Below are 64432 nucleotides of genomic sequence, written 5' to 3'. Positions count from 1 at the left end.
TTTAATTCTGCTTTAGTGAAACTGTTTCCCTAGAATGAGGGCTATCTATGGAATATCACCAAATATCTGTCTGTCATCACCATCAGTTTTCAATATCTATCTATGTCTGCAGTGCACAATCACTGTAATAATTGAGCCAATTTGACAGGTTGCTAAAGAGTTGAGCACAAACGAAAATGGAAATGAATGCATTTTGCTGCTAAAGTTTATTAACAGGAACACACACTCGTATCTACCCCAACCAGAACGAACACCCCCCCCCCGCCCCACTAACCCTTACTCACCTGAGTAATCGTCCCTCTCATCTGCTCTCAGAGCTAAGGACTGGGCAAGCAAAGATTTGCAGACTCAGGCCCTCAGAGCATAAGCTTGCTGGGGCAGTTACTTTGTCGCATTGTCAGTGTTCAGCGGCTAATAAATGAAAAACTGTCAGGCTAGTTTCATCTTAGCTGTAGGGCAATGAAACATGAAAACCCAGTTCACAGTATGCAGTGGCAGGGAAAATTATGCTGCTTGCAATGGTGAAGTAGGGGACACTCTTCGAAAAAATATATAATTGACTGGAGTGAGTTACTATGACAATGTCAAAGCACTTTCCCAAGAGCTAGACGTTATGAAGTCTATTGACCAGCAGAAATACTTTAAGGTCTTTCATCCCCATAGCACTTTGTGCACTGTAGACAGGGATCACATCCCCCACTCCTGAAAAGCAGCGACCTCTGGGGCAGAACGTGGAAGCTGTGTAACTGCTTCCAGCAATGTTACACAATTGTTTAGAGCAGGAAATGAAGAGGAGCATAACCAAGTGAAACTGCAGAAGGGGTGGATGGGAATGGAATTACCCAAGGAGGGGTTTGGCCCAAACACCAGGGGATGGCAGTGTTGCCTAGTGGATAAGGCATTAGATTGGGACTCAGGAGACCTGGATTCCTTTCCCAGCTCTGTCAGTGGCTTGCTGCGTGACCATGGGTAAGTCATGTCTCCCCTTGTGCCTCAGTTTCCCCATCTGTAAAATGGGGTAGTAATACTGACCTGCTTTGGAAAGGGTTTGAGATCTAAGGATAAAAATAAGAGCTTGGTATACTACTATTAGTGAAAAGTGCTATAGTAGGATTTCTTTTATTGCACCACACAAGACCCACCATCCCTCTTAACACTGTGCTGGGACATTGGTTAAACTCTGACCTAGAGCGAAGACTGTCACCTATTGAATGACCAGCACTGCTTCTTAGGGGCCCACCCAAGTAATGACGTAGCACACCCTGTGGGAGCTGGAAGGGTCAGAGCACACAGTGATCTGCCACTGAGACAAGATCTCTTTCAGATATCAATGAATTTCCCCTTTGTGGGTGTTCAGAGACAACTCATTCAACAAGTGAAAAATATGACTGAGAGAAAAGTCACTGAGTAGCTGACTTTAATATCCATATTCCTGTTGGCTACACTAGCACAAAATCAGACACTAAAGGACTACCCAGGATCTCCTGAGTACCTGGCCCAGCTGTGCCACTGACTGGTCAAGTCACGTCACTCTGACTCAATTTCCCTATCTGTAAAAGGGAGATAAGAGCCCATAGAGATGAAATATGGTGAAGATTCATGTGTTATATTCAGCATTCATATTGGGTATTTACATAGAAACACAATTTGGTTTTCAAATCAATCACACATTTTTACTTCTTTTTCCATTCTCCCTACTCCAGGAAGAAAGGCTTTCCAGTGAAGGCAGTGACCTCTGAGATGTAGGTTCAGTTCCTGCCTCGGTCACAAACATCCTGTGTGATTGTGGTCAAGATTTCGAAAAGTCTTTTGATTTTGGAAGGGCAACTGAAGCCTCCTTAAAGCAGCCTGGTTTTCAAAGTACTGAGTATCTGCTCTCTGGACACCTGGGTTTGGGGCACCCCAAATCCCCAGGTCAGTTTCGAAACTCTTGACTAAATCTCTCTGGGTTTCAGCGCCCCATCTGTGAAATGGGGTTCATGAGGCTTCCCTTCTCCCACACTTTGGTCTGTTTTGTCCATTTTAGACTGTAAGGCCCAGATCTTGAAAGGTACTTAGGCTCCGACTTTCCATTGAAGGACAAAACCAATGAGGAGTCTGGTGCCAGCTTAAAGACTAACAGATTTATTTGCCACCGGACTCCTTTTTGTTTTTGTGGATACAGACTAACACAGCTACCCCTCTGATCATTGAAGGATAATGTCTCTTACTGGCTGTGTGTGTGTCCCCACAACTGGACACCTCAACTGAGGCCTCTGGGTGTGACCTCATAAAACCAACAAACATCAACTCTACAGCCCTCTTGACACCGACAACGACAACGATGCATTTGTTAAAAGGATACATTCAGTCCCTGCATCAACCCCTATTAACGTACACTGCTATATGGCAACCTGCAGTGACAGCTTTACCAGAGAAAGGCTAACAGTTATTAATAAAGCCCCTGGGCAGCTAACTGAAAAAAGAATGTAATTACATAATGGAAGCCTCAAAAGAGAGAGATATTTAAAGAATAATATGTTCTCACTGGGGGAAAAAATATCCCACGCCCGATTGCATGTATTCAATGGGGTTTGGTTTTTTTGTTTTTGTTTTTATTTCTCCGACTATTATTCTATTTAAAATGTCTCAATTTTATTTTGAACTTTCATACATAATATGGAAGTAATCTACTCCTACGGCTTTCTTGAGAAGACTTGAGAAGGAATAAATCAGATTGCAGGAGCTCTCCAACAAAACAAAACACTTCCTATCGCGTCAATCAGGGCTGCGTGACTAGTGAACTGGGGAGTGTGCTGGGGGTTGTAGTTGCTAGCAAAGGAGCATGTGGGGGTTGTAGATGCTAGCATGAAATACATCCTTTGGAGGAAGTACCACCCACAGTCCCCCTCATGGAGCCCCCTTGCCTGCGATGGGCACACAGGTAAAGTGATCAGGCCATCCTAACCTCCAGTGAGGTTGGCTGGAGGAAGGTGTTGAGAGTCGGTTGTTGCATCACTGCTTACATAGACTCAGTGGCCATAAACTCTGCACCAGGCATGCCCAGGAGTTGGAAGGCTGGCATAGTAGTTACAGTGTGGCTCTGGGTGTAGGTTGGTGGGCGGGGGATTCAGTTCTCCATCTCTGCTTCGCTCCATGCACAGAGTGTGTGTTTTATACCCGGGGGGAGAGACTGGTATACTCAGTTTTTCCCCTTGGGTATGCAGTATCCCATTTCAAGCAAACACCCCCTAAACCAAAAAAATCTCAGTCAAACCTTAGCCTGGAAATGATCAGTGTGGAAAACATCTCCAGTGGGCGCTTCAAATGCCCCTGACTTAGACACTTTCCACAATCCCACCCCTTACGCATCTGGGACATCAGCACAAACCTAAGGGCAGAGGCCAAGCTCCAAAGGGAATAAGTAAATTTGATTCGTGTGTAAAATTTCACTGGTGGGCGGGGGGGAGGAAACGACAGCAAGGTCTTGAAACTGCAGATCACCTTCTCCAGAAACTAAAGGAATCAATTATAACCACAGGCAGAGGTAGTGTTTATACAGGACTTCCCCTCTCCAAGCGATTTGCAAACATCCCCTCCTGAGGGCTCCCTGCAGCTTTGTGAAGGAGGAGAAATTTCACAGACTGGGAAAGCTCACAGGCCTAAGATTTTCAAAAGTGATTCTCGTCTTGGGGCTAGCCTGAGATTTCTTAAAGAGGCCTGGTTTTCAGCAGGGACAGGCGGGCGCTCCAGGCCTTTGAACATTAGGCGCCGGAAGGGAGGGTCTCAGATCTGGGCCCCCAAAATGAAGCAAAAAGAACAGGAGGACTTGTGGCACCTTAGAGACTAACACATTTATTTGAGCATAAGCTTTGGGAGGAGGGGAGGGAAACTGGCTAACTCAGTGGGCTCTGGCCGGCCGAGGTCAGTCGCCTCTTGACACTCAGACAGGGGGAGGCAGACACCAGACAAATAACTAAGGAGGAGATTGAACCTGACACTCCTCCCTGGGAAGTTGTGGGATCAGCGGCCAGCTGGTTGCGGGGGGAGAGGAGAGGCGGGGGGAGGTTTATTTCCCCAGCTCCTCCTCTTCCCTTCAAAACACATCGCTGCATTTAAAGGGGGGGGGCACAGATGCGGGGGGGATAAGGGGACAGGATCCGATCCTCTTGGAAAGGACCAGGGCGGCTCTGTCCCTCTCGCCCTGGGTCTGGTTTGTTTATTTGCTCGCCGGGCAGGAGCCGGCATGGCCCAGGCGAGCCCCGGCCAGGCGGGGAGCCGGGCGAAGGGGTGAGCCCGCGGCCGAGCGGTGCCGAGCTGGGTGGGGATGCGCCGGGCCGGGATCCAGCCGGCCCGGCCCGGCTCGGCTCGGCCCGGCCCGGCCCGGCGGGGGGCCACGTGGTGCGGCCGGCGGGGGCTAGTGCGAGCGGAAGAAAGGGGCGGCAGGAAAAGGGAAGCGGCGGAGCCATTCCCGGTGGGGGGCGAAGGAGCCGCCCCACACCCCGGCGCTGCTCCGGGGGGATCCGGTCGCGCCGAGCATGGAGCCCGCCTGGCTGCGGTGAGTCGGCTCCGCCGCGCTGGGCGCCTGCGGCCGGGGGTCGGGCCCCCGCCCCCGCGCTGGGGGGCCCCACGGGGAGGGGAGGGGAGGGGCGGGGCTGTCTCCTCCGGGCGGGTAAAGGTCCGAGCAACACGGGCTGTACCGGCACCCCGGCCCCATTGCACCCCGGGTCCCTCCCCTCCCCTCCCCGCCCGGCCCCCCATCCCCATTGCACCCCCGCTACCTCCCCTCTCCGCCCGGCCCCCCATCCCCATTGCACCCCCGCTACCTCCCCGCCCGGACCCCCATCCCCATTGCACCCTGGGTCCCTCCCCGCCCGGACCCCCAGCCCCATCCCCCGCCCCGGCCCCATTGCACCCTGGGTCCCTCCCCTCCCCGCCCGGCCCCCCATCCCCATTGCACCCCCGCTACTTCCCCGCCCGGACCCCCAGCCCCATCCCCCGCCCCGGCCCCATTGCACCCCGGGTCCCTCCCCGCCCGGCCCCCCCATCCCCATTGCACCCCGGGTCCCTCCCTGCCCGGCCCCCCATCCCCATTGCACCCCTGCTACCCCCCCGCCTGGACCCCCCAGCCCATCCCCCCGCCCTGGCCCCATTGCACCCCGGGTCCTTCGCTCGCTGCCTGGACCCCCCCATCCCGACCCCCCCAGTCCCATTGCAACCCCGCTACCTCCCCGCCCAGACCCCCCAGTCCATCCCCTGCCCTGGCCCCATTGCACCCCCGCTACCTCCCTGCCTGGATCCCCCCAGCCCATCCCCCACCCTGGCCCCATTGCACCCTCGCTACCTCCCTGCCCGGACCCCCCAGCCTGACCCTCCCCCAGCCCCATTGCACCCCCACTCCCTCCCTGCCGGACCCTCCCCTGGCCCCATTGCACCCCAGGTCCCTCCCTGCCCAGACCTCCCCCCATCTGACCCTCCCCCGGACCCATTGCCCGCCCGCTCCGTCTTTGCCCGGACCCCCTCAGCCCGACCCTCCCCCGGACCCATTGCCCCCCCCGCTCCCTCCCTGCCTGGACCCCCATCCTGACCCTCCCTCGGCCCCATTGCACCCCTGGTCCCTCCCCTCCCTTGCCCCTGCATCTGGAACCCCCCCATCCCAACCCTCCCTGAGGCCCCACTGCACCCCTAGTTCCTCCCTGCCCAAACCCCACATCCTGACCCTCCCCTGGCCCCATTGCACCCCTGCTCCCTTCCTGCCCTGATCCCCACCCCCAGCCCCCTATATCCGTGAGTCCTCCACACCCCAACCTCCTCGAGTCCCCAGACTCCATTGCGTACCAACTCCCCCCCCACACGCTTCAATGCTTGGTCCCATTGCATCTGTGATGCCCCATTTCATTTGTGACCCCCCACCCCATACTAGCCCCTTGATCCCATTGCATGTCTGATCCCTGCCCTCACCCCCCAGCTTCTGCATCTCTGACCCCCCCCATCTCCCTGGACCCCATTGTATACTAACCCCCCCCAAACCCTGGTCCCCTGTATCTATGACCCCACATGTGCACCCTCATTTCCCCAGACCACATTGTATACCGACCCCCCACCCCCATCCCCGGTCCCAATGTATCTGTGACCTGCCTGGTTCCCTGCATCTGTACCACTTGTGCAATCCTAATCCCCTCGTTCTATTGCATCTCTGGTCCCTGCCCTGACCCCCCAGCTCCATGCATCTGTGACCCCCCCCCCCGCCCACATTCTGATCTCTGGCCAACTGCTTCATAGCATCCTAACACCCTGCATCCATGACACCCCGCTGCAACCAACTGTATCTGTGATCCTCCAACCTCTGTGCTGACCCCTGCCTACATGACCCCCACACCCCTAACTCCCTGATCCCATTGTGTCTGTCCCCCCATGCTTGCTGACACCCTGAATCTGTGACCCCTCTAACTGTGATCTTCCCCCATCCTGATCCCAGGGCACCTCTGGGCCCTCCATATTCTGACCTCCTGCACCCTAAGACCTGTGACTCCATTGCATCTGAGACCCTCGCAGCCTAACTCCCGGGACCCCCCCATTGTGTCTGTGACACTCTCCAACCCTGATTCCCCCCCATCCCCATTGCATCATTGTCCCCCCAGCCCATTGCAATCCCTGCCTCTGTGACTGCCCCCCCCCACATTCTGACCACTCTGCATATGTAACTAGTAAAGCTAATGCCGCTGCATATGCAGGCCCCCCCACACCCTGGCCCATTCACATGACCCCCCCCCCCGTATGGCAAGCATGCCCCTCCCCCATCCTGCTCCCATTGTATGTATTCACCCCACTCTCTACACACTAGTGGGATCAGCTGGACAGACCCTTCCCCTCCCATCAGCTCTACTTTGGGCTCAGGGACCAGACATCTGGAAGCAAATGCAACAGCTGGCTGCTTGGGATGACTCTGTGTGGGGTGAGAGGGAGGGGCAGGGAGTCTGTGCTTGCAGGCTGATCTCTGTGAAGGCTCACAGCAGGGAGCTGGGGCTTTGCCAGCCAGGTAACAGTGGTTTATTATTTGCAAGCATCTTCCTGGCTGGCTGGAGCGGATGCAGGGATGTTTGGCTGGCTCCCAGGCCTGCTCTGGTGCCCTCCATTTGGGAAGTTGAGTGTTTGCATTGTGGTTCGCAGAGCAGAGAGGAAGGGGTTAACGGTTTCTCACGCAGGCTTGTTCTCACAACATCGCTGTTGCCTGCACAGTCAGACTCGCACTTTACACTCGATGTGGGTCACAGGCCCATGTGCATGCTCAGGACCACAGTGTTGCACGTTCACACTCAGTGTTATGCACCCTGATGCACGCTACTCTCACACATGCACACTCACAGCCTTACACACTGGCACGCTCATTGCTACCCTGCTGCATGTGACAGAGCGCACACTCAGGCTCACGCATGCACATTTGTACAGCTAGTCACATACACTGTCGCACTCTTTGCACACAGACACACACGCTCTCTCTCGCTCATCTACACCAGCTGGCAAGCTTCCCTCCCACATCGTGCGCACTGGCAGGATTTCCCTCGCACGCTTGAGGCTCACGGCTGCACAGCCATGCGCAGACGTGCTGGAAGGAGAGGTGCTGCCGCACCCCCGGGCTGGAAGTGGCTCCCATCGGATGCAGGGCTTATTGTTTGGTTCAATGGCTCTCAGCACCCCCACAGTGCAAAGTGTTCCAGCCCCCCCCTTACCCATGTGCGCCATCCGTGCCACCTTCCCTGATACCTGAAGTGATCTCTGTTGGGCGGTGAGTTACTGCTGCTTTGTTCACAAAGTGAAAGAGGAAGCAGGCAAGGGAAATGAAAAGTAATTAAGGGAGGAATCTTTCCCATCACCGCTGAGTAACCAAGAAGCTCAGGGGCAGGAAAGAGATTCAGATTTGCCGGGGGTGGGGAGGACACAGCCACTGCTGCTTTTTTGTAGGGGCTGGGGAAGGTACGCTATTAAAGGGTGTAACTCTCGAATCATCTTCCCCTGGCTTTTAAACTACGGGGTCTGAGAAGCTGTTGTTATCCGGGATGGTCCCATGGCGAAGTGGTGCCTGTCAAGTGTCAGTATCGGTCTGAGTTTCAGTGGATTCTTTTCAGAGCAGCAGCCGGGTTAGTCTGTATCCGCACAAAGAAAAGGAGTACTTGTGGCACCTTAGAGACTCACAAATTTATCTGAGCATAAGCTTTCGTGAGCTACAGCTCACTTCATCGGATGCATGCAGTGAATTCTTTGTTCACATTGCCAGCTCTTAGTGGGGGACAGCTGGGAGTAGGCAGTGAAGTAGGCACTGAGGAGGGTCTTTGTTGTCCCTCTGAGCGATCTGCAAACCAGGGCTGTGTTTGGTGCCCCTTGAAATGCGCCAGCCAGCCGTTATGCTGCACAGCTGGGGCCCAGTGTCTCCCCTTGGGGCAGGAGGAACTCCCACTGGTTCCTGTGGGATTGACTGGCTCCTGTGGGAGAGAACTGAAGACCGTGGGGATGGGCAGGGTCTGATAAACTATTGAGAATCAAGCCGCCCTTGGGGAATTTTGGCCAAGGAGTCTGGCACCTGCCTGGTGTTTGGGATTGTGCATTCGTGCTGGAAATTGATCCTACCGGTTACTTGCCTATCTGCTTTTGAGGCTCAGATGCACCGTGATTCTGCAGCTGGGGAATGTTTGGCTTCTTGTTCGTTCATGTAAATAAAATGTTTCTAGGCCTTATGGTTGCAAAGTTCATCACCCAGATGTAACTGATGCAATCATGCTTGTCAGTGGCACCAGTTCAGGTATTTCTGGGGGTGGGGATTCAGGTTCCTGTCCCTCCCCCCACAGAGCCTGCAGACAGCCTGAAACCAAAACACAGGAGAGGTAAACTGCCTTGTTCGTATCAGGGGGCTGTTAACTCTGAAACCCAATGATGACACAATCAGTGTCAGCTATTAAACTATTGTTAACTAGTTAATTGCCTATTAGTATACTTACTATTATGTTTATTGCAGTTTGTCACCACACCTTCCCAGGTGCCAAACACCTCACCTGTCCTCTCCCCAGCTACTAAAACCCACAGCTTCATCTATGCCAAGAACTCCTGCAAGGCAGTGATGCATTTAACTGCAAAGTTCTGCAGCAGACTGACGATTAAAAATGTAAAGGCCTTGTAAAATAAATGGCATGCAATAACTGGGGAAGCTGTAGCAATTGAATTATTTGCTTTCCTATTGGATTCAGTGAATGTTTCAATGTTTTGATTTGTCCGACACTGCTGCAGACTCTCCGGTCTGTTATACAGGGCTGCTGGAGAAGGCAAGGGTTTGCCGGAGAGTGCACAAGCCCCGAGGACGCTCAGCATACACGCGGTGCATTCTTGAGTATGTTTCATTATCCCACATTGTACGGATGGGGAAACTGAGGCACGGAGAGGCAAAGTGGTCACACAGTGAGTCCCTGGCAGAGTGGGGACTAGGACCCAGCAGTCCTGCTCTAACTACTAAACCCAACTCCCTTTCCAGATCCAGGAATGGAACCCAGGAGTCCTGCTTCCCAGTCCATTTTGTTGGAACCACTCAAACCAACTCCCCACTTAGAAGCAGGAATAGAACCCAGGAGTCCTGTTCACTGGGCGATGCCTTTGCTTGTCTCAATCAAATCTCACATATAAGGGTTTCCTGATTAGCTTGGGTTAGGACAACTGTATTTTCTAATGCCAGCCTCTCCTAAGTCTGTTGTGTCCAGTCCTGTGGGGTAAGCTCAGGCCTCCTAAGGAATAACCTGTGACACGGGAAAGGAAACAAATGCGTCCCTTCAGGGTGGGCACAAACCAGAACAAATAACTGAGAAATGAAGGACTCCAGAATGGTGAGTGAACCATTCCGAAGGGCGCCCGGTGTCTCGGAGCGATTTCTTGCAGATGGTTGATTCATAGCCCACTGCTACCTGTGCCGGCCAAGAGTCAGGCCAGCACGAGGCCCGAGTGGCAAGAGAGGAGATTTAGATCTGGAAATGTGGAAGGAGGGAGAGGGAAGATTTTGATGTTGGAGGAAGTGTGGGATAGTGGTCAGAAGAGGGGAATGGGACTTGGGGCTCCTGGTTTCTCATGCTAGCTCTGGGAGGGAGGGAGGGAGGTCTAATTGAGCAGGAGATTGGGAATCTGGGGTCTATTTCTGGCTTTATGTCCTCTCTGTAAATACAGTATCTGAACAGACAAGTGTTATGGGAGAGCGTAAAGGTCATTTAGTGCCCGAGGTTGCCTTCTCTTTTAGCCTTCCATGTCCCGCTGGATGTACTATAATGGCTTTTTCTGTAATCCCAGCGCCTGCTCTGTGACCGGCTATTCCAACCCGGCTCGGCTTGCACTGTCCTTTCCTGCAATGGCCAGGAGTTCCCAGTGATGCCCTTCGGCCCTCTTATCAGTGCTGGGCCAGTGCCAGCCAGGCATGGGGGGGCTGTGGTGTGGGAGGCGATGGTAAAGCAGTCATAATATTTTAATAGCTGTGCAGCTTGAAATGGAACCCAGGATTATGAAAAGCTCAATTAGCGTCAATTGTGGATGGAGGGATTTTGAGTCAAAAGGGCTTGGAATCAATCTAATGGGCTTGTTTCAAACTCCTTTTGTTTAATGTCATTCGGCCTGTTGCAAGGCGGTTGGCTCTGATTCTATACTGTTCGTACTACAGCAGTGCATAAGGGCCTCGACAGCAAGGGCTATGTCTTACAGAGACGGTGTGGTGCAGTGGTTAGAACACAGAACTGGGACTCGATAGCCCTGCCTCCTGTTCCCACTTCTGCCACTCACCTTGAGCAAACCATTTCCCCTCTCGTGCTGGTGGTGTTAATGCTTTGTGTGACCATATCTCCCACGTGCTCTGTTCAGATTGCTGGCAAGCCCAGTGTTCTCCTCTGGACATGTACAGCTCCTGGCACAATGGGGCTTGCTTGGGACCTCATTAAAAACACGGTGAGAGACAGTCCCTGCCCCAGAGAGCTCGCAATCTAAATAAGCAAAGGGGGAGGGATCAAAGAGATTTAACGAAAAGAACTGAGTGTCTGAATTCACACGGCAGGTCAGCAGAAAAATTGGGATTAGAACCCAGGTCCCCTGACTCTCAAGGTCTGTCTTCACCACGGAGTTAACGCCCCGTGCTTGGGCTGCGCTTGCGAAGGCCATTTCTGCACTCCAGGTAGGGTGACCAGATAGCACGTGTGAAAAATCGGGACTGGGATGGAGGGTAATAGGTGCCTATATAAGAAAAAATATCAGGACTGTCCCTATAAAATCGGGACATCTGGTCACCCTAACTCCAGGCTTTGGTCGACGACAGTTACCTTGGCATCCAGCCGTCGCTGTTAGTACATCGCTGGGGCGCGTGCGTCTGCTCGCCCGGAGTGCTTGCGTCAATGCAGAGCGGCGCACTGCGGGTAGCTATCCTGGTGTGCCACACGCCGCCGTCCCGGGCAGTGCCTTTTGGGCCATTTTCGCAATGCATTGTGGGGTAGAAATGCGTCGTGCAGGGATGACTGGAAGCAAGGAGTCAAGTTCCCATCATGCAATTTTCTCCATCCCATAATGCCATCCGTATCCCATAGACTTCTGGGGCACATCCCACAGCTCTTCACACTGCAGGAGGGACTCTTTCCCAGGAACCTATGGGACAACTTGCCTGTCCTTTCGGGGCACATGGCGGGAAATTGGAGACCAGGCAGTATTCAGATGGTGCTAGCCCAGTGTTTCTCAAATGCGGCCACCGTGGCTGCATGTGGTCACCAGGGGCTTTTCTTGCAGCCACAGCCTCCAGTGGCCCCTCCCCTGCCCCTTCTGGAGCCAAAAACATCAGAGAAGCAGGCAGCCAGTGAGTTCCCCACCTCCCTGGGTGCCGTGAGGCTCTGGCTTCGGGTTTCGGCCCTGGAGTGGCATGCAGCAGGCTCCCATCCTGGACCCCGGCTGTGGATGCTGGTCCTCGGCTCACCCCCCCCCCCCCGCCCCCATATCATCCCTGGCCCCCACTGCCTCCCCGGCACCCCATCCGTCCCCCCTGACCCGCTTTGCCTCCCTACCCGCCTCCCCATCCAGGGCTTAATTCTGGTTTAATGTGAAAAGTGATATTACCAAATACTACTTTTTGCAACAGCAGACTTACTAGCTAGTAAGTATTTATTTATTTATTTTATTTATTTTAAAGCAACCAGAAAGCAAAAGAAACGCGACGACAACAACGAAAGACAAGAACGTGCAAAGCACCTTATTTGTGTTTCTATTCTGTTTAGGTCCAGTAAAGAATAGAAACAACTGTATATTATTTTTATCATTGAGTCTGCAAAAAAACCCAACCTCTGCATAAATAAACTGCATATTTATCTAGTTTTCCTAAAGTTACTTAAGTATTTTAGGAAAAAGTGTCAGAGTGGCCACCAGCAAGAGTTGATGGCTGCACTCTGAGGTCACTGGAAAATGTGTGGAGAGAAGCCCTGCGCTAGCCAGTGTTCACACTGCAGAGAGTCTGGGGCAGCAGCTAAGGGGTCTCTCCCTTTGGGCTGGCCCAACTCCAGTTACAAGCACCATGCATTTGAGTGAAAGGTTTGTGTGTGAGTGGGGCTTGAGTTGTCACTTCTGTGTTAACTTAGCAGTGAAGGCAAGTCCTCTGCCTTTCCTCTGAGTTTTGGGGGATTGCAGGGGTGGCATCTGGGGGTTAGTGTTTTTTTCCTATGTTGGTTCATAGTGTGTTTTTTGTGGTTGGTTGGTTTGTTCGTTTGCCCTCTGGGCTGGGGTTGACGTTGTGATGATGTCATGCTCTTTGTAGGCTTTATTTAATTGAATGCATTTAAATACTAATTCCCTCAGCAAAGAGAGTGGCACTGTAGCTGTCCTCTGGCACAAGCCACAGAAAGATCTTTGGGAAACAACTGTTTGAAGGGTGCCTAAAAGCCCCTCAAGGGCAGGTTGGGCGCTGAACATACGCATAGTACAAAGCCAGGTCTGCTCAGACAAGCTAAGCAGACAAAGAGTGGGAGGGGACGTGTGACTTCCCTGAGGTCACACTGTGGAGCTGGGGCTTTCCTGACTCCTAGCCCACCCTGCTCTAATAACCCTGCCTGTCAGGCTGCAGAGACATCTACTCAGAGTTATTCTCCCACATTTTACAGAGGGGGAAACTGAGGCACGGAGGGGCTAAGTGACTTGCCCAAGGTCATGCAGGGAGTCTGTGGCAGAGCTGGGAATTGATCCCAGGTCTCCTGCATGCTAGATCAGTGCCTTAACCCTTTGTGTCACTGTTAGTTAAGCGTGGAAGAGAGACATTCCCACATGCCCTGGCCCTTTCCCTGGAGGGACCCGCAGGGCAGTGAGAGACAAGTCTTAATGGCCCATTCCTTTCCTGAGGCTGCCAACAAGGGGGTCAGCTGGTGCCAGCTGTGTCGGAGGCACCTGTCCGCTAAAGCTCTGGATGGAAGCCCCCGTCTCATCACCTAGTTCCATAAACAGCTGGGCGGAACGTCAGGCCCTATTGATCCGAGCCAGATTCTAACTGGTGACCTGAAGAGAAGAGGGTTCCCTAGCATCCTCTGTGGGTTTAATGCAGGTCTGTGGCACCAGAGCGGGCAAGCATTGGGGGTGGGGGGTGTTTGTGCCAGGAATCAGGAGGCGCTGGCTGTGCTCTTGGTGATGAGTGTGTCTTTCTATAGGGTGCGCTGTATTCCTGCCTTTTATTTCTAGGGAGGAAGGGGAGCCATGTGGCTAAGGCGCCAGCCCGGGAGACATCGGGACAGGGATCTATTTTGGGTTCAGCCACAGAGTTCCTCTGGGACCTTGAGAAAGTCACTTAACCCCACTCGGCCACAAATCAGAGAGGAGTCTTACACTGCTGTAATGTACACCTTCTTTTGGCCCACTCAGCACGTAAAGAACACCAATGCAGACTTCCTTCAGCTCGCCCCCGCTGGCTGACGCGTCACAGATGCCTCCCCCCCCCCCCCCCGTGCTGTGAGAGCTTCGTGCGACACTGGGCATGGCTTGGTGCCAGCTTCAGTTCACCCAGCTTCCTGTCTGAATCGCTGCTATAGTAGCCCCATCTATCCCACGGGGATGCTGGTGCTCAGATCTTGTCTACCCGCGAGTGGTGTCGCTTTAACTGTACTGATGTAGTTAAAATCCTGCATCCCCCTCCTGGAGTGTTTACTAGTATCAACGTGCTTATATTGGTGTAGCTTAGACCTGTATGAGGAAGGGAATATGCTCCACCAGTATAAGGCATCTTTTTACCAGGATAACTGCATCCATGCTAGAAATTGTACTGGGATAACTGTAGCCATAAAGAAAAACCTCGCCCCTAATTAACATAGTGATACCGGGACAAAATCTCTGTGTAGTGCAGAGGTGTCCAATAGAAATTCGATGCTAGCCACACTTGGTGGTTTTAATTTTTCTTATTAGCCACATTATTAAAAAGCCACATGCATTAGCCACAATTCAATAGCCTATTAGCCACATGTGCTGGGTAGTGCTTTGAGATCTACAGAGGAGAAGGCCTATATATTAATTCTGATCAGATCTTAGCGGTGACTTAAATGGCTTTCATTCTCTCTGCTGGAAGGTGCTAAAGCCAGCGCAAAGTTTTGCTCATCAGGTTCTGTCTTCATCCGCCCCCTTTGCAGTGACTCACTGTGCAGTTGGCATCGCTGTGTCATGTCCCCAACTCCCATCTTTTCGTGTGTTTGGGGCGGGGGAGTAGTTCTGGTCCCTCTTCCAGGCTTGCTCCCCTTTTCAGCTGATCTGCTGGCAGAGGTATCACAGTGCTGAGAGCTTTTCATTCCACCATTACCTGGGTTTGTTATTTATCTACCTCCCGCGCTCAGAAGCATGGAGGCCTAGGTGTCCCAGATTTCTCTTGTGTTGCAGAACAGGGGGCTTTTTTTTTTTTTTAATGGCAGTTCATTAATAAACACAAGCCCTTTTCCCTGCCAGTATGAGATGGGCACCCCTCACTGCCCATTTCCTGGTCTGCTTTAAAAAAAAAAATCTCAGACACCATCCACCAGCAGCCACCGGTGTGTCTCCCCCAGAGCTAATACTGTGGTTAAGTGGCTCGTCCAAGTGCTTTGTTCTTGTGGCTGGGCTGGGACTTGAGAGATTTGGGTTTGATTACTGCCTCTGCTGCAGACTCCCTGGGTGACTTCAGGAAAGTCTCTCTGTGCCTCAGTTCCCCCCTCTCCCCCTCCATAAAATGGGGATAATGCTTCCTTGGTCAGCTTCTGGGGGTTGCAAGCACTCTTGGGCCAGGACCATCTCGCTGTGCATTTGTACGTTGCTCAACTGCTGCCAGGAGACGACAGGGTCCCTAGGTGCTACCGGAGCACCGATGATTAACCACTAGGCCCTGCTTCCTCTCTTCACCCTGGCCCCTGTTGTTCTTTTGCAGTCAGGAGTCACTGTGCCCTGGCGATTCCCGCTGAAGGCCCATCCCGAGCTGTGCGATGGACTCCATGTTCGAGGATGACATCAGCATCCTCACCCAGGAGGCCCTGTGCCAGGATGAGGTGTGGCTGGACAGCCCCAACACGGACCTCTCCAGCGAGATGTGCTCGGCCTCTCACTTTGCCCTCATCACGGCCTACGACGACATCAAAAACCGCCTGACCAGCCTGGAGAGGGAGAACTCCACCCTCAAGAGGAGGCTGAAGATGTATGAGATCAAGGTGAGGCGTGAGAGGGCGAGTGTTCTCCCCCCGCCAGATCCAGGGCAGACCTGACCCCGGCCAGGCGAATGGAATCACTGGGACAGGTGCCAGGAGTCCGGGGATAACTGTAATAGCAGCTGTAACAGCGTGGCGTGGGGTATGCGGCTCTGGGGTCACGCTCATAGTAATACACAGCTGGGCGTGCAGCTCTGGGATTGTACGCCTTTTTACAGCTTCATGGGCAGCACCTCTGGGGTTGTAGATTTGATGGGGGGGGGTGTTTCTGGGCTCACACGTGTTTCTGTGGGTTGTATATGCAGTGTGCAGCTCTGGGCTTGTCCCCGTGATTATACACCGCTGGGCATGCAGTTTCCTGTGTCTCTAGCACAACGATGATTAACCAGAGCACGTCTCTGTTGCACTCAGCGCTGGACTGAGCTCTGGGAGTCCCTCTGAACTGAGCTGAGCGCTGTTCTCTGGGGCCGGCCTGCGACTTGCTCCATTGGATGCCAGACAGGGGCAACCCCCCGGCTCCTGGGGAGTTGCCGGGGCTGCTGAGTTAGGGCGCCCCATGCTACTGTCGGAGGGTTCCTTGATGCCCATGTCTGCTTTTGCCCCGTGGCTGCAGTACCCAGTGATTGGCGAGTTCGGAGAGGAGCGCCTCTTCTCCGTCTACGATACCCAGGAGTGCTCCCTGCTGAAGAGTGAGAAGGCCAGCCTCCAGCAGCAGCTGAACCAGTTCCAGCATGAGGTGGGTGGCTCTGGGGGCTTGGCACCTCGCAGCTGGCTTGCCCGGGCCCATTGGTTCCTAGCTGAAAAGATCAGGGTTGTGGCGAGGTCTGGGAGATAGGGCTAGCCAGGCCCTGTATTGCAGAGGTGTCTGTGTGTCTGGAGGGCCTGATAGAGGGGGATTCTCAGCCCCACTGATTGTGTTTGAGGGGGGGGTTTGCAGAGCCCGATAGAGACAATTTCTTAGCCTTTGGGATAGAAGGATCTGCAGGCCCCTATGGAGGAGAATTCTCAGATGCAAGGGGGTTAAGCCTGGCATCCTGGCCAAATTCCAGCTCCGGTAATTATATTTTGGCAGCCAAAAAGCCCCTTCCCGAGCCATTTAAGCCAGGCATGCTGTTTTTCTTCTCTTCCTGTCTGAAACATTGCTGGGAGCTGTTAATCAGCTGCTGTGTTGCACCCCAGAGGTGGCTGCATTTCAGAGGTGGTCTCTGCCTATATAACACTTATCAAGCACTATGGGTCAAAGGGGCTGGGAAAATGGAAGCTATTTATTATCTGCTATCGTTGTTCCTGTGTCCACTTCTCTCTGGCTGGAGCAGGATCAGCGTCTCCCCGACTGCTAACGTATCAGAGGACCCCACGGCAGAGAGGCTTGGATTTCAGCCTTTAGTACCTTTAGCATGTGTCCATTGTTACAACGCACCCCCCACCCTCCTTTAACAGGCCTGGAGAGGTCCGGCCAATGCTCCGCTCGGTGGCGCGTCTCCCTGCGAACAGCTCCCTTTGTTCTTTCCAGCTCCAGAAGAGCAAAGAGAGGGAGGAGCAGCTGGACGAGATGATCCAGGCGTATGAGAAGCTGTGTGTGGAGAAGGCCGACTTGGAGTCGGAGCTGGGGGAGATGGTAGGTACTAGCGAGTGCCCTGCGTGCGCCGCGACCTCACGGCCTGGGATAGTCTTCAACCACTCAAAAATAGGCCAGAGGAATCCAGATTGAATAATCCTTTGGTGGGAGGCAGGTAGCTAGGAAGAGGGTAGTCAGGGGGCTAAGGAGCTGGCCTGGCCTGGGACTTAGGAGATCCAGGTTTGATTCCCTGCTGTGCCACAGACGTCCTGTGTGCCTTGGGCAAGACCCTTAGTCTCTGTGTCTTCCCCATCTGTGCAGTGGAGTAACAGCGCTGTTGTGAGGACAAATGCATTAAAGTCTGAGGCGCTTAGATGCTGGGTAATAGGAGGCGGCATAAGGTACCAGATAGTCTGTTTTGTTCTGTCCTTTGATCTTGGAGTCTCGTTGGTGGCTAGAACAGGGGACTGGGAGACAGGACTCTTTGGTTTCATTCCTAGCTCTCACAGGGAGTATGGCCCAGATCCCCAAAGGTATTTAGGCTTCTAACTTCCTGGAAGTTTAGGGGCCTAAATATCTTTGCTCCTCTGGGCCTGTTTGCAGGGAACCGGCGTCAGGACTCCGGGATTCTATTCCCAGGACTCCTGGGTTCTATTTCCAGTTCTGTCGCTGACTCACTGTTGCTGGGCAAATCGCTTCACCTCTTTGTGCATCTGTCAAGCGGGGCTGAGGATACTGACCCGCTGTACTCTACCTTGCAGGGCTTCACTCATTTGAGCTCTGTGCTAGGGGAATGCAGAGTGCTCCAAGACACAATTACTGTAATGGCTGAATTCGTGCATCAGGCAGTATAACTCGATTACTTACCTCGGTTAATGCCTGAATCAGAGTCCGCTGCAGTGCGGCTTTGAACGTGACTTTTCCTAATGTGTCTTATCACTTCTCCTTCGCTTTGGCAGTACTCTCGGCTCCCTGGGGCAGCAGCTCCTCTTTGCTTCCAGCTGTACCCTGGCCTTGTGTTGCTTTCAGAGCTGCATGAAGACTGCGAAAATGCTTTGGGCCCAGATCCACAGGGGTATTTAGAATCCAAACCTCCACTGGAAACCCAGAGCTTAACTACCCTGAGAGTTAGAAAGTTTTTCTAATATCTAACCTACATCTCCCTTGCTACAGGTTAAGCCCATTACTGCTTATCCTACCTTCTGTGGATGCACAGAGTAGTCAATTGCAGCCCTCTTTGTAACAGCCTGTAACGTATTGCAGACTGTTCTCAGGTCCTCCCAAGTCTTCTTTTCTCAAGACTAAACATGCTCAGGTATTTTTGTACTTTTTTCCCCCATGGGTCGGGTTTTCTAAACCTTGGATAATTTTTGTGGCTCTCCTCTGGATTCTCTCCAGTTTGTCCACGTCTTTCCTAAAGCGCGGTGCCCAGATCCGGACACCGTACTCCAGCCGAGGCCCCTCCAGTGCCGAGTAGAGTGGGATAAATCCCTCCCGTGTCTTAGGGCTTGTCGTCAAAACTTAAAATGCTGGAGTGGCGCTGTTAGTGCTTTAGCAAAGACGCTGCCCGTGCTGATGGGATTTCTTCTCCCGTTGACCTCCATGAGTGGCAGTAGCCAGAATTCTCCCATCAATCTACCTCTGTCTGCACTAGTGACATAGTTACACCAGCCTAACTTCCAAGTGTAGACATCCGATACCCTTGTTAACACTCCCCAGAATGATATTCGCCCTTTTGACAACTGCATCGCGCTGCTGACTCATACGCCGTTTGTGATTCACCGTAATCCCCAGATCCTTCTCAGCAGTACGAACAACTAGCAGTTATTCGATCAAAAGGGATTTGATTTTTTTCCCCCCCGTCCTACGTATTTTGCACTTGTCTTTATTGGATTTCATCTGGTTCATTTCAGACCAATTCTCCAGCTTGTCAAGGTCTCGTCTCGTCCTGTCCTCCCGAGTGCTTTTAACCTTGTTGTTGTTATGTGGGCTAGGTAAAAACCTCTTGCGTTCATTAGTTTAATAACTGCCCTTCATTTTGGTGGAATGTAAGAAACAAAGGCACACCCAAGACCACCAGAAATTCAAAAGATCAGACAAAGAGGATCCAGCTGAGTGTTGTTTTTGGGGTGCGGATGTGTCTGTGCGGATGGGACAAACAGCAGAAGAGAGAGACACAGGGACTGTGTTTATGCAGCGCTCAGGTGTGACAATTGAGCTGGTGGCTTTTGATGCGGTCGACTGTCTATTGCTCGAAGGTTCCTAAGGTGGGATTTTTCCAAAGTGTCCAAGGGAGTTAGGCACCTGACTCCTATTGTAATTTGAAAATCTGCCCCTACACGCTGGGTGTATTTCAGCTACTGAATCTCGTAGGTGTTTGTGTAACCGCCTGGTGAGTGTGTGTTACAGGTACCGATCTATGGGGGATCAGAGTCTGTTACACAGGCCAGCTGCAGAGCTTTCGCTCAAGCTGTAATGGCTCCTGGTTTTAGTTCAGGAGGTCCTCAGTTCAATCCCTGGTGTGTCAGTCACAGTGGTGGCCATCAGATTTGCTCTCGGGCTCTGGCATGTATATTCAGTTTGTACAACCCCTTGCACCACATGGGGCCAGGCCTCCTGCAGAAAGGGCCCACAAACCACATGGTGTGCAAAGGGTTGTGTGTACAGGGGGGGCTATACATGCAGCACAGATCTCTTACCTTCACCCTCTCTTTCTGTACCCCTTTTTTTCCCTCCTCGCCAGAGAGCTTTGGTGGAGACTCATCTGAATCGGATCCGGAGCCTGGAGCAGCAGCTGAGACAGAGAGATGGCAACTCCTTCCAGAACCTCAACTCCCAGCTGCAGAACCAGGAGGTCCAATACCTGTCTCTCCATGGCAACCCTGGCCTGACACATGGTGAGTCTTTCACTTCTGGCCCGGGAAGATGTTTGGCCTTCCCAGCATGGTCTCTTCATAATGTTGGCCATTGTAGAGGGACTTGTAATACACGGGGGGCTTATACCCTCACTGGCCATGATTCCCAGCTCCTTAAGGCCACTTTTCTGATCACTGCATTCTGGGGCCTGCCCAGTCATTGGTGTTTAGAGCAGCCTCAGGGTTGCTCTAACTTATACTCTGCTTTCCACGGTGCTGTATGGACCCTGGGAAGCACAGAATAGTTGGAGTGTGCTGCCCTCTCCCTCCGCATCCCAGCCCCCAAAATAGAGTCCCTCTATGAGCTCAATGAATATTTTATTGGGTTTCTAGATTTTAGCACCAAAAGCCATCATTATGACTGTCTAATCCAGTGGCTCTCAACCCAAAGCCCACGGGCTGCTTGTGGCCCAATCAGCATACAGCTGCAGCCCATGTGACATCCTCAGGGCCATATTGGTAGTTTATATATTGTGTGGATGCAGCACACCTAACACATCAAGAGCTGCATGTGTGGCCCACAATGGTAAATAGTTTGAGAACCACTGGGCTAATCTAACCTCCCGCACAGCGCAGGCCGTGGAGTTATACCGTACATAAGAACAGTCAGACCATTGTCAGTCAGACCATCTAGCCCAGTGTCTGTCTTCCTACAATGGCCGATGCCAGGTGCCCCAGAGGGAATGAACAGAACAGGGAATCGTCAAGTGATCCATCTCCTGTCGCCCATTCCCAGCTCCTGGCAAACGGAGGCTAGGGACACCATCCCTGCCCATCCTGGCTAATAGCCATTGATGGACTTATCCAGGGGTGGTTCTGAGTCCGGCCTGTTAGCTTACGGAGTACTATGGGCTGTTGATGTTTTTGGTATATTTATGTCCCCCTGCTGAAAAGAACAGCTGTTGGCCACACATCTCTACGGCCCAGCGCCCGTTTGCTGGGCCGCTCGAAGGGCCCGGGGATCAAAATCCGCAGGGTCCTGTGTGGAGGCACGGTGCTTTCCGACCAGCAGAGGGCACTGCCGCCCCTCCGTTTATCGCTTCTGTTTCTAAAGCCTGCCCCAAGCCCGGTTAATGGCCCGTTTCAGACTCCCTGCCACCCGGAAACACGAGTCTGTTTCCACGGCTTTCGGGCTTTCGTGAGGGAGATTGTGCGGGCCAGCTGTTCACAATGGGGTGGCAGCTCCCGATGAAGTGACAGCCATCGGCACTCTGATGGCACCCAGATCTCGGAGTGGGAGGGTGGCTTTGAGGATGCTGGCCAAGTTATGCCACGCTCTGGGAGTGAGGCACCGTTCTCCTCTAGAGTCACGGAGAGGGTGGGGGGGGAAGCAGAGAGGCTCAGAGACCCAGGTGGGGGGGGGAAGCGAGTTCCTGCCTCCCGGTTCCGTGCCTGGACCCCACCCCTCTGTGAGCTGCTGTCAGAGTGGACCACAAAGCAAACCCACCGGCTCTTTGATAACCAGCTGTTTCTCCTAGTGGTGATTTCACTAACCAGTGCCGAGGGGTCTTTGGTGGTGGTGGGAGAATGACTGACTGATTTCCCCAAACCCGGCTGCTTGTGGCTTGACTTGTGTTAAAGGTTCCCAAGACTCGAATGATCCCCCTGCCATAGAAAAGGGAACCCCGGCCACCCACTGTGACTTCTTCACCCCTGAGAGCCACAGCCGCCAGCCTGATCCATCTGGCACAGGCACTTAGCTCAGGGGGGAGGGATAGCTCAGTGGTTTGAGCATTGACCTGCTAAACCCAGGGTTGTGAGCTCAATCCTTGAGGGGGCCATTTAGGGATCCGGGGCAAAAATTGGGGATTGGTCCTGCTTTGAGCAGGAGGTTGGACTAGATGACCTCCTGAGGTCCCTTCCAACTCTGATATTCTATGAGCTGCAGCGGAATAAAGATGCTCTAATCACGGCGGCTAATTATTGAGCAGCACGAGTCACTGGGGAGAGCGTGAAACTTGCTGGTCAATATCATTAGAGGAAGGGGTCGTTGAAAACCCAAGAGGAAGCTGTCACCTTGGGTGTCTGGGCACCAGACGTGGGCTGCTGGCCAGCTCAGCTGGATCGATGGATGCCCGCTGGGGATCTGGCCCCTTGGCACCCCTTGGAGTGATGCTGGTTTGCCCCAGCGAGGGATCAGGCCCTGGGGCTGTTAAGTCAGAGCTCTCAGGCAGGTTCTTGCTGCTCTTACTGGGAGCACGTGTAATACGGACATGGGGCTGCTTAGTGTATCTGGTCACGTCTCCTCCTAGTGACCAGTCCTGGCTAGGAGAGGGGCCTGGCTAATGCCATCACTCTGCCGGGTCTAGGGGCAGCAGGCTGTGCCTCTGAGGTGCAGGACCCTGGTTTGCTCCTAGCTGCAGACTGGGGTACCCGTTTGTCCGTGGCTTCTGTTCCCTGGGCACTTCTTGCTTTGCTCTGTTACACAGACAGGGCTGGTCATTCGCCTCTTTCTGTGGGCAGATCCCAATAGGGCTTTTGTGTTCTGACCTCCCCCCCGGGAGAGGGATGCTGGCGGGAGGGAGCCAGCCTGTGCCAGTTGGGGTGAGTCTGCCTCCCCCCATCACCTCCCTTCACCGGCATTATCCTATCCCCCACTCCAGTGCTGGATCGGTCCATGAGCTGGCAGAGCTCCCGCAGCCTGGAGCAGCCCAGCGAGCTGGAGGTGCACAGGCTGGAGGCCGAGCTGGAGGAGGCCCGGCACGAAGCCCAGAGCTCACAGCGCCGGGAGGAGCAGCTGAAGGCAGAGTGCGAGAGGCTGCAGTCTGAGCTGAAGCAGCTCCAGGAGACCCGGGCGCAGGTGAGGGGCAGTCGGGTCGCTGCGGGCGTTCGTCTGGACTCCTTGCAGGATCAGGCCTTGTGAAAGACCAGAGGCCCAGTTCCTGGACTGGGGCCTTGGCATTTGGAATCAGGACTTCTGTTTGCCGGGAGCTCCCAGGGATGGTTGCAAACCTGTGCCTCCCCCACAAGCTGAGAGCTCAGGCAGGGCCGGGTCCTGCTCTCGGCCCCCCTGCTGTAACTCTGGAGCCCAGGTGGAGTCATGACTGACAGAGACCCGAGCCTGGTCCTGGTATCTTTCCCTGGCAGAGGGGACAGCTGCTTGTTGACCGGAACTGAGATCTCCAAGCGCACAGGGATTATTGGCTCTGCCTGATCCCTCTGGCAGGGAGCTCGCGCTTGGCTGAGGGAGTTTGGAGCTCTCTGCTTCGTGCCCCCCGTGGTCCCGTCTCTGGTGCAGAGACGTGGGGCCGGTAGGACTGGTGCAAGGTTTGCTCTGCTGGCCCTTACTTAGGCTAGAGGCAGCGGGACATTGTGGGAGATGGCTGTGCCCCTTCGGTGACGGATCCACAGATGATAGCCTGCCACCGCTTTCTGCTAGCAGGCCAAATCCTGTAGCTCAAATGCCAGATGCCGGTTCTCTGGGGCTAGAGGCCCTTGGTCCAACCCCTGCAGCTGACTCCAGCTGTGCCTCTCCTGGGGAAGGGATTCCATGTGGTGGCTTGATAGAGGTGTGTGGCTCTCAGTCTATCCTGAGAGAGCAACACCTGGGGAGAGAGGGGATGGTTGGGTTACCAGCTGGGGAGACTGGGAAATCTATTGGGACCAGGATGAGAGCGGCCCTGGAGTGTGTGCATGAAGGGTTAGGGTGCCCTGCTGATGGTAATGGGGTTTTGTCTGATGTTCCCTAGGACCTGGCGACCAGTCAGTCGGAGCGGGACATGGCGTGGGTGAAGAAAGTCGGTGATGACCAGTAAGTGCCCGTCCGTGTGGACGGACGTGCTTCTGCGCAACCCGGGGGAGGGGGAGAATCCTGCCCCGCCCGATGCAGGATGTGGGTGGCCAAATCTGCAGGGCCAATGACTTGGCAGCTGGATGCTTCTCTTGTCCCTGAGACGGCCCAGGGACCTTGGTCTGAAATGGCTCTTGGTGGGAGAGAGACGATGAGTGGCACGGTGAAAGGGCCCCTTCCCCCAGCTGTTTGCCTGCTCTGAGTCTCTGGATCAATAATGCCCGTGGGCCCAAGCCACCAGCCCTCCCTCCCGTTGGTGTCAGTGAGCGGCGGGGGCTGTGGGATTAGGCCCTGTCTGTATTTCCACCGGATCCAGCTCTGAACCATGCCTGGCTTCAGCTCAGCAGGGGGCCCTGACTTTCCAATGTTTCTGTACTGGGACAGGGGAGTCTGATTTTTCCAAAGGGGTGGAGTGCCCGGAGCCGCCGATTGAAGTTGGCAGGAGCGCAGGTTCTTGGCGCAGTGAAAACGGGGTCTCCTTTTAGCGGCCTCAGGTCAGGCTCCCTGGACGATGGCGGTGCTTGAAACCCCTGGCTGAAAACACAGCTGGGTGTGACTTGCCCAGGGAATCAGTGCAGAGCAGGGGAGAGAACCCAGGAGTCCTGGCTCTTCGTTCCCTGCTCTAACTGCTGGCCAGCGCTTCTTCCTGCTAGACCGCTCTCCCTCCTGGGTCTTAATCGGCAAGGAAAATCTACCCTTCCCTCCGCTGCTACCCCGCCAGCATGGGGAAATGCTCAGCCCCTCCTGGGGACTCCAGGGAAAGCCCGGTTGGTAAAGAGAGATTGCGAGGTTCCCCTGCTGCAGAGCAAAGGCTGGAATGTGCCCCTGTAGCTGATACAACCCGATACATCCTCTGCTGCCCAGCTGACTCTCGGAGCCCCTTAGCGCCTGTCTCCTCCCCCCCATGGGCTCCTGCTGGCCCCCCTGGCCTGGCAGTGAGATTCCCGAGGTGAGTGTCACTGCGGGAGCTGTGTGTAGCTGGGCATGGGTTTGGCTGTGGGGGGCTAGGGGGCTGCAGTGTGTGGCAGAGGGATACTTTGTGTGGGGAGGTGAGTACAGCATGTGGATAGGGGTACCTGGGGGAGGGCGGGGGGTGTGTGGTCTGTGGTGCAGGGCTATCAGGGGAAGAGTGTGGTGTGGCGTAGGGATACCGTGGGGAAGGGAGTGGGGGTAACAGCATGTGGCTTATGGATACCGGGGGGAGGCAGGGTTAGTGGCAAGTGGGGTAGGGATACTGTGTGGTGGTGGGGGTGCGTGGCATAGGGATATCTCTTGGGTGAGAGCGTACACGTGTGGCATAGGGATACCGGGGGGGAGGGGGGGCAGCGTGTGGTGTAGGGATATCTGATGGGTGGACTCTGGCATTTGGCGTAGGGATACCAGTCCCTTGCCGAACGGCTGCAGCCCGGCACTGCCTGGCCGGTGTAGGGAGTATGGCCCATTCAGGGATCCGGATCTCCTTGTGCACGGTCTTGTGCACGTGCCCCCAGTGATACGTGCACACGCGCCCGATGGTGTGCGTGCCCCATGGCTGGTGTAGCAAACCCTGTGAGAAAAGCCCGGCGGGTTCTGCTCCTAGAGTCCTTCTCCCGCACCGTTTCTCCCCGAGTGCCCTCGCCCGGCGCCTGGTATCACATAGCAACCAGCTGACGCTTCCTGTCAACCCGTCGGGAAGCGTCTCCCGGGAGATCTGTCGCAGGCTGACAGGCGAGGTGCGTGAGCGGCCCCTGCACGGCGGAGCTGCCTGCACTGAGGGGGGCAGCCGAGGTGAAGCGGCTGGGTGGGTGTGCTCCAGAGGGCAGCAGCGAGCTTGTCCTGGTGCCTGGCATAAGTGTCAGGCGGGCGACGTGTTTGATCCTCCCTTCCCCACCTTGTGCCCCATGTACAGGGGCAGGGCGCAGGAGAGGTGCTCGTCCCCCACAAGGGCACGGCCCGTGTCCCTCTGTGCTCAGAACAGGCTGGCAGTAGGAGTCTGGGGTCCTTGCTGCAGTCTCCAAAGAAGATGGCGAAGTTCTGGGAGGCTTTGGTTGCTCCCTGGGTAGTGTCCCCAAGGGAGATGCAGCCATGTGCGGTCCTCAAACTGGGCCATAATGGCGCAACCTGGCTCTAAAAGGTTAAACCTTGCAATACCCAGTAAGGGCAGTAGCTACGCTTCTATCCAGTGCCCAGAGGGGTAAACTGAGGCACAGAGTGGGAAGGTGACTTGCCAAAGATCCCATTGGCTGCTACAGGAGCTTGGTACTTCATAGAATCATAGAATATCAGGGTTGGATGGGACCTCAGAAGGTCTAGTCCAACCCCCCCAATCCACAATTTTTGCCCCAGATTCCTAAATGGCCCCCTCAAGGATTGAACTCACAACCCTGGGTTTAGCAGGCCAATGCTCAAACCACTGATCTATCCCTCCCCCCGCCCCAGGACACTGGGGCAGGAAAAGAACCCAGCAGGCCTCCGTTCTAACCACTAGTCCACAGTGTGGATCATTGGTCTGGTGGGTTGGGCTCTGGAGGGATATTTGGAGACCCTGGGGGCTGTTTCCGCCTCAGCCACTAACCTAGTGTGCAACCTTAGGTAAGTCCCTTCCCCTGTCTGTGCTTCTCTTTCCCTTCCCCACCCGATCTCGGGGGAGGATTCTAGGTGCTACTGTCGTGTCCTGCCGCTCATAACGCGTGTCCTAGCGAGTTCTAGATGCCCTATCTCTCTTGTTCTCGGGGCACTGGAGGGACTCAAGCCTACCTGGTGGCTTTTCTATTTCTCGCAAAGGATTATTTCCTGTTCAGCGTGACAACAGAAAGGTGGGAATATTACACTGAGCCCTGCTAATGCCCCGGCGTGGTTATTGAACGGGCTGTCCCCAGCTCAGCCACCCCCATCTCGGGAGCGGCTGTGACTCCCGATCGCACATCAGCTGCTGAAGAGTTGAAAATAAACGATGCAAGCTGCTTGGCCTCGCGTCCTTTCCCTGCGGCCCTGGAAGCCAATAGACTGTCTGAACTCTAATGAGCAGGGCGTGGAAAAATACCTGCCGTGGCTGGGAAAATGGAGATCTGCTGCTGACATATTTCTCACCTCCTCCCTGCTGTTGAACTAATGGTGGATTTTGTGACAATCATTGGGAAGTCGAGGGCAGAACGCATGGGGGCTGTGTGCTTACAGGGGCTTTTGGGTGTCTGTCTCCCGGCTGCCCGTTGCCTTGCCCCTTATGGTGGGGTTCATACCGGTGCTGGTGAGCCTCCCACCCTGCCATGCCTGATCTGCAGAGGATATGAGCCAGCTGGGGATGCTTGGCTGTGTCATTCAAGCGATAACAGCTCCTGCTTTTAGCTCTGGAGTTCCCCAGTTCAGTCCCTGATGTGTCTCTCACAAGGGGAAGGCATAGCAGATCAGCCATGTGCGCTGGTGGTGACATAGACTGACAATTTCCTGCAATATCCTGAACGGACTTCATTGAATTAGGTTAATGCCTTTGGGGTCCATTGTTTTAAATATGCCTGTGTGTGTGTCTCCCCAGGAAGGGTGAATAGAACAGCAGGGGGTGACTGACGAAGGGCGAATAGGAGAACAGCAGGGGGTGACTGACGAGGCGGATTCACTCAGGTTGTAACACCGCCGGAGAAACGGCCCCTTGGAAAGGAACATGCACTAGGATTTGGATAAGGAGCCTGGTTTTAAACAGGTTTCAGAGTAGCAGCCGTGTTAGTCTGTATTCGCAAAAAGAAAAGGAGTACTTGTGGCACCTTAGAGACTAACAAATTTATTAGAGCATAAGCTTTCGTGAGCTACAGCTAATGCATCCGATGAAGTGAGCTGTAGCTCACGAAAGCTTATGCTCTAATAAATTTGTTAGTCTCTAAGGTGCCACAAGTACTCCTTTTCTTTTTGGTTTTAAACAGGCCTTCTTCCTGATCCAGCCAACGGACAGGTCCCGGGAGGGCCCCGAACCTTAGGGAGGGTTGGAAGGACTGGGGCTTGTTCAATGCTGAAGCAGTGCTGAACTGCAAAAAGAAAAGGAGGACTTGTGGCACCTTAGAGACTAACAAATTTATTTGCGCATAAGCTTTCGTGAGCTACAGCTCACTTCATTGGATGCTGAACTGGTAACCTCAAGGACTTCCCTGGGGTGGGTGGGGGAGGTTGAAGGACTTACCCCGACCCTAGCAGGGATTCGGGCAGGATGAATTCTGGTGAGCTCATTAGCATGCACGTGGGTTCTTTCGTTATTCTTAATGTTTTCTCTGTAATACTTTTTACCTTCAGAGCAAAGTAGGCTTGCCTGTGAAGTGCTGTGTGGTGACTTCTAACTGTTGACAGTTGCTCTATGGTCAGTCTCGGACAGCCTGTCTGTGCTGGGAAGGACACAGTGAAAGGCAGGGATCTGGGCAGCCTGGAAACACCCTGGCCCAAAGGGAGAGAGATGTGCGGCTCCGTCTAAGAGAGGCAATAGGAGCTGGCAGCCTGGGGAGCTGGCAGCCTGACAGCGGGTGCCCTGGAAGGGCGATACAGGTGCAGCTGTCCTGAAATGTGGCACTGGGGTAACTGATCATACAGAGGCCCTGATTCTGTTCTGTGGAGGCTTGGTCAGGCTGCTCCCTCAGCTTAAAGAGGACTGGAATTGGCTGTAAACAGCCCCTCAAAATCCCCCTTCCTGCTCTGCCCATCCCCATCCCAAGTAGGGACTGGATGGAGGTCAGTTAGAGCAGACCTAAGCCACCTTCACCCTCTCTGTCCCAAGTGAAAGAAAGGAGTCACTGAGAATCAGGCCCCAGAGCGGAGAATCGGGCTCGTGGCTCCTGCTGGAGGCCACAGCGGAGACTGGCCCAGCAGTGAAGGAATCATGTAACGCTGGCCCCATCAGGGCACCATGCAAATCCTTCCATCGAGTCAGTGTTGCCCAGGGACTGGCTGCTCCAGGCTGTAACAGGACCTGGGAAAACAGCTCCTGTGAGGCAACTGGGTGTCTGCCAAACGTGGGGAACAGCTGGGGTGGCTGGGAGCTTTTTGGAAGCCTCCACGAAATGAGTTGCAGGGGTCTCAGTCCAGTCCACAACGCAAAAAAGGGCCATTAGCTGGCATCCTCATTAGCGGTCTCGCCGGAGAGGCTGTGGATCGAAAGGAGGGGCGGTCGAATCTCCATTCTTGCCCTCGGCAGTGGTGTCTCCAGGCTGGGGCCGCGGGCGTGATGCTTGGCCCGGCCCTGAACTGCAGAGCGGGGGACTCCCGATTTCAGCGCTCTCCACCTCGGGCGACCGAGAGAAAGTTCCAGGGCTCCCATCCAATGCTGGTCACACGCTGGCACAGCTCCCTGGGCTTCGATGGAGCGCCTCACAGTTGGCAGCTGGCTGCAAGTCTGGCCGAGACGGGAACTGGCCTCTTTGAACCATGCAAGGCGCAGCTGTCCTCCCTGGGAGGACACCTCCGTAATTAAACTGTCGCAGAGTCAGCCCCCTGGAAACCAGCCCCCGCCTGCCTGCCTGCTCCAGCATCTGGGATTCCGCCGCCCCCTGCGCGTCCCTGAGTATCAGCTGGGTAAACATTTGGTGTGTTTCCAAGTCGGCTCCTCCGCTCAGGAAGCTGATTACTGGGTTCCCTCTTTCATTAGCTCTGCTCTGCTGGGAATCCCTCCCCAGGGGATCCCCTGGCTCATTTCCTACACACAAGGGCCATGCCAGTGCCGCTGTTGCAGCTAATCGAATCCGAGGCAGGTTCTAAAGGGGACGGCGGGGAGGGGGTGGGGGTGGAGAGGCACCTTCCAAACTGTGGGTGGGGGGAGGTCCCTCTTGGAGCATCCCTCCCCTCGACCGTCCTATTAAGGAGCTTCTCCTTTGGGGCTGGTGTAAGTGAGGCCTGATGGGGAGAAGAGAGTGATTGTTCAGCAGCAGGTGGTGGTTCTGGGTCAGTGCCAACTGCTTGGATTCCTTCTCCCTGTCCCCTCCGACCTTCTAGCAAGCCTGGAAGTCAGTAGCTAGTGAGCCCATCCTGTGTTCCCACACGGCAGGTGTGTGAAAGAGACCAGAGGGTACCAGCCCCGACAGGGCATGCACCACCATTATTCCAGCTTCTTCTTGTTCTGGGATGGATTTGTATCTTGTGATGCTTTGCACTTCCGGAGCGCTTTTCACGCCAGGCTCCAAAAGTGCTTTAGCGAGCGCTAATTAATGAAGCCTTTCTGCACCGCTGCGAGTTGGGGGACGGGCCAGGACTAGGAGCTGGGCCATCTGGGTTCTGTTCCTGCCTTCTCTTGTGCAACCCTGGTGCAAGTGGCTTCCCTGCTCTGTGCCTCGGTTTCCCCGTTTGTAAAAGGGGGGGGAAGGGATGGTGGTATAAAGCATCCTGATATTGACTCCATTAACGCTTGCCAGGAGCTTTGTTGTAAGAGTCCCAGTGACTCTTCTTTCCTTAGCTGGTTTTGCTGACAAGGAAACTGACGAGCAGTGAGTTAGTGGTGGAGCACGGACTGTAACTCGGGAGTCCCGGGTCTCAGTCTACATCTGCGTTTGAGCCGGGAGGTGAGGTGCGATTCCCGGCTCATGTCCGTGGACCTGTGTTAGCTCGAACAGAGCTAGCCCGCTGAAAACAGCAGCGTAGCCCAGGCAGCAATTTGGGCTAGCTCCCGGAGTATGTACCCCGGGGGTCTGGGCAGGCCGTACTTGGGTGGCCACAGCACCCCCCGCACCCTTAGTTCCAGCACTGATGAGTGCGGGTACGTGGACGTGAGCTGGGAATCGCGCCTCCTGGCTCAAACTTTAGTCCTGTGGTCTACTAGCCGACGCTTCCCCCACGTGCCTGTGTAACCCTCTCGGGTTTTTCTGGGCCTCGGAGTAGGATCATTAACGCATCATATGCGGCTCGCACAGACGCAGGCCCTCCCTGCCACCCCCCCAGCACTGACGCACAATCTTATTAAATGATTGGTGAAGAATGCATATAATCTAAATCTGTCACATCAAAGTCTATGCTCCTGAGAACGCCAGCGATAACCCCCCGCCCATCGCCTCCAGGAAGGAAGGAAAGATCTTTGCACCTTGAACGTGTCATCCAGCTAATGAAATTCAGCTCTCCTGGGTCCTTAATTTAGAAGACACGGTGGCATGGAAAGTTGCCAGCTGAGAGAACTGTATTTTACACCCTGCTAGACTCGATGTGTTTGGACCATCGAGTCGTGTCTGATTGCTGCAGCTTTACTAGAAGGCAATAACCATTTCTTTATCTCACCCTTGTGCTTAATAACGCCTTCATTAAAGTCTTGTCTGGGCCTTGCTGCCCGTTCATTTAACGCAGGGGTATTTTTTTTTTGTTTGTTCGTTTGTTTCACCGTAAGTGGCATTGGCCGGGCTCTGCTGTGGGGACGTTTGCAGCGGTGGTTTTTTTTTTCTTTCTTTCTTTGCAACACACCCTAGCTCAGAGAGGTGTGATGTGAGCTTTTGATCACCAGGAGGCCAGCTGCATTTGCATGATCTCATTCTAAAAGTGATTGTTTCAGGGTGGGGAGCGCAAATAAAATGTGTGAAAAGCAAAACACCACTGGCATTCTCTAGCTGTTTGTGCTGAGCAATGAAAGCCCTTAGCAGAGAGCCAGGACGCGTCTGCAGCTAGACGCAGGGAGAGGAGAATAAAGATTTTGAATCAACTGTAAGTACATACTCCCATTGATCAACTCCTCTGCAAAAGACAGATGGTGCTTGGTGCTGGAATCTAGCTGTGAGTGCCTCTCGTGGCTAAATGAACTCCCCTCCCCTTTCTCCTAACGTTTTGAAGAGTGAGTTTATGTGGCCCCCCTGCATCCAGCGGGACATATATGGTCTCTCGTTGTTTGCGGAGACCCAACTGCAGTGTCTGCATGGCTCGGCTGTGGGGCACTCTTCAGCTTTGCTGACTGCTCCCCTTGGCCCTAAGCATGGCACGAGTTCACGTCAGAGCTCCGCTCAGCACGAGTCCCTGTGTGTAAGAGGCGCACTGTGAGGCTAGCGGCAAAGCCTGTGGGTTCTGCTCCCAGCTATGCTGCCTGGCCTTTGCGGTAGCACCCAGAGGTTTCAGCCCAGGATGCCTGGCTTCTATTTCTGACTTGTTTGGGGTGAAACTTACCCCTGAGAGCCAGTACCAGGTGTAGTTGCCACCAAAGCCTTGAAAAGTTTAAAATCGGGCAAGCCACTTTATCTTGTCTGGGCTTGATTCTTCCGGGGTGGCAATAGAGTGGATTTCATTGATGTCACTAGAGTTAACTCCAGATTTACATTAGCACAAGCAGATACCAGAGCCCATTGTGTGTAAACGCCAGTGTCCTAAACTGGCTTTGGGGGGGGAGGTTTGCTTTAATCAGGACTTGCATGATTTGATCTTTCCAGAGGGTGGGAGCTGGATTTACTCTGGCTAGTTCAGTGGTGGTATTCATCTTGGTTTCTCACTGGCTGTTTATTTTTTTAAATTTTGCCAGTTTACAGTGCCGAAAATAAAGCTGGATCTGCTGTCCATGGGGTGTTTCTACCACACAATGGTTTGAAATGCCACAAGAAGATAGCATCTTGCTTTATTTCAGTTCTGGAGCATTAAGGAACCTTTGTGAAAAATATAATCGCAAGTTGTTTTTTTTTTGTTTAAAAAAAAACCCCACATGTGACTGAAATAACAGATATGGAACACCGCCTGTCCTAAAAAAGAAAAGGAGTACTTGTGGCAGCTTAGAGACTAACAAATTTATTTGAGCATAAGCTTTCGTGAGCTACAGCTCACTTCATCGGATGCATTCCTAGCGTGTATCTGTGCTAATAGCATGATTCCTCTCCTATATCTAATGTCCTAACATGTCTATGGCCTCTTAGACATTGACAATCTGGCTTCTCCTGCTTCAGAATCGAAGGAGACCCTCTTTCGGCTACATGCAGTTACAGCTGGGTAGGAAACTATTGTCCCATCCTGCAAAAAGCTTTTTAGAGTAAAATAAATGCCCCATCCCACACTAGGGACAAAACCAAGACCTTCGCTCAGTTTTTGAAAAATGAGAGACTGACCGACCCCACCCCAGAGCAGCTAATAGCCTGGTGGCTAGGCACTCACATGACATATTCAGGAGCTACCTTCAAGCCCTGCTCCAAACCAGGCAGAACGGGGACCTGAACCTGTCTCTCCTACATCGCAGGGGAGCATCCAAGCCATTTGCGACTGGGACATGTCTCTCTTGCTTTGACGAGAAAGTCCATCCTGCACCTGAAACGCCTTCTTGTCACAGCTTTTGTCAAAACTGACTGACCTTTTCCGACAAAAAGTTTTGGTTTCTACAAATCGGCCCTTTCTAACCCCTCCCTCCCCCCCAAAAAAGTTGAGCTGGAAAATTCTGAACCCGCTCTAGCTGCAGTACAAGGCCTATGGCAGGCAGTTATGTAGTTCCAATTGTCTCCAGCAGAGAGCAGCGGTGACTCAGCTACACACCAGTTCATTGCACTGGCTGCTCAGGGAATGGGCCTTTAGTTGCAAAATCGATGAAATGATGACAGAGCAGAATTCTAGAGGTGAAACACGTGAGCCTTTAGTCCTGGTCGTACTCCCACTGAGGTTAAATGGCAGGATCTCCAGGTCCTATGGCAGGATCAGATCCTCGGCTGGTATCATTTGGAGTAGGTCCATGGAAGTCAGGATTGCTGGGGGAGATCTAGCTCAGGGGAACTTGAAAAAAGCCCGATGGTAAAGGGGACAATAACCAGGCCTTTAGTTTGTGAAACTCTTATGTGTAATTCCTTGCTACTTGCCCTGGCTTCAAAAATCGCCTTGGAAAATTAAAAAGAAATCAACAAAAGCCCTCCAGAGTTTTGAAAGAAATAACGGTGCTGAGAAAAATGGCCGTAGTTTAGACAAAGAGCAGTTAAAGTCAGTTCTTCTGTGTAACGCTGCAAGACGCTCACTGATTTCCCCAAGGGCCGAGTCTCTGCTCCGCCGTGCTGCTGGGAAACCGTTGTGTGGAGTTACGCTGCTCTACCAAAGGGAGGAATCCTGGCTCTGTGCAGGGAGGGGATGGAGCAGAGATGATTTGGGATAGTCCATAGAACTAGAATTAGGATTCAGGAACTGATTTTAAGGAGGGCCTGAAAAGCAGGAAAGGCTGGAAGACAGGGAACTCTGCTGGTGTGGGATTGTCTCCCAAGGGGGGCAAGGCATTTTGAGCCCCCTGTGACTCCTGGATGGCCTGATTCTGAGCCCCCCGTGGGGCCCGATTCTGGTCTCATGCCACCTTTTGCTGATTTGCTCTGGCACAAGTGAGAGCTGACTCAGAGCCTGATGTTCAGAGACGCTGTGTAATCCGCCACGCCATGTTGAAGTCAGTGGGGGCTGCGGGTGGGCACTGCCTCTGAACTTCAAGCCCTGAAACCGATGCCTGGAGAAGGAATGATTAGCTAGTGGCTGCATGTCCTTGGGGATTCTTGCTAGTGGGGCAGGGGAGCATGCCCTCTGAGCAGGTTTGTAAGACTTCCTGTCCTGCCCCTGCTCCTCTCTCGGTTTGAGAGGATAAGCCTCTGATACAGAAACTGACTCAGTTGAGGAGTTTACAGGGTAAAAATCTCAGAGGCTGACCTGGTTTTCCAAGTAATGCTTTGTTTTCTAAAAAACTATGGGCTTGGTTCTGATCCCCCACCAGAGAAGCACCACTGAAGGCAATGAAGTGTAATGTAAGGTCACTGTGGGAGGAGATGAACAGGTGAAAGCATATTAGCCAGGAACCCCCCTCTCTTTCACACTCTCTATGGGACATTTCACTCGGTGTTGTAGTATTTCTCCTCGCTTATTAAGTAACCCCCAAATATCAGGAAGAATGTTGATTTACTAGAATTTCTTCAGTGTTGTCAACCCCAACCATCCCATAGTCGTTAGTCCCAGCCCCAGAAAATTATGAGATTGGCTTTAAAATCGTAAGATTTTGAAAAACCAATATAACAAATATAGGTTTGGTTTTTTTGCTTTCTGATTTCTGAGCCTTTCCTCCATGCTCAGGCCACATTATCTGGCTTTTATCTGCAGCCATAAGGGCTAGACACATTTTGTTTGTTTTGAATGAAAGCTGAGCGTTTCCCATATTCACATGTCTCCAGGAACTGGGTCTTTAATATCTCAAAATACCACAAGACTCATGATAAAATTGCAAGAGTTGGCAATGCTGCTTTGGACAGTTTCAACGGGTCAGATCCTTTGCCAAGCTCGATTTTTACCCCATAATTCCCACTGAAACCAATGAAGAGTTCTGCTTAAAGACACATGCGTGCTGAGGATTCCCACCATGGTCAATAGGAGCTCTTGCTATTCAGCATCTCTGAAGATATGGGCCCTTCCTTTTTTCCCCTCTGATTGCAGATCAGATCCTGGACTTTGCTTGAAGAATTTAGAGTCAAATTACGATCTTTGTTCCACCAGGATCAAGCAAAGTCATTCCACACACCAGTGCAAATGGAGTGACTCCATATTGATGCTGGTCTAACCGAAAGCAAATTTCTGCCCCAGATGCAGCTGAGTGCTTTCTTGTGAGGTTGAGAAAAAGAATCTCTTCATGTGTTTGAGGCTATTGGTTTCTTTCTCCATGATCACTCATCAATCATCCTTTAAGCTTTGCAGTGACATCGATGGCTCAGATCATCCATCCTGTGGTTTCTACATTCATGTTGATTTCCCACTGCTGGATCTGCATCCGGAGGGGTTAGCCCCACATGGGTCTAAGAGGGAGCCTTGCGTAGCTAGGAGAAGGTAGCCAGCAATCTTCCCCCACCCCCTAGGTAACATTAATCAGAAAAAGAATGGAACCCTACACAGAGAAGCACAAGGAAAGTCAAGTTGTCTATTCCTGGCATGTCAAATCGAACCTCGTCCAGAGGGACAGGACAGGACAGTGCCGGCGAGGGGGCCTGACAGTGATGTATTATTAAACAGAACAGAGTGAGTTTTCACAGACCAGATTAACTCTGCGCTGCTAAGATTAGCAAGCAAGCTGGCTCTGCTTTGTGGACAGATAAAGGATGACATGGAGCGCAGGGGCTAATTCTAATGCGGCGGAGTGTAGACGGGAAAGGTGCTAGCGGGGCTCCAGGGTCAGTTTGGTTTCACGGCCAATAAAAGAATGCGATCGGAAGGTGAGATTGTGAGCAGAGCCAGAAGAGAGAGTAACTCAGTTCCACGCGGCAGCCAAACTAAAGTCAATGTAGGTCACGGGCATCCGAGCTAAAGTTCTTCTTCTGGAGCGAAGGGCCCGCTTCTCCCTTCGCTCAGATCCTCGGTTGCTGTCAAGCCGTGTCGCTCCGCTGTCTTCAGTAGAGCGAGGCAGGTTTACGCCAGCTGAGAATCTGGCCCAATAAAACATGAAAGAAAAGGACCTGATTCCTTCCTCGCTTATTATGGGATGAGATCGTCATCTGGTATAAATCAGATTAGCTGCTAGGGACACAGGACTGGATGGGACCTCCTGGGTGGTCAAGTCCTCTTCCCCACCCGCCACCTGGTATCAGAGGCAATCCCATTGTCCAGCTCCACCATGGGCTTCAGTGAAGTACGCTCACATACACCAGCTGAGGATAAGGCCCGTGAGTGGTGGCAGCCCCTAGAGGCCACAACTGAGATCAGGGCCCTGTTGTGCCAGCTGCTGTACATCCAAATCTAAATGCGTTATTCGCGTTTTACAGATGGGGAGTTGAGGCACAGGGAGGTGAAGGGAGTTGCCCAAGGTCACCCAGGAAGTCTCTGGCAGAGGCTGGTCTTCTGATGGCCAGGGCAGCGCTTGAGCCACCACGCCATCCTTCCTCCTCCACCAGCGTCTCTCTCCTTACGGCAGATTTTGGCCCTCTAGTGTATATAGCAATAGGCTGAGACTGCACAGTTGGTGTCCTCTGGACATGGATTAAATTTTAGGTCTATGGTTTAGCGTAGGAGGCCCTCTAGTGTATATAGCAATAGGCTGAGACTGCACAGTTGGTGTCTTCTGGACATGGATTAAATTTTAGGTCTATGGTTTAGCGTAGGAGGCCGAAACAATGGCTGAGAGTTGGATTCAATTTGACAATGCTTGAGATTGTGCAGTCTGTTCTTGTGATGTCAGCTTTTTCTCCTGTTTGGCGCATACGTTTTGCCGGATCACCTGCTCTGGTGCAATTCATGCTGTCCTGGGCCCAAATCTCATGAGACTGGCTGGGTTTGGGAGATTTCAGTTGCACCCAAAGGAGTAGTAACTGGGCATCATCCACTTCTGCCTCTAACATGGAACCGCAGTTGTAAGGGGGTTTAGATCCATGGAGCGCATTTGTCCATGTGTGATTGTGTGCAGATGGCTCAGAGGATGGAGCACAAGCCACAGAGCTTTTTAGTTTTAAATCATCAATTCAGATCTTCTGTGGTTAGCAGTAGCCCGGTCAGTTCCGACTGATGGCTCTTCAAGGCCTAAGAGAGAAAAGTACGTCTAAGCTTCCCCATTCCTTTCCATGCAAGGGTGTCAAATTATGTAATAAATATTAATACATTAATCAGAGTAGCCAGCCCCACTTGGTGTTTTTCTTAAAGTCCCAGCTCCCCAAGTCCTGTGATTTGGTGAGACTCTTGACATTCATTTAAATAAAAGTAAGCTTCGAGCCCTTGTGGGTTGCAGGGCAAAGTTGGAACTGTGGCCGCAGTGTATCTTAAAGGCTCAAAAGCCAGAAGGCAAATTAAAAATGAACTCCACATTTATTATTATTTTTTAAACCTCATGATTTTTATGCCGGTCATGAATTTTGAGGCTGGACTCCTGTTTTTTGGAATGTAAGGGGTTGTCAATACTGATTAACCCTCACAACCCCTACCCCCGACTCCCTTGGGAGGTAGATCAGTATATCCTTTCTGTTTAGCAGATGGGGAAACTGAGGCACAGATAGGTGACCCAAGGTCATCCAGTGAGCCAAAAATAGAATCCACATCTCGGGCCTCCCAGAGTGGGGTTTTAACCACTGTGCCTTCCTTTCTCCCTGGCAATGTGCTTGAGAAAGATGCCCTACATTTTGCAATGCAATACTTTTTTCTTTTTTTTCCCCCCCTTTGTGTCAGGTCACTTACTGCACAGTCAAAAATTCTGGAAATGTAGCGAGCCCCCCCACTCTCCCTCACATGTTGAGTGCAAGCAACCAAAATTCAACTATTTTTTTTTCTTTAAGAGAAAGAAATCAACATTATTTTTAGAAGCCACACACGCCCACTTGCACTCCCCCATAAAGAAAAATCAGATTCGGTTTTAATTTTGGAACAAAATTTACCTCCTCAGAGTTCTCTTTTCTTGTAAATAAGGCTCATTTTTGTAACCTGTTCTTTTCCACCTCTTTTGGGTGTGAAATGTACAGTATCTGTATTTTTAATCTTTGGCTGACTTTTTCTTTCTTTCTTTCTTTTAGCCGACTTAGTCATTCTGCCTCTCTAGTGTAGGGGAAGAGAGAGTTTTAGATTTGCATCAGATTCTCTTGTTTCAATATTTTTCTTTTGAATGGAAGATTGAGAAGATTTCCAAAACCCTTACATGATATAGGAACGCAACTTCCATTGACTTTCTGAAGTCTCCCCCAAACGGAATACCTGTGTAAAAGAATGATCTTTTGAGTCCAATCTTCAAATCCTGTAAATTGACATAGCTGCATTGAAACGAACGGGCCAGATCCTCAACGGGTATTGAAGTCAACAGAGCTACATCAGTTTATTCCAGCTAAAAATCCAGTCTTTTCTTTATTAATTTGTTTGCTGAGAGTCTAAGGATCTTAGTAAAACCACAAAAAATATAACAGGGCAGCAATACACGCTAATCAAAGAAATTGACAAGATTGCAGATCTGCTCTGAGAAAATCTTTATTCCTGTCTATTCCTCTGTACCTTGTGTTGTCATTTTATCAGTGTAAAGCTTATCCTTCCTTTGCACTCACGTAAAGGCACAAGAAATGGAGAATCAGACCCCCAGTGTTACGAGCTACATCTGATGTAAATATAAACACATTTTCTAATGTCACTTAAACTACAAACAGAATGTTCTATTTCTGCCTAAAATTTTAACGCTTCTGAAAGCCGTCGTGTTTTGTTTGGGTTTGTCGTCTCCTTTCTAGCCTTATTTCTTTTCTAGTTTGGCCAAAGGGTGGTTCAGAGTTTGGACAGGCAGTCGGGTTTATTCGAAAACGTAATGGAGGTTTTGTTTGGTAACTTGTTCCAAATGTAGAACCCAGGTTGAGGGGCTCTGAACCACATGGTTGAAAAGTAGCAGAGATGGAAAATAGTAGCAATGATTAAATTGTAACTTTTCCTTCATGGGGGGAAAAATGTAAGGCTCTGATCCAAAACATCCTTTAAGCACATGTTTAAGTATCCCATTTATTTCCATAGGACAAGTCGTGTTATGGCTAAGTATGTGCTTAAAAGAATTTGCTTGTGTGGGCTCAGTTCTAGATCTGTTGTCAGTTACCCTGGTGCACAGACGTGAATTTCACTGAGCGCAGAACATGGCCCCCCAAAACATAAGGCATATTGTGAATATCAAAACAGGCTTTTTACAGGTTATAGAAAAGTTACTGATGGGAAAAAATGAGCATTCAGAAGTAAATTTTACAATTACAGGCTCCTGCACACATCACACAGGTGAAAAACACTGAAGTCAATGGGGCTTCTCACATAAGTAAAGCTACTCGTGTGCACCGGAGTTTAACTGCGGCATCAACGGGCCTGATCCTCAGCTGGTATAAATCGACATTGCTCCGTTGAAGTCCGTGATGGTTTGGTTTTATCTCATTGACTTCAATGGGAGCTAAATCAGACCTGTACCTTAATATTATTATGTTTAAAATAAGACCTGCCCCAGCGCCCCTGAACCGCACTCTTTGGTTCTGCCTGACTGGCAGTCTGCAGATGTCAGTTTGATTTCAGACTCTCTTGCTGGGAAATGCTATGGGCTTTCTGCCTTTTTAATTTCTTGTATGTTTGCATTTTGTCAATGGTTTTGTTGCTGTACGTGCTGCAAAGGAAATCCATTTGCAAAAACAAACAGGAGAGAGAGGGGCATAAAATAATCATTAGGTAAATTAATGTAACCAGGTTCATTTGCATGGGAAGGGGAACTGGGCTGGATTGGGGAGATAGAAGAGGATTTGAATAATGCAATTTCCCCCCCCCCATGGAAGAAAGACCCAGAGTACATGGTGCATCTGAACCATCATGTGTTATATCTCCCAAGTTAAGCAGGTAGAGATGGAGACAGAACACAGATAGGAGATCTCTGGATCATTGCAGTACAGCATGGGGAACTCTTCACTGTGAATGGGCATCGAGGCAGGGCCCCAGTCTGGGGTTAAGGAGGGTGCCTGTCTTTACACCAAACTGCTTGTGGTTCTTCCAAATCCCCAAGGAGCTTTGACGGGTGATGGGATGTTAAACATGGATGTCCTGCCTTGTGGAATAGCATCCTGCCTCCCTGAATTCCTATGTTGGATACAGTATTCTGCACTTCCTGTCCTAAACTCTTGGGCAGGGTCACTGTGTTTCACTCCAGGGCTAGCTGCCATTCATCGGTGGGCTAGGAACTGATTGCAAAGTGCTTTAAGTGGAAGCTGCGGTATAGACGCCAGTTAGTGTCATCCATAGAACCGGAAGCTCTCTCTGCAGATGGTTCCATTCTCCTGCCGCTGTCCATGTGAAACTCCCCCATGGATGCCGATGATGGGCAGAACTCTATATTTTGCCCTGCAGGGATCTCTGTGCATTTCACAAGTCCCTAATTAGTGAATTAACCCTCCCAGCACCCACAAGGGTAGCTCATTAGCATCATCCTCTTTTTACAGATGGGGAAGTCTGGGGCCGGGAGAGGCAACTCTCTTGGAGTCACTAAAGGAGTTCAGAGCTGGGAGGAGAACCCAGGAGTCCTGACTGTGTGACCGTGGGCAAATCACTTAAACTGCTCTGGTCCTTGGTTTCCTTCGTCTATGAAATGGGGAGAATTGATACTGACTCTCCAAGTGCAATAGGCGGGACGCAGGAATCACTGGGTGAGATTCTCCAGCCTGCGTTGTACAGGAGGTCAGAAGTGATGATCTGACAGTCCCTTCAGGCTTTAAAATCTCTGAACCCACCAAGCCTGCCTTCACAAATGTCTCTTGAGCACTTCGAAACCCTAGCGTGTGTTGTGGCAGAGCTGTTGTTATGGCTACCCTGTGCTTGTACAGCACCTGACATAATGAAAAATCCTCATCATTATTCCATCTGGCAGGCACACAGAGCCCTATGGCACTTTCTGCTTCCCGATCCCATTGGGGCGGGGTTAACTGTTCTCGGCCATTTCCCTTCCCACCCTACCCCAGTGTCTCTGGCTTAATGCTGCTGCTTTGCCCACCCCCCACGTGGAGATGGTAGATAAGCCTGTGGTTTGTGCTTTTATTTTTGCTCGGGTTTGTGCTGTTTAGCAGGAGTGCTATTTACTCAACGCCATCTCGGCTTTTTGGCCATTCTTGAGTAGGTCGTCTTCCCCTCCGCCCTCCACCACCCCCACGATAATGCTGCTTGGGATGGGGACCTGGGGACAGGCCTTGCTGCAGGCCGGCATGCAAGAGACAGTGGAAATGTCTCCCTGACCTGCCCTGGTCTGGCCGAGGCATCACCTTGCCCAGCAAAAGAAGGGTGGGTTTTAGTGTTGCATGCTGCCCTGTGGTCAAGATGTAAAGGTCATAGAGCTTAAGGTCAGATGGGATCTCGCCGGTGTATAGGGCCCCTAAATCCCACCCAGCTGCCCCCTGCCCCAAGATGAACAACTGGAATGAGACTAAAACGTTACAGCGCTTAGAAGACGAAACCATCGCTGGTGTCACTGGGCCGCTGCCGGCATACCCGGGGCTGTGACAAGCCACGTTACCACCTGCCCTTAGCGTGACAAACCTGCGTCTGTGTCCACAGGGGCCAGCCGCCTGGCTCTTCCAGCCACAGGCAACACGCAGGCTCCACTGTCCTTCCGCAAGCTAGGGATGGAGAATCCCCCCGGCATGCACTGCGAAACTGACAATAGTTCCACCTGGTCAGGGCTTGTAATGCTTTTGATCTAATTCCAGTCTCCCTCTCCAGCGAGGCAGAAACTCCTCTCCAATCCCTGCATGTCCTTTTCATCCCTTCCCGTTCCCTCCCCCCCGCCTTTCGTTTTTTCGATTGCGAGAGAGGGAGCAGGGTGCAATAGCAGAGGCTGCATTGCTCAGCGGAGCAGGTGAAAACCTGGTCCCAGCAGAAAATGGCAAAACTCCCACTGATTTAGTGAGAGCCAGGACTTCGCTCCAGGACTCCTGGGTTCTACCTGTGGCTCCCCTGCTGGTTTGCGGTGTGGGGGGCAAGTTGTTGCCCCTCCTCTGTTTCAGTTTATTGGGCCTGATCTGCACTGAAGAAGTTTGACCCGCGTAACTTCTTTGGTAAAAGGTGTTACTATTTTGCCAGTGTTGCTATGCCAATAAAATAATAACACCTCGCTCGTATTATAACATTTTTCAGCGGTGGCTCTCAAAGCACTTTACAAAAGAGGTTAACATCGTTTTACAGATGGGGAAACTGAGGCACGGGGAGGGAAAGTGACTCACCCCGCAGGCCAGTGGCAGAGTCGCAAATGGAACCCAGGGGCTTGTCCACATGGTGCAGCAGTGTGCACCAGTGGAATGTGAATCCTAACACACGCCAGCAATCCCCCCCCCTCCCGCCCCAGCAAGTTTCTAGCACTTATGGTTGTGAAAGAATCTGAAGTACCTGATCCAAGGAGACAAGCTGAAGGCTCAAACCAGCAGGCAAAGAAAAAGAACTCCACTTTTTTTTTAGATCTCATGATTTTTAAGCCAGTCTCCTGACTTTGGGGGAGGATGGGGGTTCATGGGTTTTGAATGTTTGGGGTTGGTGATGCTGCAGTGGGACTGAGCTCTGACCATAATCCCGGACTGATCAAGCGAGCGCTCTGTTGACTTCTCTCTAATAGGATTTGTAGCATCAATCATTCTCGTATCTAGGATCTGACCCTTCCAAATTAGGATTAGGATCCAGATGTGGGCCTGATTCCCCCCTCACTTGCACCAGTAAATTGGGAGTAACTCCACAGAAGCCAGTGGAGTTGCACTGATGTAAAAGGGGAGAACCAAGCTCAGGAATTGTGTGTTTTGGCTCATCTCTCATTAGAGATGCCATGGATTTGGGCAACATCTGTCAAATAATAATCCCTAACTACCTCTTTTAATCAACAGATCTCACAGTGCTTTACAAAGGAGGTCAGTAGCATGAGCCCCATTTTACAGAAGGGAAAACTGAGGCATAGAGTGGCAAAGTGACTTGCCCAGGTTCACCTAGAAAACCAAGTGGCAGAGCCAGGACTAGACTCTAGGTCACCTAAATCCTTGGCCTATCTACTAGCCCTGGAGGTAGATCTGGGACTCAAAACATGAAGGATCTTTGGAGCTGGCATTTCTGTTTCAGTGTCTGTTTCTTTTGACATATGCATTCAGAAGACTGGGCCAGGTCTTCCACTGATATAAATCAGTGTAACTCCATTGACCCGAGCTGTTAATTTGGCCCCTAAAAGGGGCATGTTTATTGAAGAGAGATAAGTTTCAAATTAGCACATAAACCTCTCGCTGGTCTTGGTTAGCAACCTCCTCTAATTTCCTCGGAAGGTGATCCGTGTTTTGCAGAAGGAAGCATTAGCCCTCGAAATAGCCAGCAGTTTTGTTTTTAATAAGAGAGAGACTTTTTTTAAATTGGGGGTTTTTCCTTTGCAAGCCTTAGAGGCAACCAGCATTTAATTCGGTGGTTTCCTCATTTCAGTCTCATAGGCAGAGCTTCAGGAACCTCTGACACTGCAATATTGCACTGCAGATATTCATCACAATCACAGCAGTTAAAAAAACCCCAAAATAAGTAACTTCATTGCACATATTTTCTATACACCCAGCACCTTCCAACACAAAGCACAGACTGTACACCAATTGCAGTTTCACTCGACTGATATTAGGGCCATGTTATGCTAGGCTCTGTACATAACAGAGTGTGAGAGACAGTCCCTGCCCCAAAGCTCTGGCATTCTAAATAGACAAGGCAGGTGGAGACTGGGAGGGGAAGCATAAGTGAAGTCTCTTGCCCAACAGCAAGTCAGTGGCAGAGATGGGGCTAGAACCCAGGCTTCTTGAATCCCTGTTCAGTGTGCTACATGTTAGACAGCGTCTCTGTTGTGCAGACTTGCACCACTGAAATGCAGCCATCTCTGGGGTAGAAGAGAGCCAGAGTGCTAACTCCAAGCAAAATAAATGAAGGCTGAGATTCTTGCATATTCCCATGACTCCAGAAGCTGGGGCTGTGAGGTCATTTTTTTTTATCCAGGACACAAATGCAACCCCACCACCTGCTCCAAAAAATGTCTCTTAAATGATTGCTTGGCATTTTTCTTCTCTCATGAAATCCTTCCATCCCATTCTCAGTGCGCTCGCTCTGGGTGTAAATAGAGAAGCCCATTCAAATGACCTTGCGCGTTTGCCTCTTGGCTTCTGTTTCCCTCCCTGCAGCGCTTGGGGGTTGGCGATTGTAACTGTACATCTTAAAAGCGTACGCAGCGGAGCTGCAAAGGCAGCTGGGAGCATCGGTTGCTTGTTCACGCGTCAGTCGCTCTTGCCTCGCCGAACCTTTCTTTGTAAACTGGCGCTTCTCAAGGTGGTTTGGGTTAGAGACGGACCTGGCGAATCCTTGGCTCTGAGTGTGGGAGGGAAGGGGTTAAAACCCAAATCCTGGACTAAACTTTGCAAACCTGCCGACCAAACTCCCAGATCTTCCTTTACCATTCCCTGTTAAAACAGTAGGTTCTTCTTGAACTACTCCTGCCTGAGGATGGCACTAAAAGTAAGGTGCACAGCCCCCCCACCTCTGCTAACAGTCGAGAGGTGCCCCCCTTTTTAACCATCAGAGTGAGGGTCCGGAACAGCCTCCCACTGGAAGTTGTGGGGACAAACCACCTCATTCGTTTTAAGAGAAAGCTGAACAGATTGTCTGATGAGATTGCTTGTGATGCTGGGGGCCAGGGCTCACTTCCAGTTGATGTCTTGCATATCTAAAGCTCATGCTTCAGGGTTCCAGTGGCAGAGGTCAGGAAGGGATCCCTCTCTCCTCCCAATGTATTGTGGGCGGGTTTTTTTTAATCTCCTTCTCTGAAGCATCGGAGGTGGCCACGGCTGGAGATGGGACACGGGGCGGAGTGGGCCAGGGCTCTGAGATGGCACAGAGCATTTTCTCTCTCGGGGGCTTGCCTGGCTGGGTTTTGCTCCCATGCTGAGGGTCTCCCTGATCACCACATGTGGGGCTGGGAAGGAGTTTTCCCCCAGATCAGATGGCAGCGACCTTGGGTTTTTTTCACCTTCCTCTCCAGCGTGTGGGTCACTTGACTTAAAACTAAAAAGCTCTGTGGCGTGTCTCACTTAATCATTTCTCTACCAGCACGCGGGCTGCGGGCCTCGGCCCCTCCTAGTCTCTGCCCGTGGCACAAAACAGTCTCGTCTCCCGAGTAATGCTTTGGTCTCCTGGCAGTTGTTGGAATTGGTGGGTGGGGGCTGGCCGGCATTGGTGGCTTGCAATGCAGAGATCAGACTAGGTGGTCTGGGGAATCACTTCTAGCCTTAAGCTTCATGACTTCCTGGGTTGGGTGAGCAGAGCTCCTCCTTCTCCGATGCCCTGAGAGCGCCCCCCTCCTCTTGCAATCTGCTATAACCATGGGCCTTAGCATTGTGGTAGCCTCTTGGTGGCTGATCAGTAGCCAGGCCCTGCAGTGCCCCCTACTGGCAAGCCCAGCCTGCGTGCGGAGCGGGCGGGCTGGATCCCCTTCATCTCGCCTCTTTATTTCGCAGCTGGAGGAGGGTGTAAATGGCACGTGCAGACCCCTTCTGCCCCCCCAGGATCCCAGACGCTCCCATGAAACCATGCCTCCTTGCTAAACATCTTGTCCCCTCCTCCCCCACCTCTGCCACTCACACCCACAGGCCCCCGCTGTGCCGTCTGCTGACGGAGAGCGTGAGGCGTGGGGGAGGGGGATGTGGGGGCCGGGGGAGGGCTGACCACAGCGTTTTATTAAAAGAGTTGAGGCTTGTGGGACTGGGGGAGGAAGCAGAAGCAAAATAACAAAAGAGTAAAAAGAAGTGCGTAGGAGCCAGCACAGCTGCAACCTCTGCCTGATTTCCCATCTCAGCCCGGCCGCGTGCAAACCCCGTGAGATGCTGCCCGTGCACACGAAAGAGAGAACGGGGCGGGGGGGGCAAATCATTGTATTGAGAAACTTGCCACCGCTTATCGGCAGTGTGCTGCTTTGTATCTCGCGATCCGAGAAAAAATAATTTGACTTGAACTCCCGGTGACTCGAATTGTGGTATTCAGGAGGCCCGGGTGTCCTAGATTGTGGGGGATTGTTTTTGAGAGGACGTGGTCTCTGAGTTCGTAGATTTCAGGGGCAGAGGGGACTGTGAGGTCATCTAGGCTGATCGGGCCCTCACGTTTCACCCAGATCCCCCTCTGTTGAGTCCAATAACTTCTTTGGGCTTGTCTACACTTAAAACACTGCAGCGATGCAGCCGGATCACGTCAGTGAAGACGTTGCCTATGCTGAAAGGAGATGCCTCGGTTGGCGGAAGTGATCCGCTGCCCCAAGAGGCAGTCGACGGGAGAATTCTCTTGTCCACCTAGTGCTGTCTACACCAGGGCTTGGGTCAGTTTAACTGTGCCACTCAGAGGTGTGAGCGACATGTTACACCAGCCTAATTTCCTAGCGTCGAGCAGGCTTTTGACTAACGCAGAGATACTCAGACAGAGTCTCCGGAGCTGCAAATAGCTCTTTAATGCGTCACCTGTGGCTCTTTGCAGCCCATGATATTAAAACGCCCTGTGATTTAATGATTAACTGATCTAAGTTATTAACAAATCAGGAGGCTTTTCCTCTATTATTAACCAATTGTAGTTGATAAAATAATAATACTTGGTCAGTCATTTTGCTGAGCGTGTGTGTGTATGTGTGCGTGTGTGTATGTGTATATATCTCAAATGAAACGAATTCACATGACTGTGACTCTTTTGGGTAATGTTGATCACTAATTTGTCTCCTGAACCTCTGAGGTCTGAGTATCGCTGGACTCTAAGGCTTTGCCTACACTGGAACCGGAACGACAAACCTTCGGTTGTTCAGAGGTTTGAAAAAAACCACTCCCCCGAAGGACAAAAATTTTGCTGACGAAAAGCACCGGTGTGAGCAGTGTTCTCTCCTGCTGACAAAGCTACCGCTGCTCCTTGGAGGTGGAAGTTTTTTGTTGGCGGGAGAGCTCTCTCCTGCCAATATACAGCGGCTACACTGCGCACCTTTCATCTGTAGCTGTGTCGCTAAAAGGTGCATAGTGTTCACATAGCCTGAAGCAAACCTTTCAGGAAGACAAGGTGGGTGAGGCAATATCGTTTATTGGACCAAGAGAGAAGCTTTCCAGCTTACACAGAGCTCTTCTTCAGATCTGGGAAAGGTACTCAGTGTCACAGCTAAATACAGGTTTCAGAGTAGCAGCCGTGTTAGTCTGTATTCGCAAAAAGAAAAGGAGGACTTGTGGCACCTTAGAGACTAACAAATTTATAAACAAAATAGCTAAATACAAGACCGAACAGATTGTTTAGCATAAGTAGTTAGCACATATTCTAAGGGACCATTCAAGGGGAAGTGGCTAAGTTAACACCTCTGCAGACATAGGACAAAAAAAGGGAGGAGTGAGTTAGTTACAGATTGTTTATTGTAATAAACCATATATCCAGTGTCTTTATTAAGGCCATGGTATTTAGTGTCTAGCAAAATTATTAATTTAAGTTCCCAGGCTCATCTTTTCAAGGTGTTGTGCAGGTTTCCTTTGAGGATGAGCACTGAGAGGTCAGATATGGAGTGATCACTTTCGGTTGACTCACAGGGGATGGGGGTGTTTTTTGTCTTTGGTCCTTTTTCTGGGTGAGTTCATTTGAGAGTGTAGTGTTTGTCTGGTTTCACCCACATAGTTATTTGGGCATTTAGTGCAGTAGATGAGGTACACCATACATTGTGATAGGCATGTTTGGGACTCCTAGATCTTGAAAAGTAGGGATCACCTTCCCCACCTTGTCTCTCTAATACCCTGGGGGACACACAGCTACAACAACACTGCAAACACCAATGGAAAATACCTTCTGGGAAGGCATGTGGTCTTGATCTAACAACATCAAGAAATGGAGCATCCACCACTCTCCTTGGGAATTTGTTCTAAGGGTTAATCACTTCATTGTTAAGCATTGGTGCCATATTTCTAGTTTGAATTTGTCCAGCATCAGCTTCCAGCCATGGGTTCCCATTTATGTCTTTCTCCCCTAGATTAGAGTCCTTTAATACCTAGCATTTTCACCCTGTGAAGGTACTTTGTGACACCAGGATAAATCACTTTTCAAGTAAGACAATGTGGTCTAGTGCATAGGGCTAGGATTTAGGAGACCTCCGTTCTGTTCTCACCTCTGCAACTAATGAGTTGTGTGACTTTAGGCAAATCACTTTCCTGCTCAATGCCTCAGTTTGCCCTCCCACCGTTTGTCTGTTTATATGGTAAATTCTTTGGGAGCAGGGACTTTTTCTTGCTAGATGTACAGACGGTGCCTACCACAATGGGTCCCTGAACTTGGCTAGCCCTTGAGGTGCTGCCATAATGGGACAGACGTACAAGTGGTATAAAGGTCCATGGCAGTGGTTCAGAGGCTGGGAAAGAGAATGAAAAGCTTTGGACTTTTTGATTTAGAGAGAGGACAAACAAGAGGCATGAGAGAGAGAGAGAGAGAAAATGAAGAATGGAAGAGAGAAGGTAGATCAGGCGCTCCTATTTATCCTTTCCTATAATATGTGGACAAGGGATGTCCAGGGACAGTGAAATGCAACTTTTTGGTTTTTATACCCAGGGAACTTCCTGTTTCTGGATATTTATTGTAGCCAAGAGCTTAGAAGGATTCCAAAAAAGTTTGGCCATTTACATGGAGAATGAGCATAGCCGCAGTTCCGTTACATGGGATAAATGCTTCATAGGTGTAATAAATCTGCATGCTTCAGGGCATGAGTAAATCATAAACTGTCTGGGGTCAGGAAGACCATCTCTCTTATGGGAAAGTACTGCGTGATTTTTCATTATAGGGGTTTATAGGCAGCTAGTGCTGAGGAACAGGAGATAGTGACCCATTGCTCTGACTCAGAATGGGCTGAGAACTTTTACTGCAATCAGTGGGAATTTGCATGAGGATTCATCCCGCCCTGGTGAGATGAGTAACAATCACTTATTTATTATCATCCCTATTTGACCCCAGGAAAAGCTGAAGTTGAGAGATCCTAAACAACACACCCAAAGTTGACATGACAAATTAGCAGCAGAGCTGGGACTAGAAACCAGGACCCCTGGCTCCCACTTCTCAGCGAACTGCTAGTCCCCATGCTGCTGTTCCTATAGTTGTACGGTGCTGCTGGCTGCTTGCCCTAGGAAACAAGATGTCATATTTCATTCTGTTGCGAAGCACCAAGTACTTTTGTAAGCAGCAAACAATTGGAAGGGGATGGTCTTGTGGTTAAGGCAGCAGTCTCATACTCAGAAGACTGAGGTTCAATGCTGAACTCTGTTACTGACTGCTTCTGTGACCTAAGTTATTTAGGGCCGGATTTTCAAGTCCTCCGCTCTTCCCTTTGGGGCTAGAGAATTAACAACACCCGAGAGCTGCCGTTGTGACACAGACGGGTCACAATAGGCTGCCCCCATTGGCAAATCTGTCCCTGGATCTGTCTCAGTTCCTCCATCTTTAAAATAGGATGATTGCCTATTTAGAATGTCAGCTCTTTGAGGTCTCTTACTATGTGTCTGTACAGCACCTGGCGCAGTGGGGCTCCGATTAGGCGCTACCTCAGTACAAATGGTCCTCGCCCTCTATGGGTGACTGGACATGAATCCAGAGATTGGAGGTGGCTGGTCTTTTGGGGCTGGTTTGTTCTGAGATCTCTTGTCTTCAGTGACTTACCAAAACCCACCCATTTTATTTTGAAATGAATATGTTTTTGGAAGGGAGGGGAGTCACGTTCAGAAACTGTCGAGATTTTCCGTTTTCCATGCAAGGTTCCTGTTGGGGAGGAGATTAATTACAAACAGCTTTTCTGCTGCATCAGACTTCCTGAAAGACTGTGAAGTATCTGGGGTGGAAAAATAGATCTTGGTGCTGTTTCTTTCTGCCATTACCATCTGTTCTGGGAGCAAGCGAACATTCCCCCTCCCGTCCCATCCCCGCAATTAGCTGTGGCCGGGGGTGATGCCATCGATAGACGGTGCCTTGTGAAATTGGAGCGAGGTGGAGAAATGATCGCACCTTGTGCACGGAAAAGTTCCCTTCCACTGTGGCGGGTAGAGCCCAGCGAGGTGGTTCAGCGAGCTGGTGTTGAAAATGCAGCAGCGTCTCCACCAGTTGCCTTCGGCAGCATTCGGTGCACAGGTCTCCTCCCTGCCTGAGCATGCACAGGCTCTGTGGTTTGGGCAGTTCCTTTGTTAATTTCAGCTCGACTTCTGCTTCGCTGGGGGACAGGAACAGGGGTGCAAGGCGGGGACCGCTCCGGAAGCAGCTCGGGGAGCTGAGCTGTGGAAAATCCGGCCACACGTGTCCTGGTGGAAGCTGCAGTATCTTTGAATCTGAGCATCTTCAGGACAGAGTCTGGCCTGCTACAAGTGGCTCAAAACCCATTGTCTCCTCAGGCAGAAATCCAGGTTCTCTCTATCCCAACACAGGCCTGACCCTTGATATGGAATATACAAGGAATCAACATGCAATAGGCATAAATCCTGCAGGGGCTTATCATTATTATTTGTGTTACAGTGGTGCAGAGAGGCCGCATAGTGCCAGGTGCTGTACATACTCCTAGTAAGAGCTAAATGGACAAGACAGAGCAAGGTATCGTTATCCAGAGTGGGAGCTGACACGGATTAAGGACACTCATCTCTTGAGAATCTGGCCCTTCCTCTGGGCGGCGATCTCTTGAAAACTTGGCCATGTAACTTGATCAAGGAGCCAGTGGCACCTCCAAAATTTGAACCAAAGCCTCCTGAGTCCCAATTTAGGGTGTGTCTACACAGCACTAGACACCCGCGGCCAGGGTTTCAGCACTAGTCCGCTATCTTTTTAAGGCGCACCAGGCTTTTGCTTGTTTCCAGTGGTTTAAAAACATTCCAAGCTTGATCCAGATGCCTGACGTTGATCGGTGCTAGAACTAATCCTACACTGGATGGGTTGCAGAAACCTCATGCATGATTGTTCCACTTCAGCTGCCTTCAAAAAGCTGCTTTCCCCTTTCCCAGTAGCATCCAGAGGTTGCAGATGCTTGGAAGGTGTCATCTAGAAAACTTAATCCCCATCTCCCCCTTCCATGCGAGGTTGTCTGTGCTGGGAGCTCAGGCTCAGAAACTTGCCCCTAGCGCTTGCCTGGGTAGTTGGGGGCAGTTGCAGACAGTGCTGTTATTGATGATGATGATTGACGGAGCCTTGTTAAGGGCACCCGACGCCGATCTTGCGAGGTGCTGAGTGCGTTCTGCAGCTTGCAATAGGTGCTCAGAACCGCAGAGGATTTGGTTTGGCGGGAGGTCTGAGCCCATGTGTCTTCAACCAGAGCAGCAGTGCACAGCGGCTTTCGGGAGTGGGCTGCACGGGGCCCAGGTGGATCTGTAGGGCACCAAGGTAGGATGGGAAGATGGTTCAGGCACAAGGGGAGACAGGGCATGAAGGTCACTGCAGGGCGGACTTGGGGTCGGCCATAGGGCTGGGTATTGCCGGCAGGGGGGCTGTTTCAAAAGAGGGCAAATACAGGCACCCAGCTGAGAGCGGGAGGATCAGTCACAGGGGCAAGGATGCAGAGGAGAATTGGGGATGGATCAGGGCCCAGTAATGATGCAGGCCCATTGTAGTGGCCAGTCAGCGAGACGTCCAGGGCTGAACTACCCCAGTGCAAATCCAGAGAAAGCGCTGAGTTTGCATGGGGGTTGCTGAAAGCCAGATTGGCTCCCGAGGTCTGTCCGGGGACTGGGCAGAGGAAGAACAGCATCCATGTAGGATGGGGTGTTCGGGGAGGAAGTGCATGCGTTGGGGTGGGAACCGGGAGGAAGAGTGGCCCAGCAGAGAGCCTGGAGCGCTGGAAGGAAGCGGGGTGATGTTTCTTGGGCCACTGCAATAGGCTGAATACTGGGGGCTGTGTCCCCCAGATCCAGGCACAGGGGCTCTGGGGACCCCTCGCCCAGGTGGGGCTCACCTAGCCCCGCCCTCAATCAGCAGCTGAACGCTCCTGCAGAAAGCCAGCCGGGGGGGAAGACGGGAAGGAGGCGCGGCAACTCCCTCCCTGCACAGCTTCTGGTCATCGCCCCGCGAGTCACTGGAGGTGTGGCACCCATCTCGCAGGCTAAAGAACCACACGCCTTTCCTGAGCCGCCTTCACCGAGTGGGCCCCCCGAGAGGTTGGTCACCCTGGTTAGGCGGTGGGGGATTTTTTTTTTTCTTTTCGCTCTTGCTTCTAAAATAAACCTCCGCTTTGTGAGCATGCCTAACCCGCTTGCAGCCACACACCCCGGGGGGGGGGCTTTTCTTCTTAACCAGCCTTTATTTGAAACACTCACTTTTCCTGTCTTCAGAAGCACAAACCTCACACAACTCTCCTCTGCCGCCACTGACATGTGTCCCCACTCTCAGCCCCGGCCTTCGCCTCCCCTTACAGGAAACGGTTCACGTTTGCGAGGCCAAAATCCCGGTGCCACGGCTTGGAATGGCGCCAGTCTGTTATGTCTGCCACAGCATGCCAGGCAGTGATGGAGGAGGGCAGGGGAGAGTCCTGCTTTGCCATGCCTGGCCTGCCTTTTGGTTGATTTGCATTGCCAGTGATTGAACTGGAGAAGGAAGTTTCCACTCTTTGATCTCTGAGGGGCAGAAGGTTATTCTGGAGGAAGGGAGGGTACACTCAGGGCAGCACTTTTTCTGACCAGCTCACCTGCCGTTGCCAATGTGGGACCCGCCCCAGCAGGGCCTGGTGGGTTGGGTTGGGGGGTTTTGTTTTTGGAAGGCAGCAGAAGACCGAGGGAATGGCAGGTTCCCCTGTGCTAAAACATGGGCTCCGAATGGCCACAGTCTTTCAGGTCTGAAATATTCATGGGGCAGCGGGCGAATGTCGGGTATCCTGGCGGCTGTTCGGGCCTCAGTGAGAGAGAGAACAAACTGCCTTGCCTGTGTGAGATCAGCCAACCTAGAAATCCCCTCTCCACCTCACCTTGCCTTCCACTGCAGCGTGGCCTAGTGGTTGGAGCGACTGGGACTTTGGAGAAGTCCTGTGGTCTGTGTTGGAGAGGACATCAAGCCAGATGATCACGTTGGTCCCTACTGACTTTAGAAGTTGTGAAGGTGTGGAGTGGGGGTACTGGAGACCTGGGTTCTCTTCTTGGCTTGGCTGCTGGGTGCCTTTGGGCACTCTGAGCCTCTGTTTCCCAGGCTGTAAAATGGGGAGAATGAACCTGACCTCCTCTGTGAAGTGCTTGGACATCTAGGGATGAGAAGAGATAGGGGTGATGATGATTTATTATTCGCGGGTCTCTTTCATTCACACCCAACCCGCTGCATCTTCAGAGTGAGCCCGCAAAAGAGTTATTGCACCCGTCTCTGTCCTGCTGTATGTCACAGGCTCCTATGCACTGTGGTCACCCCCTTGCTTAGAGAGTAGGGATGGCTTTAGGGGGATGGATTCCCAGCTCTGCCACTGGTTCGCTCTGTGACATTGGGCAAGTCGACAAGGGAGTACGTCTCCACAGCAACGAATCTCAGAGCCCCCATCTGCCAAATGGGGACAATGATGTTGCTTTGTCCTGCTGTGGGCAGGGGGTTAGTTTTCTCATTTTGCAGAAGGGAAGGGAAGGTGGAAAGGTTAAGTGACATGACCAAGGCCCCCGAGACTGCGGCTGCCAGCAGTGGGATCAATGGTCCCTTAATGAGGTTATTAAGGGCCTGACTCCAGCGCCTGTTGAAATCAATAGGAGTCTTGGCTGCGGGAGGAGGGGGCTGCGGCGGCTCTCATGAGCTGACCCTGGTGGGGCCAGAGGAGCAGGCTTAGCTGCTGGGACGGGCCTCGTAACAGCCCTAGCGCCACCAGCCATAGCTCTGACAGCACAGCCACAAACCGATCCCTCCCCCAAACTGAGGGGCCGGAGGCTTTTTATGGATCCCAAAGGCGTCCACCTCTGGGCAGGAGCGTGTATGACCGGCCTCCTTTAGGAAACATCAGGGCTGGCTTTTTGTCCCTAGCGATCTGTGCCCACGGCAAGGCCACTGCTCAGGGCTCTCTCCGTGAGACTGGCTAGGGACTGGGCACCAGCTGGGATTGATGCCGAGTTCCTAGAAGAACAGGGGAGCATGTGAGTTTCCGGACACCAGGGAGCTCCAGGAGGTGTAGCTGCTGTGGTGGCTGATGGAGGAGAGCTATAGACGGAGGAACCCCGGCGCTGCTGGCCAGGGCTCTGCTCTGCTGCCTTCTCAGGCTCACAAGGGGTTCCTCTGTGTGAGCGTCGTGCCCATTGTTCACAAAATCCTTCGAGTCGGATCCTTTGGGGCCCTTCGTTTCGTCGCCCATCACTCCCGCCGGCCGCACATCAGAACAAACAATGCCCCGCTTCCAGGGGGATGTGTCCTGTGGACGCTGGAGTGAATACAACCCGATTCTTTAGGGGTGGTGAGGAGGGGGGGACCTGTCCGCTGCTGTTACGTGAGGCATCTCCCAGGTCCCCTCGGTGTCACAGTCACTCAGCTCAACACGGCTGCTCTCTCGTGCTCAGCCTGACAGCCCCTTGATAACCTCATGAGACAGGTTCTCCCTTCACATCAACATAGCGAATCTGTTTTGTTTTTTTTTTAAAGGCAACGCGGAAGTTGTTGGGGAGACTTCCACGGGTTGACGACTTTGGCAGGGCCACGGGAAAGACGTTGATGGGGCCGGCAGCCCGGCTGGAGGAAAAAGTCGTCATTTATCTGTTGCCTTTTTGTTTGTTTTGTTTGGAAAGCCAGGACTCCTGGGTTCCATCCTTGGCTCGCTAGGTGACCTTGGGCAAGTCGCTCGACTTCCTTAGAGCCCCGGTCTCAGTTTGTAAAGGGAGCTGAGCTCTGGGGGTGAAAAAAACACTGTCTCCTTTTGTCTGGCCCTATCCTATACTATGATATATAATGTGGGTTATGGTACTGCCTGGGAGTGGACAAGGACCCTGCTGAGCTAAGGGCTGTTCAAACCCAGAACAAAAAGTCAGTCTCTGCCCCAAAGAGCGGACAATCGACGTATGGGGCAAGAGAGATCAGCTGGGTACAGACAGGCTGGCGACTGCTCGTCGATGTGATGAGCAGCGGCCTCCACTCTTTTTGTTCTCACCTTGTTCTGATGATCTGTGTTGACGTGCTTCACTCAGCCTATAGGGTCGCAGGCCCTGGGGGGAGATCAGACAGACCCCCGGATGTGAGCCCCAGAGCTCTCACGGGGCCTTCCCCAGACTCCCAGGAGTCCCTCTGCTGGCAGGGTCCAGCAGCTGTCCCCTTTTCCCAGGGCAGTTGGCTATGGTCTGCCCCTGCCATCGCCCCTCGCAGTCGTGGGGGTGCAGCGGCTCAGCAGAGCCGGGGGTGGGGGACCTCTCCCTGTCCCCGAGCCAGGCCATCTCCTACGGGGTTGCTTTACGCCTTGCCCTGCTGTCTACTCCGTGTTAGAGTCAACCTGGCGCTGGCCTACACCGAGCTGACGGAGGAGCTGTGCCAGCTGAGGACCCTCAGCTCCCTGCAGAGCCAGATCCTCCGAACGCTGCTGCAGGAGCAGCCCATAAACGGCGGTGAGCACGTTCCCGGGGGCGAGGGGTTTGCGAGCTGGGGCAGCGGGTTCGGTTCCCTTGGGGGGGGGGTCTCCAAAGGGAGATTGGCACCATCCCCCTTCACCAGAAGGGCCCGGAGTTTGGGATCCGAAAGGGGAGAGGGGCTGGGGAAGGATGGAGAGCCCCGAGGTCAGGCTGTCACCCTGGGGGATGAACCCCAACCTGGGACGTCCCTGCTACCCCTCCTGTGTGCCTCAGGCCCAGAGGGTCGCCCTCTGGGGCGGAAGGGGAGATGGCTCTCAGGGGCCTGGATTCCACCCTTGGCCTCTTTCCGTGATCGAGATGGTCCCTGTGCCCCGCGTAGGCTGAGCTGGTCCCTGCCCAGCATACCGCCCCCAGGGCACTGCTGTCTGTGCTGCGCACGCTGGTGGGTGGGCTAGGGGTGTGCGTCCCCTTGCTGACTTGCTTGTCTTTGTCTCGTTGCTTTGCAGGCCAGAGGCACTCCCCGCTCTCGCAGCGCCGCTCCCCGGCGCCGCCCTGCCCGCCCCCGGCTCAGCAAGGCCGGCCCCCGGTCCCCCCATGCCAGTCTCCCGCGCTGCAGCGGCGGTCTCCTGTCCCCCCGAGCCAGTCCCCCGCCCAGCAGCGCCGCTCCCCAGCGCCCCCCCCGAGCCAATCCCCTGCCCAGCAGCGTCGCTCCCCGGCACCCCCCCCGAGCCAATCCCCCGCCCCGCAGCGCCGCTCTCCTGCCCCCTCCTGCCCGTCCCCCGCCTCCCAGCACCGGGCGCCCCCCACCAGCGAGAGGAACATGATGGATCTGGGGTACTCGAAGCCCCCAAGCCACCACATCAAAGCCAGCTTCCAGGGGCGCCGCAGCTACTCGGAGGTGAGCGACACTGCCGTGTACCGGCAGAGCCACTCCCTGTGGCTGCAGCCCGAAGCCTCCACGCTGCCAAAGCACCGTCCCTACGGCGAGGTTTACATCGGCGGGGCCGGGGGTGCTAGAGACGCCTTCGAGGAGCACCTGCGCTTCGAGAAGCAGTCCTCGGACGAAGACGAGTGGGCCGTCCCCAGCCCCCCCAGTTCCGAGGCGGGAGCCACCCGCTGTGCCTCTTTCTGCGCCGGCTTCCCCATCCCCGACCCCACTGCACACCGGACAGCTGCCTCCTACTCCAGGGCTGAGCACGCACAATCCTGGCCGTCGATCAACGTAAGCGATAGCCCCGGTTACTACCTAACCCATTATCCCGCTGCGAGCTTCTTCACAGCAGCTCCACCTCCAGCCTGGTCTGGGATGGCCTCGCCGAACCCCCGGCCCTCGCCCCTGGACTCGGGGATGTGTGTTCCCTTTTCTCAGCAATGGGTCTGAACAAGAATGTAGGACCCAGGGAGGAAAAGGAGTGGTGATCCTGTGGCTAAGGACGGGGAGAGCTGCATTCTGTTCCTGGCTCTGCTGCCGCCGAGTTGCGTGACCTTGAGGAAGTTGCTTAACCACTGTGTGCCTCAGTTTCCCCGTCAGTAAACGGGGCGGGGGGAGGGCTGTGATACTTTCCTACCTTGTGAGGATCAATCCAGTCCATGGCTGAGGCACTTGGTTACCGTGGTGCTGGAGGCCCCAAGAAAGCCTGTAACCACATAAGAAATGGGAACTTTGGCTCCCAACCTTGATCTGAGCTCTGCCTGGTGGACCCCAGCTGTGGACAGCAAGTGCTGGGAGAGGCACCCCCTAGTGAATCCCACGAGGTAGTTCGTGTTATGAGGGGGATTTTCCTACGCCAGTCCAGCATAACTAGTTTGGCTGACTGATGACTGAGGGGAGCTGACACCTGTGTCTCTGCATCCTTGAAGGCTGCCAGGAGGGGGAGGGTGGGGCGTAACCCCCCAAGGAGTGGGCTGAAATTAATGAAGGGGGAATTCAGGCTGAAGATCCCAGCAAAGCCTGCTGAGGGGGAGACCTGGGGGCTGCAGAACAGTCTCCTGGGGGCGGAAGGCAGTTCAAAGGGAAGACCTGGGCAGCACACTTAGACCCAGCAGGGTGGATCCCCGGCTGGTGTGAATTGGGGCTGCTCCATCGACATCAGCTGGGCTTCTGGCCCCGCAGCTCTCTGGGGAGGTACCTGGGACTCTCCTTTAAGCAGAAAGGTCATTTCTTGCCCCCTCTCACCCCGCAGCTGCTGATGGAGACAGTGGATTCCGACATCCGAAGCTGTCCCCTCTGCCAGGTGGCGTTCCCTATCGGCTACCCGGACGATGCTTTGATAAAGCACATTGATTCGCACCTGGAGAACAGTAAGATCTGAGGCTCCTCCTCCTTCTTCCTCCTCACGACTTCCTTACAGCCCTGGCCCCCTTTGGATGCTGCATGAAAACGCAGGGAGCAACACGCCTCCCTAAATACCTCCAAGTCTTCAGTAGCTGCAGGAAAGACTGAACTGTAGGAGACTCACCTCTCCCTCTTCCCCTCACCTTGGTTTTAAGTGGGTTTCTTTTTCCCCTCCTCCCCTCCCCGCCCCCGGGAATGGCAGGATCTGCAATACTCGGGGATGCTTGTGCCAGCCGGGGGAATGCTCCGGTCCAGGTACTGAGGGGCAGAACAGTTGGTAGTGGCTTCTTACAGAGGGTGTCGCTTGCCTTTTACTGCTTGTTCCTTTACAGCTCTTGCTGTGACATTTGGTTTCTCTGGATGATCTCAGGGAGGATTGATGGAGGATGGATTCCCCTCCCCCCCCAGTTCTGAAAGCTGCTTCAGTGAGAGGCACAGAGTTTCCATGCACCTGTCTGCGGGAATCTCAGTGCAGTTTGAGTCTCTCCCCTCTCCCCAGGGGTTTCATTGTTACAGGGCGGTTGGTTCTCTTCAGCTTTGGTCACTGTTGGCCCCCGAGAGCTTTCAAACCAACCTGCCTTGGCCTTTGGCTGCTAGTTCAAGCATCTTTCCATTAAAATCTGCCCCCCACCCCCCTCTCAGTGACACTGTTGAGAAACAAAACCCACTTTCTAGAGGTGTAGCATGGACATCCTATAATATTGCACTGAACTTAATGTCGGCTAGGGGCCGTATCCTGGTCTCCTCAAAGTCAATGGCTGCTTTTGTCTTTGACTCTGGACAAGCCCAGCTATGTCTGTGGTGTATTTATATTCTCTTTGATGTACCGTTTACTCCTCCTTCATCCTGACACGTTGCTTTGAGTAGCTAGTTACCGTGTATCAAGAATACCGTCTGTGTCCCACATAGTGGTCACACCCTCACCTTGCCCGCAGTCTCGTGATGGCATGTGACACTGTCATGATGGCATCATGTTAATTCCACAGCGGTCACCTGCGAGGGTCCAAGATCCACTGACTCTCTCCGGCCTTACCAAGCATCTTTGCATTGTACTGATCTGCGACAAGCCCATTCAGACTGGCCAGCTGCCCTCATTTCCCCCTGCCCGTACCGCGGGGACTGTCTCAGTGGATCTTCATGGAGTCATTCATTCATCAGAAGTGCCCGTACAGTGAAGATTCTTTGGGAGTATCCCACATTTCCTAGTAGGACCCAGAGATATTTTTGTGTTGGGCAAACCCCCACTCCTTCGTCATTGACCAGGGCGCTGATGAAACTAGCAGCTGTAGCAGTGCGTCTCTGGGTAGGCATCGGCTGTTCCTCGGGGCCAGATCCTCGGCTGGTGTCATTCGCCCAAACTCTGGGGCGGGGAAGGAAAGGAAGAGAATCTTGCTCGCTGTGGGCCGGGAGGTGGTGTTCGCCCTCTGGCATTGGAGTGGAAAATGTAATTCATGACGAACCGGCCCTTTCCACCCCAATGCTCTGCCTAGAGATGGGCCCAAACCACTAACAGTTAATCTGGAGCAACTAGATCCCTGGCATTTCAAGGGGTATTCAGATGCAGGGTTTGGGCCCCACTCTCGAATTGTGCTGGGTAGCGGGTGTGGTGTGAGATTGGTTTACTTAGGGTGAGGATTTTCTGGGCCCAAGGGGAATCCCAAGCTCCTTGTCTGAGGAAACTCTCAGAAAGGGAGGGCTTGTCCACACTTGAAAGTTAATGCGGACTAAAGCACAGTGTAAATGGAAAGTGCATTATCTGTTCCTGATTAACCCCCATGTATGGACCCTTTTATTCCACAACAAGCCTGCCCCATTCCTGCTTAGTTTCACCATTGACCGGGGACAAGGCTGGAATACGAGGATCCACAAATGGAACAACTCCACGGGTAGTTGAGCCCTGGATTGTGGGGTTCATCTGTGGAACTGCGAGACCCCGGGAAGTTAGAGGGTTCCAAACTGCCATAAGAAGGGTTTGTGGTTTAACAGGGATCAGAACAGGGCCAACCTGTGGCTCGGGTGACCCTGGGGGCTGGCCGAAGCGATGACTAGCCTCTGACCTCACATGCTGGGTGGCTAGGGGTGCGTTACCGACTGATGGTGCTGGCAATCCTGGGTGGACGGATGCCAAAATTATAGGACCATGAATTGACTGATGGGCTTGATGTGGACATCACTGGCGCTCTGGCCTGCGTTACGTGTAACTGACACACAACCACCCAGGGATGGATCCATGCAGGAGCTTGGATCATATTGGTCCCTTCTGGCCTTAATGGGCATGTCTACAGTGCAGTTAAACTCCAGTGGCTGGCCTGTGTCACCTGACTCGGGCTTGGGCTATAAAACTTGCAGTGTAGACGCCTGGGATCCTCCCCCCTTGTGGGGTCCCGGGGCCTGGGCTCCAGCCTAACCCCAGATGTTTACAGTGCAGTCTTATAGCCCTGCAGCCTGATCCCCGCGAGCCCGAGTCAGCTGAGCTCCGGGTATTTAATCACAGCGTAGACGTACCCAAAGTCTATGAATCAGAGAGCAATTCCAGACGCTTCCAAGCAGCGCTGATGCCGGTGCCCCTGGGTAAGGGTGCCTGAGTCCAGCAGGGATGCGGGCCTTTGGGAAAATGCATTCAAACCGGTTTTGTGCATTCTGGGGAGGTGGGGCTAACACCCCGCCATTCATGGCTCTCCCCCCCACCCCGTATCTCATGTCACGCCGCATATGGGGCCGGAAGTCGTGGCATTGGGCAAAAAAGAGCCCAACCCGACAAGATTGCAGAAAAATTCCAAGCGGGCTCTGAGCACCCTCAAGTCCCACCAAAGTCGGCGGGGGCTGAAAGGGCTTGAGTCTCCTTGGAAGGCCAGCTGGCATAAATTGATGTAGCCCCTCTGCACCGATTTACGCTGATGGAGGAGCTGGCCCCATCCTCCTTGGCTGATGCATCACTCCTTTCCATACTCTGGTAACACATGCTCGCCCACAAGCTGTGGATATCACAGGCAAGACAAGCATTTTCAGCAGACGGAGGATTCCAGCCATATTGAAGTTATGTCACTTTAAGGTTGGGGGAGGGGCCAGCACTTGGGGGGGAGGAGTCAAGGGCTAGAGAAGTGCCTGCGAGCAATTTAATTTCCCCACTACTGACACCACTTGTCCCACATCCACATGAAATCTACCTCAGAGCCAACGAGAAGCAGAAAGGATGGAGAGGCAAGATGGGGCTGAGCCGCCCAGATCCGTCTCCAGGGGTCTGATGCGTTCTGCATCGTGGCGCAAAGCCTGATGCAACAACACACGGCTCTGTCTGAAGAGCCCAGAGCTGCCCCTTCCCCATGCTTGGCCTGCTGAGAGCTCTCGGTGTGTCGTTTATTGTAGACTGCTCCGGGCCTGTTACTTCAATCCCCCCCGTTCTAGTCCAATGATCCAAAGCAGAAATACGTGATGTGGTATAATCTCCGCCCCTCTCCCAACCGAGCACCCAATTGGGAGATCCAAGCAGCCTGTCAGTCATCGTTCTGTGCTGCATGCTCTTGACTGACCCCTCTCGATACGGCCCGCCAATGAACACGGGCCCCTGAGAACCCCAGCTCAGGAGAACGTGGAGAGACATTGGTCTGTACGTATCTTCCTTCTGTGTATGTTCTCTTTGAAGAGATCCTGTGCTCTGTGAAACAGAATAAGTCAAATAAAAGTTACTTATAGACTGAAGCATCAATTGGCAGCCAAAATCTCTTCTCTTTTGGGCTCTGTGGGTCAGCGCTGGCTCGTTCGCTTTTGCAGTTAAATTCCCCAGGATAACATAATCTGCTTGGGCATGGACAAAACTTTGGTCTAGTACTTGGAGTAGAGGATTGGGAGTCAGGGCTCCTGGGTTCTATTTCTAACTTGTGGGGGCGAGGGTGTGTGATCTAATGGACAGAGCTCTGCACAGGACTCCTGGGTACTACTTTCAGCTCTGGCAAGGAGTGAAATGCTTCCCAAACTTTTAGAGTGAGCCACCCCTTAACAGATAAATTGTTTGTTCCATCCCCCCTCCCTCCCCGCCTCTCCTTTTCACGATCACAGTGTAAGCTCACTCTAGCTGGCAGTGAAATTATATCCCCGACAGCATGTCTCCCAGGAAGAGGGATAGGGAATGGGTCTGATACGCTCCCGGCTTATGCTGGTGTCAAACTATTAACTCCACAGATGTCTGTGAGCACTGGATCAGATTTCAGCTGGGTGGGCTAGAACCTGATTCACCGTGTGAGAACAGCTGGTCCATGGGGGGCTGTCTCGGCTATGTTAGAATGGGGTGACTCTGATGGTCTCCGGGACTGAGCAAGAGCAGGCTAGAAAATGGAAATCCTTTCCTGAGAAAAAGTTGGCTTTCTTTTCTTTTTTTTTAAATTTTCTGTCCCTAATGAAAAGTCAAAAATGTGAAATTTTTTTTGCAGGAAGGGAGGGATTTCCAGATTAAAATCTGTATGGGGAGAATCACAAGGGAATCTCTTGGCTTCCCAGAGGCTTGCTTGGAAGGCTGTTGTCAATTTCACATGCCACCAGCAGGGGGAAAGTGAAATTGACAAGAGTCTTCCAGGGGCTCCCTCTTTGCAGTTTTGCACCAGAGAAAATCAAAAGATGTTCAGCAACATTGAAATTTTCCGCCTTAGCACAACACCAGAACCCTGATCTCGGGTACCACCTTCATGCAGACAATAAGGCTGGGTCTACACGAAGCTAGCCGCAGCTTACGTCGCTGCGGGATGAGACCTAAAACCCGGTGCAGACAGCGCTAGGTTCTCCCAGTGCTGTAGGCGTCTACACTGACATGCAACAGTGGCGCCGATGTGGCAGTTTAAATGTAGACATAGGCTAATAACCTCCCTGCTTGGAAGTGTCATGGATCATGGGAAAGAACCTGGCAGATCAGTCTTGGTGTGGGTGTGGGAACCAGAGGCACAGAAATGAGGTTCAAGCTCACACAGCAAGTGAGTGGCAGAGGTGGGAATTGAATCTGCAACACTTCCCTTTCACCCAGTGCTGGGGAATGGAGCAGCTCATGTGCTTTCACCACTACAAAGACCTGATGTTAGTATCGCTGGCCAGGGAAGGTGAATGAGTTGAAGTGACCTCGTAACTGGACCCTACCTAGCCTGATTCATATCATAGCTGGATTGTTTCAGATTTACTGTGGTGTTTTCACAACAGTAAGATTAGAACCACGGTGCACAGGGGTGGGAGGGAAATAGGACAATCAAAAGCAAAAGCAAAAGCTTTGCAAGTCCCCGGGTAGTTAGGTGGGAAGCCTGTGTGAGAATGTTCCCTGTGTTACCTCCTTCAGCCCCGACCCTGCTATGCGCCCCCACCTCTGGATTAATACCTTTCGCATCCCTGGCCGGGGGGGAAGAGACACGGTAAATAAAATCCTGGGAAACATGCTGACTACTCCACATGCTCCCCCCGCCCCTCCTGATCTCACTTCTATACTAGTGTGAGGCATTGATCCAAAGCCCACTGAAGTCAATGACGGGAAAAGCTGCCGGGTGGTAGATTTCCCCCTCCCACGTTACACAGCCCGGCTTTTCCAGCCCCTTCAATGGAACCCCACTCCCCATGGCGGGTGCGGGGGAGAATGGGGCTGAATCAGGGCATGGCGGTGCCCCCTGGAGTTTATTGGGGGAACTGCAGCATGTCACGTTTTTGGTGCTCGGGATTAATTTGGGATCCTGGGTACGGCTGTGCTTTAAGAAACGCAGCTAGATCCATCGTAAATCGCTGCTGCTTTTCAAGACTGAAGTGTGGTCGTCAGGATAGTTACCTATGAGCTTATCCGCTTCCAAGCAGGGATATTATTATTACTTGTATCACAGTAGCAGCTAAAGGCGGGGGTGGAGATCAGGGCCTCCGGATGCCAGCAGTGGGGTACAACACATAGTAAGAGCGAGTCTCTGGCCCCCAAATGCTTACAGTCTAAATAGACAAGACTGACAAAGGGTGGGAAGGGGACAGAGGCCAAGGCTGGAGAAGGACTTGCCTAAAATCCCACAGTAGATAGCACCCAGGTGCCTTGACTCTTCGCCAGTGCCCTGTTGACAGCCCCATGCTTAGGCTTGAGATTTGGCCTTTTAAGGTGCAAAGAGGAGAGACTGACCAGCCACAACAAAGAAACGAGCTACTGTTTATAGCACAGCTCAGTGGTCACTTCCACTTGTGAAACCCCAACTGGGCAACTGCCAGCCGCACCAATAGCACACCCTCAGCATTTGCATGTGCATCACTTCACACGGGGTGGAATGAAACCCGCTTTTTGCACGCATCGTTTGCACTA

The 64432-nt window shown here is 52.6% G+C and overlaps 1 protein-coding gene across 1 annotated transcript; it reads left to right on the top strand.

Annotated features, from left to right (window-relative positions):
• The first annotated feature begins 4286 nt into the window (after positions 1-4286).
• On the top strand, positions 4287-61837 carry TBKBP1 (TBK1 binding protein 1). The gene is made up of 10 exons (XM_038385539.2): positions 4287-4537; positions 15398-15674; positions 16285-16407; positions 17185-17289; positions 19973-20126; positions 22748-22944; positions 23834-23895; positions 55714-55832; positions 56303-57018; positions 57980-61837. The coding sequence occupies exons 2-10, from the start codon at positions 15453-15455 to the stop codon at positions 58106-58108; spliced, it is 1827 nt and encodes a 608-aa protein (XP_038241467.1). The 5' UTR covers positions 4287-4537; positions 15398-15452; the 3' UTR covers positions 58109-61837.
• The last annotated feature ends 2595 nt before the right edge of the window (positions 61838-64432 follow it).

The sequence above is a fragment of the Dermochelys coriacea genome, chromosome 27 (assembly GCF_009764565.3).
Source record: "Dermochelys coriacea isolate rDerCor1 chromosome 27, rDerCor1.pri.v4, whole genome shotgun sequence".
In the NCBI taxonomy this organism is placed as follows: Eukaryota; Metazoa; Chordata; order Testudines; family Dermochelyidae; genus Dermochelys; species Dermochelys coriacea.
The sequence above is the reverse complement of the archived record's forward strand: the minus strand, read 5'-3'. Positions and strand labels throughout refer to the sequence as shown.

What these genes read in the sequence shown, in the direction of transcription:
- TBKBP1 (XM_038385539.2), top strand. Translation starts at nt 15,453, where the DNA reads ATGGACTCCATGTTCGAGGATGACATCAGCATCCTCACCCAGGAGGCC. An exon ending in TGAACCAGTTCCAGCATGAG is followed by an intron (nt 16,408 to 17,184) that starts GTGGGTGGCTCT and finishes TGTTCTTTCCAG; the next exon opens with CTCCAGAAGAGCAAAGAGAG. An exon ending in AGTCGGAGCTGGGGGAGATG is followed by an intron (nt 17,290 to 19,972) that starts GTAGGTACTAGC and finishes CCTCCTCGCCAG; the next exon opens with AGAGCTTTGGTGGAGACTCA.